The sequence below is a fragment of the Zalophus californianus genome, chromosome 2, assembly GCF_009762305.2.
Source record: "Zalophus californianus isolate mZalCal1 chromosome 2, mZalCal1.pri.v2, whole genome shotgun sequence".
In the NCBI taxonomy this organism is placed as follows: domain Eukaryota; kingdom Metazoa; phylum Chordata; class Mammalia; order Carnivora; family Otariidae; genus Zalophus; species Zalophus californianus.
In genome coordinates this window covers 45,240,986-45,313,074 of record NC_045596.1, presented here as the reverse complement: position 1 = coordinate 45,313,074, position 72,089 = coordinate 45,240,986, and the positions used below count along the sequence as shown (strand labels likewise).

At 41.1% G+C, this 72,089-nt stretch overlaps 1 pseudogene; it reads left to right on the top strand.

Moving 5' to 3' along the window:
* The first annotated feature begins 62,692 nt into the window (after positions 1-62,692).
* Positions 62,693-71,825, top strand: LOC113925590 (annotated as a pseudogene).
* Positions 71,826-72,089: the final 264 nt, after the last annotated feature.

Genomic DNA, 72,089 nt, shown 5'->3' with positions numbered 1-72,089 from the left:
AACTACTCGATGTAGTTGGTCCATAAGCTGTTTGTTAGCAAACAATGTTGAAATAAGGGGTTTGCACTAGAATTTAATTAAGATGCTGCTTCCTTCAATGAGAAAGCCTTGATAACAAAAGAGAAAAAATAGCTTAAATTAAGAGTGCTTAGTGACCTGTAAACTACTTATCTCATGGTGGACCAGCAGCATTCCCCAGACCACACTGTGAGTAGCAGTGTCCTACAACATTCTCAGAACCCTCTTTTTTCTTTCCCCAAAAGAACATAACTGCTTTTATGCTCATTTCCATTATGCTCTGCTGTTTTCTGTGACTAACCTGAAAAGCTAATTCATGTGAAGGTATTGGAGTTGCTAATAGTTAATGTTTGGTGGCTTTGGGTAAAATATTTATCATTTAAAATGGGCCTATTATAGATATTACTTAACCCAGAAAATCATTCTGATAGTGAAGATTTTGGTACCATGTAAGACTATGAGAAATATATATTAGGGAAACAGATAAAATTTAAGTGCTGCTTAAATCACAGCAAACTAACCCACAAATATGTATGTGCAAATGCGTATGCATGTGCTCAGTGGTGGCATTTGAGACATGGTGTGTTATGGTATTATGATGTGAAAGTTAGGGAGAGAAGTTGCGTTGCTTGCTCTTTAATCAAAAGATTTCCCAAAAAAAGGAAACAAACAAAAAACAAAACAAAACAAAACAAAACAAAAAGAGAGAGAAAAACAAAAGAGTTCCTGAGTTTGCCAGGGACAAATAGGGTGAACTTAAACCTTGCTTCTCTATCACAGACAGGTATCTTTTCTTTCTCCTCTTCCCTTCTCTGAGTACTAAGTACTAAAGGTGGCTATGCACCCAATGTGCCAAGAAGAGTGCCCGGCACATCATAGGTAGTCAATAAATTCATTAGTTCCTCAGCAAACATCCACTTAGCACTTAAGTTGTGCCGGGCCTCTTCATAAAACGGAATGAAACGCATAAAGACCATGTCACTCATGATGCTCACATTCCAGTGGAAGAGACATTAAATAGAAGGGGAGACGAAAGAATGTGGAGCCTTTAAAAAGTTCAAGCTGGGGACAAAATGAGGAAAAAGCAAACTAAATGTGTGCAGCCTACATTGAGCATTCTTTCTCTTAACCATATCGAGAATGTTATGGAACCATCATAGTTCTATGGCAGCTTAGCTTTGGGTATTTAAATTGCTCCAAATGGGGTGCCTGGGTGGCTCAAATGGTTAAGTGTCTGCCTTTGGCTCAGGTCATGATGTCAGGGTCCTGGGATTAAGCCCCATGTCAGGCTCCCTGCTCAGTGGGGAGCCTGCTTCTCCCTCTCCCTCTGCCTCTCCCACTTGTGCTCTCTCTGCATCTCTCTCTCTCAAATGAAATAAAATCTTTTAAAATATATAAAAATTAATCAATTGCTCCAAAAGGCAGTTAGACTGTGTTTAAGGAAAAACTTTCTCACTGAGATAGATTACCATGGGAAGGCACAAACTCCATTCTCTTGAGTTTTTAAAACAAAATAAATAATCCAAAAAATTATTAAAATGATTAAATTATATAAAATTATTAAAATCCAACTCTTACTAGGAACCATAAGAAAAAAAAAACACTGGATAGGGAATCAGAGCCCCTGCTGTACCATTTATAAGCTGGTGACCTTGGCAAAGTCACCCCACCCCTATAAGTCTCAGTGTCCTCATCTGTAGAAAGAAAATAGTGTTTGGTGACCTCTGGGTTCCCTTCCAGTCCTATGATTTCAGTGACACTAAACTCTTCTGGTCTCTTCAAGTCCTGCACTTCTATATTTTCATTATTATAGGTTTTCACCAGAAAAAACTTCTGAAAGTATAGGGTTATCCTCAAGATTTTTTCCAAAAGTATAGCCCACTACTGAGACTACCATCATACAGCATCTAAGAGAGAAAGGAGAGAGAGAGAGAGAACCCACAATAATGTCATCATGTCTGCATATGGCTTTTAACACGGTTCTTACTGTCATGGCTTCATCTCCCTCCTTGTCACTATACACTTTATATAGTATATACTGCTAAAAAGTAGCATGGAAACCAAATTTTGGTCATTTAAGGCATATTGTAAAGTGCACTACAGAAATTGCTATTAAAGAGAATCCTTTAATATCTTTTGTGATGTAAGTAAACACCCCATATTTCATTTTTGTGATAATGCGGGTTTATATGAATTTATTTTTTTTAAATTACAGCCAGTATTTACCATGGGGCCACTCTGACTCAGGCTCTATGCCAAAAGGTTTACACACAGTATTGTATCTAATACTAACAATAACCACATGAAATCAGTAGTATGGTTATCACCATCTTATAGATGGGAAAAATGCAGCTCAGAAAGGCTAAGGGATAATCCCAAGTCACCCAACCAGTAGGAAGACGAACAAGAAAGCAAACCTACATTTGTGTGATCCGAGAGCCCAAGTTCTCAACCACTACCCCCAAATACTAAGGCAAAGGTCTACTCTGGGCACATTTGAACAATGGAGCCTCACTTTGTCCTTTGGCTTCTATTTTCTTGGACCCCAGAGTCCCTCCAGCCATTTCTCAGCTACTAAACCTTGTTCTCAGGTCTGACAAATGCAAGGAATTTCCAGGCTTAGATATTGCTCTCAGAAGTCCAGGTCTGTGAGCAAAGATAGACCTTGGGAAGTTCAGTAGCCAGGCCAAGAGAAGGCTCAAAGCCATGTTATCTGGGGACACTTGGAAGAAGTGGGGAGGTTTGGACTAGAGAGGAAAAAACTCAGGGGAAACAGATGCTAGCATAGTCTTTTCATAGTTCAGTGGTCTCGTTTGAAGAAGTTGCTTCAGCCAGAAGCAGCAGACTCTTGGTACATTCAGCAACACAAATAAATCTTTAAAATATAGGAAGAAACAAAATGTGAGCTGTAGCACAATGCCATCTATTTAAATTAAAAATCTATGGCAAAAGAATAATGCCTGTTTTACAAGAACTCATACAAATAGAAAGATACACATCACACATATTAGGACTGCTGCCTGTGAGGAGGAAGGGGTATCAAAGGGAAGATTTCTCCTGTATTTATTTTAGTCCAAATATACAAAGAAATCCATGTGCTAAATAAGCCCCAGATGATAATGCTAGGATCAGCAGATAAAACTTAAAGAGCACTGTGCGAAACATATACAGAACCCAACCACTTTTCACACCTCTCCTTGTCCCAATACACCATCACCTCTGGTCTGAACTATGGCTGCAGCCTCTAACTGCTCTCCCTAAGTCCACACTTTTCTCTGTACATCTACTTGCAGAGCAAATCTTTTAAAGCACAGATCAGATCACATTAGTCCCTACTTCAACACACTCCAGTGACTCCCCACCTTCTTCAGAGTAAAATCCAGTAGCCTTACAATGGTCCATGTGACTTGGCTCCCATTCCCTTTCTAATCTCCTATCCCACTACTCTCTCCTTGGTATTCCCCTGTCCAACTATACTGGCCTCCTTGGTGCTCCATGAACACACTAAGCACACACCTGTCTCAGGGCCTATGCACTTACTATTTTCACTGCCTGGATTGCTCAAACTCCAGACATTCGTATGGCTCATTCAGGACTCCACTTGAAAGTCACTTGTCAGGGGTGCCTGGGTGGCTCAGTCGTTAAGCACCTGCCTTCGGCTCAGGTCATGATCCCAGGGTCCTGGGATCGAGCCCCGCATCGGGCTCCCTGCTCAGCGGGAAGCCTGCTTCTCCCTCTCCCACTCCCCCTGCTTGTGTTCCCTCTCTCGCTGTGTCTCTGTCTGTCAAATAAATAAATAAAATCTTAAAAAAAAAAAAAAGAAAGAAAGAAAGTCACTTGTCAGTAAGGTCTCTCCCTACAACTCTAGTCAAAAATTGCAAGTGCCCACCCCGACACTGTCTTTCTTCCTTTCTTAATTATCTCCTGTCATGCTCTTCATTTTACTTGCCTTATTCACTATCCCCTTCCTGTAAAAAACAAGCTCAGGAGCACAGGGATTTCTATTTTGTTCACTGCTGTATCCTCAGAATTTAAAAAGTATCTGGATGCATTCCATAAATATATGCACTCCATATATGGTATGCATTCCATAAATATATTTTAATTGATTTTTGTTCAACATAAAAAACTTCCTATAGAACTGTCCATTAATGAAATGAGATATCTCATAAGAAAATGAGCTCCCCATCCCTGGAGGTATTCAAGCAAAGGCTAAGTGACGTTTTTGTAAAGACACTGAAGAAAGGAATCAAGCACTGGGCATTTGATTGGACCAGATATTAATCCAAGCTCCTGCCAACCCTGAAATACCATGGTTCTGTGAACCACCACAAAAATGCTAAAATAAAATGCTTAGACTCCTAAAACTGGACCTTAGGAGGTCAGCAAATGTTTAAAAAACCAGGATCATATTTCCAGCCTCCTATACCTAGTGAACTGAGCACCAGCAGTTTGTGTCTGTTTTGTTTTGTTTCATTTTTAATCTTTTAAACCCCATGAGTCTATTTGGTAACATTTTCTCCTGAATATAAAAAAGCAGCATACATCTAATTGCAAATGAGAAATTTCAGGACAAGCTAGTGTTATCAAATAACTGTATTATCTGAAAAAATTCATCATCTCACGTAATTTAAATTCTTGCCCTTTGCTCCCTTATGTATATTTTTGCATTAAAAAGTCTGCCTAAAATTAGTTCAATTCTTCCCTTTGGGATAGATTTTAAAACAAAAACATGGAAGGATTAAAAAGAGGAACAGAATGACTGATAGTTGAGATTTCTTCTATAGAGTCTCTTGATGTATGTTTGCGAAGGTTGAAAGCCTATGTGGAAAGACCAAAAAAGAAGAAAATGAATGTTCTAGGGACCACATAAATTAGTGACATCGCTGCCCTGCAGGGAAGAAAATACTTTGTGTGTGTGTGTGTGTGTATCCTTTACAGTGATGAGAAAATTGAAGTACCCAAGAGATAGGGACCCTGCTTTAAAATCAATTAAATGCAGGCTAAAGTAAGGTCCAAATATTTCCTGCATTTCCTCTGCCCTCTGCTAGTAGATGGGATTCTTCAGTTATATAGATAGTCCAGGGATCCTACAAGTAACTAAATGATAGCAATAAGAGTTGCCCTCTGCTCCTGGAAGTAAAAATTCTGAAACCAACCTGGAAACTCTTCAGAGCAGAATAGGTGTGTTCCATCCCTGCTTACAGCTTTCCCCAGCACAGAGATTGGGGACCCATAAGGATATCCATTTACAGCAGAGAGGGGCAGGTTTATCCCACCACTTTTACAGAAATCTATCCTTCCTAAACAAAGAAGGAGTTTTGAGTTTGGGATTTTTCAGGTAATACCCACTCTCCCACCTGTTGCTATTATGTAGTCTATTTCTGGAAAGGAGCCCACAAGTGTACCACAAGTAAGAATAGGAGCCAGTGATTACCATTTGTTCATCACATTCCTTGTCAGGGCAAGGATATCTCAGGGGATTTTTTTTTCAAGTTTTTATTTAAACTCCAGTTAGTTAACAGATGGTGTAATATTAGTTTCAGGTGTGCAATACAGTGATTCAACACTTCCATACAACACCCGGTGCTCATTACAAGTGCACTCCTTAATCCCCATCATCTATTTCACCCATTCCCCCCACCTCCCTTCTATTAACCATCAGTTTGTTCTCTATAGTTAAGAGTCTGTTTCTTTGTTTTTCTTTTCTTGTTCCCCCCTAAGTCCACCAGTTTTGTTTCTTAAATTCCACATATGAATGAAATCATGATACTCATCTTTCTCTAATTTCACTTAGCATAATATTCTCTAGCTCCATCCACATCATTGCAAATGGCAAGATTTTATTCTTTTTGATGGCTGAGTAATATTCCACTGTGTGTGTGTGTGTGCGCGTGCGCGCGTGCGTGTGTGTGTGTGTGTGTGTGTGTGTACACACACCACCTCTTCTTTATCCATTCATCACTTGATGGACATTTAGGCTCTTTCCAAAATCTGGAAATTGTGGATAATGCTGCTATAAACATTGTGGTACATGTATCCCTTCAAATCAGTATTTTTGTGTCCCATGCGTAAATACCTAGTAGTAAAATTGCTGGGTAATAGGGTAGTTCTATCCTTAACTTTTTGAGGAACCTCCACACTGTTTTCCAGCGTAGCTGTACCAGTCTGCATTCCCATCAACAGTGTAGGAGGGTTCCCCTTTCTCTGCATCCTCTCCAACACCTGTTGGTTCCTGTGTTGCTAATTCTGGCCTTTCTGACAGGGGTGAGGTGATAGTCACTATAGTTGTGATTTGTATTTCCCTGATGATGGAGTGATGTTGAACACCTTTTTACACGTCTGCTAGCCATAGGTATGTTTTCTTTGGAAAAATGTCTGTTCATGTCTTCTGCCCATTTCTTAACTGGATTATTTGGTTTTTGGGGTGTGGAGTTTGATAAATTCTTTATAGTTTTTGGATACTAACCTTTTATCAGATATGTCATTTGCCAATATCTTCTCCCATTCCATCAGTTTCCTTTTAGTTTTGTTGTTTCCTTCACTATGCAGAAGCGTTTTATTTTGATGCAGTCCCAAGAGTTTATTTTTAATATACTCTGGTTTCTCTTCAGATCGTATAAATCTTTCGCCTTTTACCAAGAGTTTATTTTTGCTTTTGTTTCCCTTGCTTTGGGACACATATCTATTAAGAAGTTGCCACAGCCAGTGTCAAAGAGGTTACTGCCTGTGCTCTGCTCTAGGATTTTAATGGTTGGTTTCCTGTCTCACGTTTAGGTCTTTCACCCATTTTGAATTTATTTCTGTATATAGTGTAAGAAAGTGGTCCAGTTTTCCCAACAGTATTTGTTGAAGAGACTGTCTTTTTCCCATTGGATATTCTTTCCTGCTTTGTCAAAGATTAATTGACCATACAGTTGTGAGTTCATTTCTGGGTTTTCTATTCTGTTCTATTGATCTATGTGTCTGTTTTTGTGCCAGTATCATACTGTCTTCATCACTAAAGCTTTGTAATATAGCTTGAAGTCTGGAATTGTGATGCCTCCACCTTTGCTTTTCTTTTTCAAGATTGCTTTGGCTATTCAGGGTCTTTTGTGGTTCCATACAAACTTTAGGATTGTTTGTTCTAGCTTTGTGAAAGATGCTGGTGGTATTCTGATAGGGTTTGCATCAAATGTGCAGATTGCTTTGGGAATACAGACATTTTAACAATATTTGTTCTTCTAATGCATGAGCATGGAATGCTTTTCCATTTCTTTGTGTCTTCTTTAATTTCTTTCATAAGTGTTCTATAGTTTTCAGAGTACTGATCTTTTACCTCTTTGGTTAGGTTTATTCCTAGGTATCTTATGGTTTTAGGTGCTATTATAAATGTGATTGATTCCTTGATTTCTCTTTCTGCTGCTTCATTATTGATGTATAGAAATGCAACACACTTCTGTACTCTGATTTTTTTATTCTCAGGGGATTTTTAAAAGGAGTTCCCCAACACTGGACTAAATAGTGGTCTACAGGGTTACTGAGCCTCTTCCTGAGATTTTCTCTTTTACCCTCCCCAAATTCTCTCCCTTCCTGATAATAGCATAGTTCATTCTACAGAACATATGTTTTATTATAGAAATTGATCCCTAAAAGAAAAATGTTTTAAATAGTTATTCAAGGGTAGATTCTGAGCGACTTCTGCATGCCTAGCATTGTGATCAGTAAGAGGTGAAGATTAGGGGGCAAGGGGAATGAGGAAAGGCAAGCACAGTAAAGAGAGATCTGTTTGTAACCCCGTGGAGCTCACAATCCATTGGACCAACAAGACTATTACTATAAGTTAAAAAGTAATATAATATGGTGTTTCGTGCCATAGAAACAATAGCATATTTAGCACTGGAGGAGACCAAATTCCTTGTGGTTTAACCTGGACTTGGCCTTGAATGGTAGGAGAAATAGAGAAGATAGTGGAGGTCAGTCTCTAGATAAGCCTGGCCAAAGTCAATCAGATAACCCACCCTGTCCCTCCTATGGGCCATATGGGGCAGTGGGGGCCACAAATAACCTCAGGGGAAATCAAACAGGCCATAGGTTTTGGGTTTTTTTTTTAATTCAGTTTGCTAATATAGTGTTATTTTAGTTTCAGGTGGAAAATATAGTAATTCAATAGTTCCATACATCACCCTGTGCTCTTCATCACAAATGCACTCCTTAATTTCCAACACCTATTTAACTGATAAATAGGCCATAGGTTTTGGTCTCACTTTATGTCCCCCTTTAGGATTGTTCAACACAAAGAACCCAATTCTCATAAACACAAAATGAAAATACTATGACTAAGTCAGAAAATTCTTCCCTTTCTACATAGAACCATTCTATGCACTTATTTTTGATCAGCTTTTCTCCAATGTGAGAATTTAAAACAGGAAACAAAAATATTTTGAAAGTAGGTACAAGAGTAGGGCAAAGGGACCAGGTCCCAGAAGAGCAGGGCAAGAGTTAGGGTTCAAATCCCAGGCAGAAGGAATCAAGTCTTCAAGTATGGTATAGCGCCACCCTGGAAGTGACAGTCTCCTCCCATTAAAGCTCTTTATACTCATGTAAGTATGACCATACAGGTCCTGGCTGTACGACCGTGGACACATTACTTACACTTATATAGAGAATGGGGGCAATCCTACCCACCCCCAAGGATATAGATACTGGAGATAATATAGACAAAGGTTTAAGACAGGGCCTAGGACAGAAATTACTCAAGGGGCATTTGTTATTAGCATGGTTAATAATAATAATTTTAATATCACTCTTCCACTCTATCATAGCTTCTTGTTTCTTTCTGACTTTTTTTTTGCTATACCCAAATAACTAAAAAGTTGCATGCTCAGATCCCCACAGGGTTTTCTGCTCCTGTTAGTGCTATGGGTCCTCTTGGTTTAATCAGTCCATTTAAAGAATCACCAGCCATTCTTCTGGCTGACATTTTAATCAGGTTTTCCCAAGAATCCCAAAGGAGGGGGGAAATGGAGTTGCAGTGAAAAAAAAAAAATCCCCTTTTCTCTACATGCCAGTAAATTATAACTTTGTAGCTACCTCAGAAAAAGAACAAAAGACACATGGCAGAACATTTTTCTGGCTGAAAAAATTGACAAAGCAGTAGAACCAAATTCCTTGCAGTATTGATGGTGGGGTGGGGGGTGCCAGACAGGGGCAGGGAACAAGTATAGTTCTGTAGAAGCTCAATAAATGCTTCAAAGAGTGAATGAATAAATGAATGATGCAAGGAAGATTTAAGCTATTATTATTCACTTTTTATATTCTGCTGCTTCCAGAAAGGATTTGAGGTGGTTGAGAAATTAATTATATGAGTCAGAGTTTATATGTTTTGACCACTACTACAGAAGGTAAAACATTCAAAGATTCCAAGTAGCCCAAGATTGGAAGCATTAATTAATTAATGCTAACTCTTCCTGCCTGTGCGAAGGCCTCGGGCTAATAACATTCTGAAATTGCTTAAAAGCAGTTATAGTCACAAAACGAAGGTACACCAGGAGTCCACTGGGAGCTTTAATAACATTACACCTGAGCTCTTTATGTCAGGAGGGAGCTCAAGAGACCGTTCACAGACTGAAGCAAGATGGGGAAAAAGCCTCACTCAGCAAATAACATGCCATTAACTTGGTGTGTGTGAATGGTACTCAGGGAAGCAGTAATTGAGTCAATAAAAAATCAGAGTGGATAAACAGGCCAAAATGGGAGGAGGGTGGGGGTGAAACTGCCAGTTGCCGAGGAAATACAGAGTGAGACAAGTTGGAATATGTGGGTCACTATATCAGTATCTTAAATACAATGCACATTAAATAAATGGTAGTAGTGATATTATAATGAAGTGATGGAGGGAAGTAGTCATTTAATAAAAATTATGGCTAAAGCATATCATGTGCTTACTACATTCACGGCACTGTCCTAAGCACTTTACCTGTGTCTAATCCTCATTTAAGCCTCACAACAGGCCCACAAGGCAGCTTCCACAATAATCCCTATTTTGCATTTGAGGGAACTGAGGTTAGTGACTTAACCTCAGGGAGGTTAAGGGACTTATTTTTCATATATTATCTCATTTAGTCCTCACTACAATGCTTTGAGGAAGTAACCATTTCATAGTTAAGAAAAGTAAAGCACAGAGAGTTTAGTAATTTGGCCAAGGTCACACATTTAAAAGCTACTCAACTAGAGCTCAGAGCCATCCACCCGACCCCAGAGCTGGTACTAACATGCTGGTTGCTGCATGAAATATGTTTAAATTCACCACAAGGACTATCTAGCATGAAAAGTTTGGTTTTCATAGTAATAATAATAGGAAATCCTTACACAGAACTCACTGTGGGCCAGGGACTGTTTTTAATAATTAACTTATCCTTACAATATCCTCCTGGGGAAAAGAGTATATTATGCCCATTTTACAGATGCACTAACTCAAACAGACAGGCAACATGCCTGGCACAGAGTAACATAGTAAGTAGTTGAGTGACACCATTTAGAATCTGCTTTTAACCACCCTGCTCTCCTGTCTAATAATGATGTTTTGAGGCCGTGTTGAACAACATGACGATAGATAATGGTGAAAAATAAATCAGCAACAGCAGGGAATTTCCTTCTGAAGCCTCATCTTATCACAGAAGGGTATTCACATCATCATTATGTCTCAATGCCAACAATTCCTTTTAAAACTGGGAGAAAATCTTGTTCCCATGAAAGAGAAACATATGAACATATGCGGAAGCAGGGTGCTATACCACAAACTATGGCAAGATGCAAAGACAGGACATGCTGCAGCCCAAGCTCCTGCCATTTCCACCCCAAAGAGCAAACCCCTCTCTTCGGGGAGCAAAGCCATCACAACTGTTGATGCCGCCCACGAGTAACTAGAACGGCGGTTCCACTCCTGCATTCTCTCTGCCTTTGGAGAGCAGGCCATGACTTCATTTTATTTTTTCTATACCCTGCTGGTCTTTTCTATAAATGCTATTGTGTAAAGAGACCCATAAGGAGATAAAGTTGAGAGATGCTCGCCTGTTGAAAATACGTTTTGTAGCTACTCACAGAACGTGGATATGCCTGCCCGTGCTAACTGTGCCGATGGGAGGCCCTCCAGAGGTATGAGTGCCGCCTGCTCTCCCCACTGCTAAAACATCTCCATCTGCACAGTGTAGTGTGGAGAGGCAGTCGCCAAAGATCAAACAAAACGGCTGCAAAGGATTAGTCTCCATTTTTATTAATGTTCTCAACTCCAGAAAAGCCCATATCCTCCAGCGGCAGTGTCTATCCCACAAGGCAAAGATTTTGACCCAGTGGGTGACTCATACTTTTGAGACCTTCCCATTCTCATCAGTGATTCCTATCTGCTAAACCTGCTAAATGGGAGTCTTCTCCAGAGTATGCCTGGGGTCTGTAAATCAAAGGAGTAGCACCGGGCCCAGATTTAAGGAACCTCAATTAGATGCCTCTTTCTGGATTTCCACACAACCCTATGTTTACCTCATCTCAACACACATCAATCACACAGCTTTGAAACTGCCCAGGAACATGACGGCGTGTCTCACCCAATAGGCAGTAATTTCTCTGTGACCACAAAAATAGGTTTAGTTTACTTTTGTTTCTGCAGAACTTAAAATTATACCTGGCTGATAAAAGCACTCAATAAATACAGTGACACAGGAGGCAGCCTATACGGGTAGCGCCAGTCTGAGCTACTTTAAAACAAAACCAAAAAGGAGTTAAAATGGTGGCATAGTAGGGAGACCCTGAGCTTGCCTGGTCCCTCAAACACAGCTAGATCAACATCAAATCATTGTGAACAACTAGGAAATTGATCTGAGGATTAAGGAAACAATCCCGACAATTGGAGGGAGAGAACACGGCAGATGAGAGGTTAGGAGCCATGAACTGGGGGAGAGAAAAGCCATGATGCCATGAAGGGAAGGGAGCCCTTTTCATGGAATGAAGTCAGGGAGAGAGGAAGACAGCGAGAGAGAGAGAGAGAGCAGCACATAGGGTTCGCACAATATGTTGCAGCGAGGGGATCCCCTCAGGAGCACTGGGAGAGATGGTTCCCCTCCCCAGTGAACATCTGGAAGAGGGTATTTTTGCTTCTCCAAGGACGAAGGGCATGCCAGAGCCAGCGAGTGGCTGTTCAGCAGCAGAGGACAGAGGCACATGCAGAGGGCAGATAACCTGGTCACAGCTTTTCGCTCTGCATCACAACAGACTCCAGTCACCATGCATGCGCCATGCAACTGCTTTTCTGGGACAGGATGGTGCTGGGCGCACCACAAGGCTCTCCTCCAGGGGACGGGAGTGGGTCCACATTTTGCCAGGCCCTTTAAGATTTAGAGTTTTGAATCCCAGCCACCAGCCAGAGATTAAACACAGGAGAACTGTGGTACCAGGCATGCTGACAGCTGGGCACAGACAGGTTGAGGACAGCGATTTGACAAAAGCCTGGGACACAGGAGAGATTGTTTGCTTTTCTGTGAGGGCTCCTGAAGAGCAGTGGCTGTGAGTTCCCCTCCCCCTGGGACAAAGAGGTCATCTTCCACCCCATCACCAGTATGGTAGAATTCCGTAGAGAAACACGGCACCCCCAGTGGAGGCTGGAGTCACTTACACCAAACCCTACCCCCATCTCCACTCGGTGCCCAGCAGGGGCATCTTTGTAAGGGGAGGTCTGACTGTGAGCCAGTGCAGTGGGCCATTCCCTCTGAAGACCAACACAGGTCACCCCTTATGTACCAGGTCTGCTGATCATAGAGTGCTCCAAAGTGTCAGCTTCTGTTCTGATGGAAATAGGACCAAGCTTTTTTTTTCTTTTTTCTTTGGTATCAGGTTTATAGTTTTTTGTCCATTTGTTGGCTTCTTTCCTTGTTTTTTGGATCAAGCTTCTTTTTTTTTCCTTCCTTTTCTTTTTTCCTTCTTTCTTTTTTATTCTTTGGAATCAGGCTTATAGTTTTTTGTTTGTTTGCTGTTTTGTTCCCTTTCCTTTTCTCGGATCAGGTTTTTTTTTTTTTTAATCAGGCTTATCTTTTTAAAAAAAAGATTTATTCATTTGAGAGAGAGAGAGCACAGAGGGAGAGTGAAAGAGAGAAGCAGACTTCCCACCAAGCAGAGAGCCTAATGTGGGGCCCGATCCCAGGACTCTGGGATCACAACCTGAGCCGAAGGCAAATGCTCACCCGACTGAGCCACCCAGGTGCCCCTAATCAGACTTACCTTAACAAGCAAAGAAAAGCACACCTAGTTAAAGGTCCAAACACTCCCCACTGCAAGCAAGGAGGAACTCTGCAGAGGACTGACCTGTGGGAAAGAGCAGCCAAAACACAGCAGTGGAGTGCACACAGCGTACACCAGAAACACTTCTGAAGCACGAGGCACAGGACAGTGTATGACCACTTCTTAATACAGTATTACTCTCAGGAACAGGGAACATAACAAGCTTTCATAATACGCAAAAGACAGAAACTCAGACATAATGACAAAAGAATTCTCCCCAAAAGAAAGATCAAGTAGAAATCATAGCCAGGGATTTGCTTAAAACAGGTATAAGCAATATATCTGAACAAGAATTTAGAACAACAGTCAAAAGAATCCTAGCTGGGCTTGAAAGAAGCATAGAAGACACCAGAGAAACTCTGGCTGCAGAAATAAAAGACCTAAAAACTAGTCAGGCTAAAATAAAAAATGCTATAACTGAGATGTAAAACCAACTGATGTAATCACAATGAGGATGGAAAAAGCAGAGAATCAAACAAGTGATACAGAAGATAAAATTATGGAAAATAATAAAGCTGAAAAGAAGGAAAGAAAACTATTAGATCATGAATGCAGACTTAGGGAACTCAGTGTTTCCACAAAGCACAGTAATACCAGTATCATAGGAGTCCCAGAAAAAGAAGAGTGGGGAAACCGGGCAGAAGGTTTACTTGAACAAATTATAACTTAGAACTTCCCTAATCGGGGGAAGGAAACAGGCATTCAAGTCCAAGAGGCACAAAGAACTCCCCTTAAAATCAACAAAAACAGGTCAATACCAAGACATATCATAATGAAATATGCAAAATAAAAAGATAAAGAGAGAATTCTGAAAGCAGCTAAGGACAAAAGATCCTTAACCTACAATGGTAGCCACATAAGGTTAGCAGCAGACCTGTCCACAGAAATTTGGTAGTCCAGAAAGAAGTGACATGATATATTCAATGTGCTAAATGGGAAAAATAGGCAGCTAAGAATACTTTATCTAGCAAGGCTGTCATTCAGAATAGAAGGAGAAATAAAGAGTTTCCAAGTCAAGCAAAAACTAAAGGAGTTTGTGAACACTAAACCATCTCTGTAAGAAATACTAAAGGGGACACTTTGAGCAGGCAAGAGAGACCAAAAGCAACAAAGACTAGAAAGGAACAGAGACAATCTAGAGGAACAGTGACTTCACAGGTAATACAATGGCACCAAATTCATATCTACCAACAATTAGTCTGAATGTAAATGGACTCAGTGCTCCAATCAAAAGACATAGAATATCAGAATGGATAAAAAAAAAAAACAAGATCCATTGATATACTGTTTACAAGAGACTCATTTTAGATCCAAAGACACCTCCAGACTGAAAGTGAAGGGATGGAGAACCATCTACCATGCTAATGGACATCAAAAGAAAGCTGCAGTAGCCATACTCATATCAGACAAACTAGAGTTTAAACCAAAGACTGTTATAAGAGATGAAGAAGGACACTATATTATAATAAAGGGGTCTATCCAAAAAGATCTAACAATTGTGAATATTTACACCCCCCAACTTGGGAGCAGCCAAATATATAAATCAATTAATAACAAACATAAAGAAACTCATTGATAATAATGCAATAATAGCAGGGGACTTTAACACCCCACTCACAGCAATGGACAGATCACCTAAGCAGAAGATCAACAAGGGAACAATGGCTTTGAATGACACGATAGACCAGATGGACTTAGCAGACATAATCAGAGCATTTCATCCTGAAGCAGCAGAATCACATTCTTTTCAAGTGCACATGGAACAGTCTCCAGAATAGATCATATACTGGGTCACAAATCAGGCCTTAACCAATACAAAAAGACTGACATCATACCATGCATATTTTCAGACCACAACACTATGAAACTGGAAGTCAAGCACAAGAACAAATTTCAAAAGACCAAAAATACAGGGAGGTTAAAGAACATCCTACTGAAGAATGAATAAGTTAACCAAGAAATTTAAGCGGAAATTTTAAAAAATACATGGGAGCAAATGAAAATTAAAACAGGACAGTCCAAAACCTTTGGGACACAGCTGTCATAAGAGGGAAATATATAGCAATACAGGCCTTCCTCAAGAAGCAAGAAAAGTCTCAAATATACAACCTAAGCTTACACCTAAAAAAGCTGGAGAAAGAACAGCAAATAAAGCCTAAAACCAGTAGAAGAAGGGAAATAATTAAGGTTAGAGCAGAAATAAATGATACAGAAATTTAAAAAAACAGATCAACAAAACCAGGAGCTGGTTCACGAAAGACTTAATAAAACTGATAAAACCCTAGCCAGACTTACCAAAAAGAAAAGAGAAAGGATCCAAGTAAATAAAATCACAAATGAAAGAGATCATAATAAACACCTCAGAAATACAAACAATTATGAGAGAATATTATGAACAATTATATGACAACAAATTGGGCAATCTGGAAGAAACAGATAAATTCCTAGAAACATATAAACTACCAAAACTGAAGCAGGAAGAAACAGAAAATTTGAACAGACCCATAACCAGCAAAGAAATTGAATCAGTAATCAAAAATATCCCAATAAACAAGAGCCCAGGGCCAGATGGCTTCCCAGAGAAATTCTGCCAACATTTAAAGAAGAATTATAATACCTATTCCGCTGAAGCTGTTCCACAAAATAAAAACGGAAGACAAACTTCCAAACTCATTCTTTGATGTCAGCATTACCTTGATTCCAAAACCAAAGAACCCACTAAAAAGGAGAATTACAGACCAATATCCCTGATGAACACGGATGCAAAAACTCTCAACAAGATACTAGCTAATTGAATCCAACAGTGCATTAAAAGGATCATTTACCATGATCAAGTACGATTTATCCCTAGGCTGCAGGGGTGGTTCAATACCTGCAAATCAATCAATGTGATACACCACATTAATAAAAGAAAGGATAAGAATCATATGATCCTCTCAATAGATGCAAAAAAGCATTTGACAAAATACAGCATCATTTCTTGATAAAAACCCTCAAGAAAGTAGGGATAGAAGGAACATGCCTCAACATCATAAAGGCTATATATGAAAGGCCCACAGCTAATCTGATCCTCAGTGGGGAAAAACTGAGAGCTTTTCCCCCCAAGGTCAGGAACACAACAGGGAGGTCCACTCTCACCACTGTTGTTCAACACTGTACTGGAGGTCCTAGCCTCAGCAATCAGACAACAAAAAGAAATAAAAGGCATCCAAATTGGCAAAAAAGAAGTCAGACTTTCCTATTAGCAGACGACATGATACTCTATGTAGAAAACCCAAAAGAGTCCACCAGATTTACCAGAATTGATATATGAATTCAGCTAAGCTGCAAGATATAAAATCAATGAACAAAAATCTGTTGCATTTCTATACACCAATAATGAAACAGCAGAAAGAGATATCAAAGAATCGATCCCATTTACAATTGCACCTAAAACCATAAGATACCTAGGAATAAACCTAACCAAAGAGATAAAAGATCTGTACTCTGAAAACTATAGAACACTTATGAAAAGAAATTGGAGAAGACACAAAGAAATGGAAAGACATTCCATGCTCATGGATTGGAAGAACAAATATTGTTAAAATATCCATACTCCCCAAAGCAATCTACACATTCAAAGCAACTGCTGTCAAAATACCCCCAGCATTTTTCACAGAGCTAGGACAACAATCTTAAAATTTGTAACAGACCAGAAAAGACACCAAATAGCCAAATTAACGTGGAAAACGAAAAGCAAAGCAGGAGGCATCACAGTTCTGGACTTCAAGCTGTATTACAAAGCCGTAATCATCAAGACAGTATGGTACTGGCACAAAAACAGACACATAGATCAATGGAACAGAAAAGAGAACCCAGAAATGGACCCACAACTGTATGGTCAACTAATCTTCAACAAGGCAGGGAAGAATACCCAATGGAAAAAAGACCGTCTCCGCAACAAATGGTGTTCAGAAAACTGGACAGCAACATGCAAAAGTATGAAACTGGACCACTTTCTTATACCATACACAAAAATAAATTCAAAATGGATGAAAGACTTAAATGTAAGACAGGAAACCATCACAATCCTAGAGGAGAAAACAGGCAGCAACCTCTTTGACCTCAGCCATAGCAATTTCTTACTAGACACACTGCCTGGGGCAAGGGAAACAAAAGCAAAAATAAACTATTGGGATCTCATCAAGTTAAAAAGCTTCTGCACAGCAAAGGAAACAATCAACAAAACTAAAAGGCAACCAATGGAATAGGAGAAGATATTTGCAATAACATATCAGATAAAGGGTTAGTATTCAAAATCTATACAGAACTTATTTTTTAAAAAAAGAAATTATTAAACTGAACACCCAAAAACAAATAATCTAGTTAAGAAATGGGCAGAAGACATGAATAGACACTTTTCCAAAGATGACATCCAGATGGCAAACAGACACATGAAAAGATGCTCAACATCACTCATCATCAGGGAAATACAAATCGAAACCACAACAAGATACCACCTCACACCTGTCAGAATGGCTAAAATTAACAACTCAGGAAACAACAGGTGTTGGTGAGGATGTGGAGAAAGGGGAACCCTCCTACACTGTTGGTAGGAACGCAAACTGGTGTAGCTACTCTGAAAAACAGTATGGCGATACCTCAAAAAGCTAAAAGAACTATTGTATGACCCAGCAATTCCACTACTAGGTATTCATCCAAAGGATACAAAAATGTTGACTGAAGGAACATATGCACCCCAATGTTTACAGCAGCACCATCAACACCAGCCCAATTATGGAAAAAGCCCAAATGTCCATCAACAGATGAATGGATAAAGAAGATGTGGTGTATACACACATACACACAAACTGGAATATTACTCAGTGATCAAAAAGAATGAAATCTTGTCACTTGCAACAACCTGGATGGAACCACAGTGTATTATGCTAAGCAAAATATGTCAATCAGAGAAAGACAAATATCATATGATTTCATTCATATGTGGAATTTAAGAAATAAAACAGATGAACATAGGGGAAGGGGAGGAAAAATAAAATAAAACAGAGAGGGAGGCAAACCATAGGAGACTTTTAAATATACAGAACAAACTGAGGTTTGCTGGAGGGGAGGTGGGTGGGGGATGGGCTAAATGGATGATGGGCATTAAGGAGGGCATCTGTTTGGGTATTGTACATGGGTGATGAATCACTGGATTCTGCTCCTGAAACCAGGAGCAGATGTATGTTATGTTATGTATGTATGTTAACTAACCTGAATTGAAAGAAAAAAGGAAGGAAGGAAAGGAGGGAAGGAGGGAAGGAGGAAGGGGGGGAGGGAGGGAGGGAGGGAGAAATCTATTCCTATAAACTCAAAAATAAATAAATAAATAAAACAAGACCAAAAAAATGGGGGCTCATTTTCATCATCCACATTGAGTGCTTATGTCACTACAGCAGATACTTTAATGGGTTGTCTCATTTTGTTGTTGTTGTTAATGATTTTATTTTTTTAATTATTTTTTATTATTATATTCAATGGTTGTCTCATTTTATATTTACGAGCAACCCAATTATATAAATGACATAATTATTATTTTATAGATGAGGAAATGGAAGCTCAGAAGGGTTAAGTAACTTGTCCAAGATCATGCAATTAGTGATCTGAGCTGGGATTTGAAACCAGGAAATTTGATTCCAGCTTGCATTAAATTAAACACACCTCCACTCAAGATGCAAGTTCCATTTTTCCATTTTGTGATTCTACCTCTTCCCCAGCCTTCTTTTCCCCTTGGTGCTCTTTATCATTAACTTTACACCTAAATAAAAATGGCTGGAAGGTAGAGTACACAGGACCCTCAGTACTGAACCAAAACCCAGACTCAACTCTTATATTTCAGATCAGAGCAGATGGACCTAGGTTGGAACATCTTGGTCCTGATCAGAATCCATCTCTGTGGTGGAGGGCGAGGCCCCTCTGGTGGAAGCATATGCTCCAGCCCCAACTCTGCCTCAGGCCCACAGCCCAGCTGACCTTGGACAAGTTTCCAGCTTCTCTGAGACCTACCTGTTTAAAATATGAAGATTATCATTCCTGCCCTGCATTTTTCCTGGACTAGTGTCCGTGAAGACTGCCTAACAGCCACTATAAATGAGAGCACTTTGAATATCCTGTTGTACTCTCTGCCAATGACGAGACAGTGTTGGGATCCAATGACTCTTATTTAGGCATTGGAGGTGAACTGCTTTTATTCACTTATCTTCTGTATCTAATAAAAAGGAGCAAGGGAGCAAACCTCCTTTCTAAGAAAGAGACACAGAGACAGAAAAAGAGAATGAGAGACAGAGAGGAGAAAGGCAATAGAGAGATGGGACACAGGCAATGAGACAGGGAGGGAGAAACATAGACTGAGACAGAATCAGAGCCAAAGAGACAGAGGCAGAGGGCTAAAGATAGAGACAGAGAGAGGAGACACAGGACCCAAAGCTAAGACAAAGTTTCATGTCTATTCCTTTAGACGCAACAAGCAAATTGCCTCCAAGACTGGGCACAAACCTAATTTTAATAACTTGAATTCTTTCTTTCCCCAACTGGTTGACATTAAATTTCCTCCTCTTTAGTTGTCCCTCTACTGCACAACAGTACTCAACCCACATCAACTAATCACTTAAGTATGTATCAGGTAGGAGTAGGGTCCTGTTTAGAAAAGCCATATTGCCAAGTGCAGAAGCATTTCAGTTGCACCTGGCTTGTGACTCAGCATTTTCCCACCTGGGTCTCCTGGAGCATTCCCTGCTCAGCATCTTACCCTCACCGCTGTTACCAGCCCCTAGGCAAAAATGTGTTGGCCAGCTTGGGGCTCACTAAATGAGGCTGGACTGCACCAGATAACTTGGTGATGAGAGCCCAAACTCTCTGGCCAGTGTTTACATTAAGACCATGAAGACTATCAACATGTCACAGTCTCAAGAATGATAAGCCTACTTCTGAAGAATGACAGTAATGTTCCCTTCTGCTTTAAAGGTGAAAGGTAGGACCCACATTTGTGGTGGGAACATTAGTCCTTGAGTTCAAGTCCTAAAAGCCTGATGACTGACTATTCCAGAGATCTAGCTCCTGGCTATAGTATAGATCACCTCAAAGACTGCTCATTTAAGGCACTCTCTCCCTGTCCTTTACTGACACCCTTCTTCCTTCCTAGATGGAAGTGAATAGCTACATACATCTGATCCCCTCAGCCTCCTGAAGTGATGATAAAGAAAGGTAAGACTCAGAGTATGTAGTTTGCTAATTAATATTCATGGAGCATCTGCTATGCCAGGTACTGTCTGAAGCCATTACACAAGCTACCTCACGTAAACCTCTGATCCTAACACCAAGGAAGTTATTACTTGCCCCTGATTCAGAGATGTGGAAACTCAGATTCAAGAGGCTGAGTGGCTCAAGTACAGTCATGTAGCATTCAGAGAGCTGTGGCTGGGATGGACACCTTTGACTCCACATTTAGGCATACCAGCAGATTCCCTACATTCACCCCAAAATCTCAGTGGGTACATCAGGTCTGTCCTGGCCAATAACAACTTGGAAAACAAAGTTCTGGAACCCTCCATTTGTGTACCATCAATAATTCCTTTGACTTGCCACTTCCCCTTCTGTGCACTCAATAAAATGGAAGTGCTTGCTACTTAAAGAAGAGGTTTCTAGGAAATTCAAAACTTACTTGTAGTAGTACCCTTACTACAAGTGTCTTGAACAATGAAAATTGCTTTCCTAAGTGAAACTAGACTCGAGTGGTTTGTTCTGCCCTGTTATAGTCGTCCAGTCAGTAGAAGTGTTTGTGTGGTTTTTTTCAAAGTTCTGAAAACAACCAGAGGAGATAATAAAATACCATCCTCTTTATTGAAGTCTGAGATTCCCTAAAGCTGAAGACTGCAAATTGTGGTGTTTGATTGCCCTAAACGAAAATATTGGAAGATAAAGAATCCCCTTGGCTCTAACCTTCAAGGAGCAAACCATGCCCAGAGGCAAGGAAACACAGCCAGTCTAATACATTCTCCCTCTGCTAAATTCCACATTCTGCAAAAATTCTCTCTCCTACATAACTACATTAGTGCAGAAGGCAATCAATACGAAAATGCCAGGTTCATCCTAAGGGATCCCGACTGCAGAACAAAAACTCTAAGCAGTTCAGTACCAAAACTTAAATGGCTGACCCCTTATTCTCTGTGTGGCACTCTCTTAGAGATACTCACGCACTCTTGGTTTTCAAAGTGAAAGTTTTTCCTAATGAACCATGGATTATGTTGTTACAGTCTGATGTGAGGCAAGGCCTCTGTCACCAATTGGAGGACCATCCAATCAGAAAGCCTTTGTTTCAGTAACCTTCGAGAAGGACTGGTTTAGGTCTACAGCACCCTCTAATAAGACCATCACCACTCTACAACAACGACATATAACAGTGACTCTAGATGTACTCTTCCTCCTATTAACTAATCCACTGTTTATGTTTCAGGTTGATTATAAGAAAGTGCTCCACACTTTCTGAGAGCACACTGAAGGAAAGCCACTATATAACAATCGTAATAAATCGAAAGCCTCATTAGTCCCACTGCCCTTCCTGCCACTGCTATCAGATGTCCTGAGAAAATAGGTAAGTGAGAAAAGACTGCTAAACACTTACTGTAGACACCAAACTTGAGGAATAAGTCATGGTGGGCAGGGAGGGTTTGAGTAGGACTTTATTTAGAAAAATGGAAGTATGTATTGAGAGAATATGTATATATTTATATTTAACAGAATATAGGTTCTAAACACCTTTAAACACTAAGTCTTAATGTGGAGAAATTTTTTCATTTATGTTCCCCCAAAAAGAACTGAATGACAACCCAATTTAAGATCCATCATTTCCCGTTTGACTTTTACAGAATGATCATAAAGAAGGTTATTTTTGCAAAAATACTCAAAGGTTTCTTCAGTTTTCTCAGGGGACTCTATTTTCCTTTGATATTCTTTGATCATTCTTTTTAGTCATTTTTCTAGTTATTATGGCTATGTTAACAGATTACTCCCAAAACTTAGTGGCTTAAAATAACAACACCTACCTTGTTAATACATTCTCCCTCCACTAAATTCCACATTCTGCAAAAATTCTCTCTTCTACCTAGAAGCAGCTCAGTACCAAAACTTAAATGGTTGACTCCTTAATAAGCAATCTGAGCAGGGCACAGTGGGGACAGCTTGTCACTGCTCCACTTGTCATCAGCTGGAGCAAAGACTGGGGGCTAGGATTATCTGCCAGCCTGCCATTCATATGTCTGGCACCTGGGCTGGGAAGACTCAGCTGAAAGCCAAAACAGCAAGGACTCCTCAGGCTTCTTCCTCTCTCTCACTGGTCTCACCACATGGTTTATCCAACATAAATAATGGCTTCAGGAGGCTGTATTTTACACATGGCACCTCAGAGCCCCTGAGAGAGAAGGCTGAAGCCATATCACTCTTTATAACCTAAGCTGGGAAGTCACACAGAATTACTGTTCTATCATATTCTTCTATTCCTTAGAAGCAAACCTCTAAAGCCAACCAACCTATTTTCAAGAAGAGAGGAATTAAGGTCTACCTTTTATGAGAGGGGTGTCAAAGAATTTGTGGACATGTTTTAAAATTATCAAAAGTGTCTATCATGTCATCTTCTTTGTTGACTTTCTCTTCTGATTTTTGACTGATTCAGTTCTGCCAGATCCATTTGTCACTGGTTCTGTGTAAATTTGGCATCAGGTCCTAACAGCTGGGATTTCAATCTCTTTTATTCAAGGCCAGTCTCCAATACTTGCTACATGTAAGGTGCCCAATAAATATTTGTTGAATTAATGACTGACTCAACAGTTATCCAGTATTAATTTAGTCACCTCATGAAATACTGCATCCTTTATATGATTTGCAATTTTACTTTACAACTAGTTTTCCTTGTCATTGTATTGTATTATCTGAAGTTAACAACTTGAGGCAATCAGCAAGAAACTAGTTTCAAAAAATGTTGATGAGCAGAGATAAAAACTAATACTACCCAAAGATATTGAAATGGGGATTAATATTGTAAGTGGTCACTTCATTTTGCAGGGGACACATGAAAGCTCATAACTACAAGAGCCCAAATAATGAAGACTTAAATAACAAGGACTCTCAGAATACCTTTGGGAGCAAGTCAAAATCTCTCATCACTTCAGGCTTTCCAGTTGCAGAAGGGCAATACCTCCCAAGTTTTAGCTTTTTGATGATTTTAGAACTCAGAATTTTAGGCCAGGGTCAAAGACATAGATGGACAGATATTTATTATCTATAATACCAAAGTTATAATTAACATTAGTCAGCATCAAGTTCTCTGATTTCAAACTATATTTCTATGCTATAGTAATCATAACACAATGGTGTTAGCATAAAAACAGACATAGCTCAATGGAACAGAAAACAGAGCCCAGAAATAAACCCAAACATATATGGTCAATTAGTTTACAATAAAAAAGCCAAGAATATACAATGGGAAAGGACATTCTTTTCATTAAATGCTATTGGGAAAACTGGACAGACACATGCAATAGGATGCAACTGGACCACTATCGTACACCATACACAAAAATCAACTGAAAATGATTAAAGATTGGAATGTAAGACTTGAAACCATAAAACTCCTAGAAGAAAACATAGGTAGTAAGCTCTTTGACACTGGTCTCTGTGATGATTTTTTGGATCTGATACCAAAAGTAATGGCAACAAACACAAAAATAAACTGGTTGGACTACATCAAACTAAAAAAGGAAACCATCAACAAAATGAAAAGGCAATCTACCAAATTATAGAGAAAATATTCACAAATCATATATCCAATAAAGGGTTAGTATCCAAAATATATAAAGAACTCATACAACTCAACAGCAAAAAAAAAAAGAACAAACATTCCAATTAAAAAATGGGCAGAGGATCTGAATAGACATTTTTCCAAAGACATACAGATAGACAGCAGGCATATGAAAATATGGTAAACATCACTAATCATGAGGGAAATGCAAATCAAAACCATAATAAGGTATCACTTCCTACCACTCAGAATGGCTATTATTAAAAAGACAAGAAACATATATAACAAGTGTTGGTAAGAATGTGGAGAAAGGGGAACATTTGTGCACTGTTGGTAGGAATGTAAACTGATGCAGCCACTATGGAAAGCAGTATGGAGGTTCCTCAAAAAAATAAAAATAGAACTACCATGTTATCAAGCAATTCCACCTTTGGGTATTTATTCAAAGAAAATGAAAACACGAATTAAAAAGATCCCCCACATTCACCGCAGCATTATTCACAATAGCCAAGACATGGAAACAATCTACATGTCCATCTATGGAAGAATGAATAAAGAAGATGTAGATTGGGTGTGTGTGGTACTATTCTTTGAAAAGAATGAAATCTTGTCATGAGACAACGTGGATAGACTTGGAGGGCATTATGCTAAGTGAAATAAGTTAAACTGAGAAAGATAAGTATACCATATGACCTCACATGTGGAATCAAGTTCATGGATACAGAGAAGAGATTATGGTTGTCGGGAGTGGGGTGAGGGGGAGAAAAGGGGGGGGAAGAGGGTTGAAAGGTACAAATTTCCACTTATAAAATGAGTAGCCATGGGGATGTAATGTATAGCATGGTGACTACAGTTAATAATACTAAATTGCATACTTGCAATATGGATCTGAAATGAAATATGCATAGTGGATCCTGAAAACTCTCACTACGAGAAAAAAAAATTTGTAACTATGCATGGCAATCAATGTTGACTTACATTTTGGATGTAAAATGGATCATTTGCTATATATACAAATATCGAGTTATTACCCTGTACACATAAAACTAATATAGTGTTATGTCAGTTCTACCTCAACAAAAAAAAGGCTTAAAAATAATTTTAAAAATTCAGATGACATTCAAAATAGCTATCTAATTATCATTTACTATGCATCAGGAATTGTGCGTTCCATGTATTATCTCATGTAATCTTTACAGCAAACCTTTGAAATAGGTGTTATTATTTCCAATGCTCAAGTAAATTACAGACTTTCCTCTGGTAATATGATGGGAACAGGACCAAACTCAAAACTAACAGCAGAGCCCATGCTGTTAAGAGCCATGCCTTCTCACTTCCCATTACTGCAGTGCAGAATCACTACGTTAGGCCTGGCTATGAAATTAGTCACACTGGGATGGGAACCCTACTAAGGATCTGTCTCAAGTCTCAGCAAAGGACATTAAGTTACAAGAAGGACTAGAATGACCCGGTTATAACCCAGCTTCATCAACAGCTTTCTATAGATGTTGCCACATATCCTTCTCTCTGCTAGTTTCTGGGCACTTTCTGAATAATTCAAAACTCTCTTTTCAATTAAACACAGCATTTTTTTCCCTGATGACTAAGTCATTGCTTCCACCCTATCTTAAGATTACACAGAATAAGGGTCTGACCCATTTTTAAGTACTATGTTCAGAATACCATATTTTTTAAAAGCAATTTGAAAATTAGAGATAGCAAGGACCTTTGTCCCTAAAGCTGATCTATAAAGACTCAAAACAGTTTACAGACATTATCAAATTCACTGTCACAACAAAGCTAGCATTATCCTCTCCATTTTGCTTATGGAGAAACTGAAATAAGGAAATTATATGACTTTGGCACTGGACAGAGATGCTTCTGTTGACCCTGTTCCAGGAGCTGGCTGGGAGGAGGTTGGGGGAGAGAGAGACTAGCAGTGATCTAGACCAGTTTTCAAACGACTTCATCAAACATGGCTCAATACCCTGGAGATAAAAGGGTGGCAGATGGGCAGGACCCTCTTCAACGAGAAGAGCCGGGCTTTGCGTAGATTTTATCTGCTTTACTGATTAGGATTTTGTGAAAGATTTCCTTTTAACAAAGGTATTGACTTCTAAAAATCTGATAAAACCACTGACCTAGAGATAGTTAGGGTATACCACGTTTAACAAATAAACATTTAGTAATAGTCAATGGCTATTCTACAAGTCCAAAAGCAATCGCTAATGACAAACTCTGAGCTATGCTCAACACATTACAGGTATTAACATTTCATCATGGTAAACTATCATTTTATTGATGAAGAAACTGAAGCTTAGAAAAGTAACTTGCCCCTCTGAAACAAATAATGCAATATATGTTAAGAAAAAAAAAAAGAAGATAGCAGGAGGGGGAAACGAACCATGAGAGACATGGACTCTGAAAAACAAACTGAGGGTTCTAGAGGGGAGGGGGGTGGGGGATGGGTTAGCCTGGTGATGGGTATTAAAGAGGGCACGTTCTGCGTGGAGCACTGGGTGTTATGCACAAACAATGAATCATGGAACACTACATCCAAAACTAATGATGTAATGTATGGTGATTAACATAACAATAAAAAACTTAAAGAAAAAGAAAAGTAACTTGCCTATGATCATCAAGCTAGCAAGTGGTGGAACCAGGATGAAGCCACACAGTTTAAGCTCCTTTACTTCAGGGGCTCCGAGCGTGGGCTCCTGTGGTGTCAATCTGATGTCTGCCAAGGTACGAGGCTGCAGCAACCAAAACACTCCGTTCCATGGCCCTGGGGGTTCGCTGCCCTCCCGGCAGGGCCTGGCAGTAGCCAGAGGCCCAAAAGTTGTTCCTGGAGCCTTTCCACAAAGTACAGCCCCAGGGCATTACGCGCGCGCACTCTCTCTCATTCTCTCGCTCTCTCTGACTCAGTCCAAGTGCCAGCACTCTGCAGTGGGGCAGCTGGCCTCTTCACCCAAGCCCCTCAACCAGGAACTATTCTCTTGTGAACACCATTGAGGATGCCCCTCGGCCTGGTCTGGGAGGTAAAATGAGAGGTTTCCCAGGAAGGGAAGCAGGACATGGCTGAAGCCTTTGGGACGTTCACCTTGTAGCTTAGCCGAGGTGCAGAGTGGAGAAGTAAGGCCAAGTCCAAATACTGGAACAGGAAGAGGATGGGCTCGGATACCGTGACCGTGACGAGGGTCTAGTAGGAAGGAGGACTGCAGAAAGAAGGCCCAAGTCCCGGCCACCTCCCAGCGGCAGGTCGATCTCGCGAGATCTCGGGAGTTTTTCCCGGGGCTGCCCCGAGGAGCCCAGGATGAGAAACAGACGCCTGTCCTTTCCTTTAGACAGTCGGTATGCATTCTGGTTCCTGCCACTTTTCAGGTAAACCCCAGTCCTGACGGACACCTCCCCACTCAGTGCAGCCCCCACCCCCATCAGAGCCACAGTGCTGCCGGGGCTCACCCCAGGGGCTCCTCTGGGTGTGGAGGTTGTGCCCCAGCCCACGGAGGTGCAGGGGCAGGACCGCCAGAGGTGCGGTGGGGCAGTGAACTGCGCGTGTGTGGCCAAAGGTGTCTAGCCTGCAGGAGGCGGGGAAGCAGGGCGTATGGGCGCGGGCTCCCGGGGCACCATACCGGCCTCTGCTACGGTCCAAGGACGCAGCAACCCCAAACAGCCAGTGATGTGTACCAGTCTGTTACTCAGTCTCTAACCCTATTAATGACCTCACCCACTCCTGAAGCTCCTGACAGAGAAGGAACTAGCAACTTGTACTCCGTACGAAGACTACAGAACAAAAGCAGGGTGTTCTATAACAAAAAATTGGGGTGGGCTTTGTCCTGAATTCCTGGAAGGGAGCCTCTAAATCCTTGGAATTTCCAGTAATAGAAGTGTCTTTCATGCCTAGTTAATGAAGCCCCTGTAAAAACGACAAAGACTATATCTTGGGTGAGCTTCCCAAGCTATATCTTGGGTTGTTCAAACGGTTCAGTCTCTGACTCGATTTCTGCTCATCTCATGATCTCAGGGTCAAGATCGAGCCCCACATGGGGCTCCATGGTGGGCATGGAGCTGACTGAGGATTCTCTCTCCCTCCGCCCGCCCCTCCCCACCTCATGCACGCACACTCAAATCTCTCTCTCTCACAAAAAAAGAATCTAAGATTTTGTTCCTCATTAAAATAAAACAGAACAATACTTGGGTGCACCTAACATTCTTTTGCACTGTTCTTCAGACCTCTAACTAGCTGTAAGTCTGGATACAGACTTTAAAAACACTAAATAAGTGGGGCGCCTGGGTGGCTCAGTCACTTAGGCGGCGGCCTTTGGCTCAGATCATGATCTCAGGGTCCTGGGATGGAGCCCCACATCAGGCTCTCCTCTCGGTCAGCAGCGAGTCTGCTTCTCCCTCTCCCTCTCCCTCTGATCTCTTTCTTTCTCTCAAAGAAATAAACTCTTTAAAAAAAAGTAAGTATATTTATAAGATTAGAAGATAAAGCATAATATAGATTGATTCAGTGATTTAATGTGTATTTGAATTAAGTAAAGGAAAGGGACTAGAATCTTAGACTCATAGGATTTATGTTACTGTTATAAAGAACTAAGTAGCAAATTTGGGAGCTATAAAAAGCCTCTGAGATAATCTAATGCAAAACCTTCATTTTGGATGTTAACTAGACTTATTGTGGTGATCACTTCACAATATATACAAATATCAAATCATTATGTAGTACATCCAAAACTAATATAATGTTATATGTCAAGTATATCTCAATTTTTAAAAATTTTATTTTATGGGTGAGGAAACTAAGGCCCAGAAAGGTTACAGTGAAATGTCTTTCCCTAAGTTACAACTATGATATCTGAAGACAGTATTTCCTTGGTATGTATTTTATTTTTAGAAATCATACTTGTTAAAAATTCTTTTTTCCAAAGCAGAAAACCTGAACCATCAGTGTGGTATCTTATTCACAACATAGTTTGAAAATGTCACCATTACTGGTAGAATGACCTTACCTTTATGTCATGACTTAATGCAGGAATGTTCCAGGTTTTTGGAAAGAAAGGTCCCAGTTTTTATTTCCATGGAAGCTATTCTCTTTCTAGGAGAGTAAGGAAATGAAAATCAGGTATCCTAGATCCTCTCTAGAGCTACACAAAGTTTCTATTGTTTTTTTTTTCTGGATTATTCCCAAGTCTTCAGTTATAAAATTGGATGACATAAAACGTGGCTTGTTTTCAAAATAGATGTATTTCTGAGAGAGAGTCTCATTCACAATTTTAATCCAATAAGGGACTGTGATATTTAAAGAAATCCTAACGCGAATCCTTCTGTAAAACCAAAAAGAAAATTATTTTCTACTGTAAGTAAGCTTACCAAATTTTTCTGTTTCGTAAATTCAGATTTCTGTACATAGGTGTTTCCTTTAAATGAGGTTCCCCTGTATTACATATTCTACATTATTTATTCTGGTATGATATGTGAAAAAGGCAGATAAATGTGGCATAGTGCTTGGATAGCCTCAGAAAGAGTCACCTGATTCAGGTAGAGCAGGCAAAAATACAAAGGCTTTATTTCCTTTACCCTGAACTAGCAAGGCTGTTTTTCAAGATCCAGTCAGTATGTGCAGCGACAAATAGCTCACGAATGTTTAATACATGATCAAGTGCACCTCACAATTTCACCCAAACACCCAATGTGTTATACCAGTTGGCTGTGAGAGACAAGCATCAATCAACATTCAGCTACCTCATCCGTTCTCAAGGTGAAAGAACTAAAACAACTGTATTATCTGTATGACAATCACTCCTGTTTTATTTGGAGCTGCGTTCCACTCTGACCATCAGAGAAGCAATGACATAGTTTTACTGCTGCTCTTATTAAATATTATTACTATGGTGCAAGCTTGACGGTCGAGAGAGGAGAAAAAGGAGGCAGCTTCATTGCCCAGAGGAGATCCAGTAATCAGATGGTCTGCAGCCTGAAGAGGACATCAATCTTCTGAATCCAATTCTGACTATACATTTTAGCAGTGACTGTATAGTCTCACTATAAAATGTTGATGATATTAAGGCAATTGCTAACCTAAAAAGTGTGTGTTTAAGAAAGAGAACAAAAGGGAGGGCTCTAGAGATTCAAAACACTTAAGAATACTAATTGATATTTTTAAAAAACAGTACTGAGGAAGTACACTGGACTGGCCATTGGATTTTTTTTTCCATTGTAGTCCTTTGTCTTCTTTGTCTTTTTTATGGTTTTTGTGGGGGTTTTTTTAAGATTAATTTATTTTAGAAAGAGAGAAAGAAAGCACATGCATGAGAGTGGGCGGAGGGGCAGAGGGAGAGAGAATCTCAAGCAGACTCTCCACTGGGTGTGGAGCTTGATCCAACCACCCAGAGATCATGACCTGAGCTAAAATCAAAAGTCAGTTGCTTAACTGAGCCATGCAGGTGCCCCTTGTGGGTTGTTTTTTTTTAATGCCAGTCTAGCATCCAACCTGCCCTTTTCCTGGTTTTAAAGAATACCTACCTCCTTGAGCATAGTCTTAGAGGGTTCCCACAAGCTCCCACAGAGGAAGCTCCAGAGACTGAATCCTTCCTTTCCCCATTCCCTAGTAGGCAATGCTAGCACATAATCAAGACTCAGTCTGTCAGATGCTCTCACTCACCTGAATTTTGAGCAAGTGAAGCAAAGATAAAGGGTTGGTTAAATGTACTCATAGCAGTAGCATGATCACACAGAGGCATGACCAGATTCTCTTGTTTCTTGACTCTCTGATTCTTGCTCATTTTCCAAACATGATCTCCCAACTGCCACTGTGCCCCTTATTTGCTTTAGAGTCAGAGTTGTTCTCAGTTACTTGCAACCCAAAGCATCATAACTGATACACATCATTATGAGATTTCCATAAATGTGAGACTGAGGCCCACCCAGAATGGGGGACATCTTAAGGGGGAAAAATATATGCTTCCCAAAAAACTCATTATTACTTAAGTTTCCTATTTTATATCTTATGTCTCATATCTCTAATATAAGAAAGGCATACAGAAAATGAATACTCTTTCTCTTAACATTTTTTATTTTTGCCACTGTATGTGTGAGACATTTTTCTATTGTTACCTATTCCTCTGGTTGGGTGAATCCCCAAAAGTAACTAGGGAAATGGAATGATTGGTAACATGGCAGAGTTCTTTCAATAATCCCAGCTCTGTAAATGAGCATAAGAGATATACCTTAGGACTGAAGTAGGAACATAGTAAGAAATACAGCAGGGGACGCAAAGTTTTGAAGCCAGAAGAAAAGTAGGCTTTGCTTACACTGTCAGGAAGCTGAACTGTGGTGAAGAGCTTCTCAGGATGTATCCTTCAAGCATGGAAGCTCCAGAGCCTTAAGGGAAAGCAAGCCCAGCCACTGCTCTAGCTCAGTGAGTAAAGAAGTTAAGTGTCACTGCAAATGGAGAGTATGTAAACTAGGAAAAGTGAGATCAGAGCACCAGATAGCCTATATTCCAGGCAGGAATTGTGGAACTACAGAGAGAAAGCCTTCCACATTCAGCCAAGACTTTCCTAGGAAGCAGAGAGACTGTACAGATGAAGGAGAGCCTAGCCAGAGCCAAAGGGAATGACCTTGAAACTCATATGTACAATTAAAGGCTCAGAAGTAAGTCTGAGCAATGCCAACAAGAAACTATCAGTCTACCTTGCTTCAGATAATCTGTGCTCTGAAAATGCATCTCCATCTATGTTGTATATATTCTTTGGGTGCATGTGTGTAGGTGTTTGGAGATTAGCATTGATAGTTTTTCCCATTGTTTTCTAAAATATTTCACTCGTGTTCGCTGAATTAAGAGCAAAAGATCCCTGGAAGAACTAACCATACTCAATTTGACCTCCAAATAAAAGAATACTAGGAAGTCTTTCTAAGAAGAAGATGAAGGAAACCCTAATCATCAATAATTGCTGACTGTCCAAGCCAGAGAACACACACATGTACACACACATACATACACACACACACACACATACACACACGCACATATGTAAACCAGGAAGTCTGGCTAAATCAATACTCACTGAAGCCAAATTATGCACATGAAAACTGAGCCCACAGAAAGCCTAAGTCATTACCACCAGTCCGTAGAAGTGTACAAAAACTGTAAGTGCCAATGATCCTTTCTTCAAGGTGATGCATCTGCAAAGACCACTAAAGAGGTTCACCTCTGCAAGCCTATAGACTATTAAGTAAAGTGCCCTGCGAGGGACGTGGGCTGTCCTGACTAGAAACATAGGATCTAGAGTCAGCCAGACCTGAGGATGCCACCCAGCTGGGTGACCTCCACAGTCACTTAAACCTAGTATTGTCATCTGCGGGTAATAACATCCACTTTGTAAGGGCTGTTTAAAATTAAATGCTACATGTGTTGTGGACTGCATGTTTGTGTCTCAAAAAAAAAAATCCATATGTTGAAATCCTAATTCCCAGTTTGATGACATTAGGACATGGGGCCTTTAGGAGGTAATTAGGTTTACAGGAGGTCATGACAGCGGAGCCCCAGTGATGAGATGGTCACCTTATGAGGATGCCTTATTAGAAGAGAAAGAGACCAGGGCTCACTCTCTCTACCATGTGAGGATAGAGTGAGAAGACAGCTGTCTGCAAACCAGGGAGAAGAGCTTCACCAGACACTGAATCTGCTGACACACTGATTTTGAACCTCCCGGCTTCCAGTACTGTGAAAAATAAACTTCTGTTTTCAGCCACCCAGTCTATGGTATCTTGTTATAGCAGCCTAAATTGACTAAGACAGAATATAAAGCCTTTTGCATCCTCCTTAGTATACCATAAACATTTGGAAAAATATGCAAACAAGAATATAGATAAATTAAAAATAAATAGGTGAAGCCACTGACTAGGCAAGTCTGGATTTCAATGAAGCTCAGAAAAGATCTCACTTACACTACTAACCTCATTCCACCAGGAAAATAGCTGGGAAGATGAAGGAGGATGGACACGCTTTTTAAATAATACTTATTTGCAGTTTTTATTGTGAAGAAGTAGAAGGAACAGCTGCCACCATCCCCATGACAGGCCAGGCAGTTGACAGGTATTGGTGGAACCTGCAGAAGACTCTGTCAGGGGAACAGTGACTCTCCAGCCGGCTTCATGTGGGAAATCAGGAGGACAGATTTTCTTAGGCAATGTTCTCATTCATTCTGGTTTCTGCTTGGCTAGAAAGAGTACATAAGTTGTTTGTCTCAAATGAACGCTCCAGTAGATAAAATACCAAAAGGGGTTTTGGGAAACATAACAAAATAAGAATTGCCACACTGGCTTAGACCAACTGTCTGACAATAGTACCAGGAGACATTTTGTAGGAAAGAGTTGCAACTTCCTCCAACAATCATGGCTTCGCAAGCTTAGAAACAACTCCTAAATGTCCTTAAATTCCTACTAATGCTCTATCATCCACAACTTTACTTAAACTCTCCTTGAGTTATTAGCATTTCCAACTAATACTGTGTATGTGGCAATGAGTTTATCTATTTAACCAATTCTCATTCCTTTGTTTTGCTCCCCTTGACTGTAGCCTTGATTCATACGCAACCTGAAGCGTGTCCCCAGGCTGATTCTGTCTTAATATCTCCATCTATAAAATGTAAGAATAATAGTGGATCCTTATTGAGGTCACAAATAAAAGGAAGAGATTCCTGGAGCTACATTTTTCTCTGCTGTGAGCTCTACAAAGGAAGAAAGGACTTCAAACCAGACACTTGAGTTCCATTTTCTGTGCTAATTCCTATCAATCCTACAAGAATCAAATAGTAGAATAATGGAAGTGAGAAATATTGGAGAGAAAGGGAACAGACAAAATCTTGGAATCACATTAAATTGTAAGCCACTGAACCAACAAAAATGTTTGTGCCCATCCACAATTCAAAGGTATTAGAATTAGATTACTCACCTGGATTTAGTACAACAGAATCTATATGGCTCTACAAAATGGTCACTTATAAATAAAAATGTTTGGTGACAGTAAGAATAGAAACAGCATTTTTTTCCTTTCAAGCTAGAGAAAACCCAAAGACGAATAATGCTGAATTATCAAAGTAGGAAAAAATCAGTAACAGACTCTGTATATACCTAAATCACATTGGAATTTGACAAGAAATTTTTATTGTCGTATATCAAATTGACTCCAGACATGAGTTACTTTAATCACTGTTTCATATCATATAGGAGTAATAATTAGAGTGAAGATTTGGAGAGAAGATTTGATATTTTCTATTCAGGAGGGGTAACTATGGTAAAGTACAATTAGGAAGAAGTTAACATGGCAGGCAGGACAGAGTGAGCAATTAATGACACAGTGGTCTCTCCCTTTCTCCCTTATTAAAAGCAAAGGAAATTTTTAATAAAGTAATATAGTCAGTTCCAGAAAGCCAAAATGAGTCCAGTGTGAAACATTTCTATGTAACTAAGTCATCTTCCTTTCTTTGGAATTGAATTTTAGAATTTATTGAGAAAATAATAATTAAAAGTAAATACCCTCTAAATAATTTATTATAATCTTATGAGGTGCACATTTGTTAACTATGTAAAGAGGCAAAATTTTGCTGCTAGAAGAACATGTATTAGAGTTAAGGTAGTTCTATTTGTTATAATGCTGAAAAATGTTTTTAATTAAGTGATATTAATGTAAGTGCAAATAGAATTCTTTGGGGTTCTTTCCTCTTATAAAGAGGTTTTAAATATTAAATGAAGGAAAATGCAAACTACCTTAGTTTGTCCATCTTAAAAATGAAAGTTGTATGACCTTGTATCAAGGGAATGCAGTGTAGATTAATTAGCTAATTAGATCTTTGTTGTATCCAGTGTTATGAAAGGCAAAAATGTGCCTGTGGCCCCGGTTCAAGCCAACCTTTTTATCTAAAACACCAAGGCATTTAAGTCAACACAAGGGACTGTCACCAGATCAGGGCAAACAAACCATAATTAAAGGTGTGGTTTAGTGCCTGGAGAATCAGGGCAATTTGCCCCTCTCTAGTTTCGTGGCCTTGTCAAGTTACTTGACCCCTTGGGACTCACTTTTCTAATCAGTAAAATGAATAGGGTTGACCTTTAAGGAGTTTTTCAGCACTAAAATTCTATGGCACACAATTTTTATACATAAGAGAAGCAAACAAATCACTCTCCACATCAGAGAAAGGTGCTGATTTGTTGTAGAGTATGGAACCACATCATGCGTTATTCCACACAGGTCCAAGGACAGGTCAAGTATCCAGAAATCCTCCCGTCTCCCACTACTCAAGTGCCTTCCTCTTACCCAGCCACTAGGGGACCCAGGAAGCCCAGGAAATTCCTTAAGAGTGTGAAAACCTGGTGACAAATTCACTAGATCTCTAGCAAAGTAGGTATCTACACGTCCCTTCTCATCAGTTTCTTCTTGACCTCCGTAACTCCCTTACCAATCTGTTTACCCAATAACTGAGTTGCCCCTTTGGTTTAGAACATTCGAATTCTTCCTCCTTTCTTCACTCATGCAAACAACATGCTAGGTTATTCTCATTCTTCCAGTCTTTGCTTATTCATTTATTTGCTTGTCTAGCTTTTACTGAGCAACTACTATGGGCAGCTGTTTTCACTAGGCCTTGATCTCCTTGTATAGTGATGCCGGTGTGTTGGTTTGTGGTAGGTAGTAGCATCTTCCATGGAGTTAGACTGCCTGAGTTCAAATCTCAGCTCTCCCATTTTCTGTGTTATCATGAACAAGTGTCTTAACTTCTCTGCGCCTCAGTGTTCTCACTTGTAAAGTGTGGTTAATAATAAGAACCACTTCATAAAGTTTAGTGAAGGGTTAAATAAGTCAATCTGTGGTTAGTGCCTCTAAAAGCACATGATAAGACCTGATAGGCACTAGATAAATGTTAGTTCTTACTATTATCCCCAAACTATCTGAATTAGTCTGAAATCAGCAGCCCCATGGCTGAGCTACTGATGACATTTGACACAGTGCCTTCTATATAAAACATGATATTTCATGCCTGTGGAGTTGTTGGTCCACTTCAAAGGGCCATTGGGAATGGATATGAGGAGCATTTGTCACTGACAAGGATTAGTGAAGCAAGCAGAGTTGCTACCTCAGAGAGCTCAGGGCAATGACAGCCACTTTGCAAGCCTGAGCAGTAGCAAAAGGATGGAAATAACCCAAAGAAAAGATCCAGATGAGGAAGTATTGCCAGGCAAACCCAGGATGACCTGAAGATTTGCTGTAGCCACCCCTTTTTGAAGATAACGTAAGCCCATGTTGCATATTTATTATAAAGGAAGCATTTGCCATGCCTGGACATTAATAGTAGTGATAGTGATGGTGATTGTAATTGTTGTAGTAACGATGGTAGTCATAACAATAATGGTAGTATTTGAAATAAGAGTGATGGTAGCAGAGGTAGTCAATAGTAATAGCAGTAATAGTAACTGTGGTGCTAGTAATAATCATAGCAACAGCAGAGTAGTAATCATAATGGTGGCCATAGCAATGGTATAGTAGTAATCATGGCAGTGGTAATGGCAGTGATAGAGCAGTGGTAAGAGCAGGGATGTAATGGTCTCAGTGACAGGAGTAGAAGCAGAGCAGTAGTAGGAGTGATGGTTTAGCAGGCATGGAAGCAGTGGGGATCATACCACAGCACTTGTAGCAGCAGGAGTAGTTGCAGTGGTGGGTGCAGCAGAGTCACAGCTACTCTGTTTTTATAGCACTATTCAGAGCACTTTACACTTATTAACTCAATTCACACAACTATCCTGTGAAGTTAGGGCTCATTAGAAATGTCTGTTTTACAATACTGCCTATAACATTTTGAATTATTTCAGTTCTAACTGATACCGAACTTGGTTATGCTAGTTCAGTGACATCTCACTAAGACTGTGGTCCTCCCATCTCCAATCCCCAGATCCCACTCACTGAAGCCTTCTCCCCTCCCCCTGCTTCCACTCATAGAAGCTGAAGCCCCAGACCCTCTGTGTGTTTGTTGTTGCTTCTAGTGGGAAAGACATTCGTGATGCAATGTGAAATCACTTACTCGCTTTCAATAAAGATGTCACTCTTAGCTAAAAAAAAGTGGAAGAAAAGTGTTGCCTTCCAATGGTGGGTATGTTATAAAGTGGTTGGCTAGAGCAGTAGAAGGAAAAGAGGGAAAGGAGAAGTTGTCCTTCACCTCCCTCTTGGTTGAGGCAGAGTCATCACACCTCTTCAATGCCAGAAAGAGGCTGGTCCTCGACTTTCTGTCACAACCTACCTTCACACATGACTCATTCTTTCCCTTTGAAGAATTAAGGTGTCTCTAAAATGGCCATTTTAAGTAGTAATTAGGAGTCAGGTAAGCTAGTGTGCAAATGTCAGCTCTGTCCCTAACTGCGTGGCTTTCTTAGACTCAGTTTCCTTCTCTCTAAAATGAGGATAATTATTACCTCTTAGAGCTGTTATAAAAAACAAAAGAGAAGATACATCAAAAGCCTGATCCAGCACTTGACACATGTTAAGCCTCAATGACTATTACCCACTACTATTACTGAGATTTCTGCCATTATTCTTTCTTCAAACCATAAAATCCATTATTGTTGTGAGTAAATATCCAAGTAATTCCTGCCCCCCAGAGATCTTTAACTGTGTTACCCAAAATAACTCAGAAAATAAAATTTCAGGTCTGTAGTGTCAGAGAATCATCCAGACCTCCATTCCTCAAAGACACTGTATTAGCCTCCCATTGCTGCTGTAACAAATGATCACAAACTTAAGGGCTTTAAAAACAACACAAAGTTATTATTATCTTATGGTTCTGAAAGTCAGAAGTCTAAAGTGGGTTATCAGGTGGCTGTAGGGGAGAAAATGCTTCTTGTTCTTTCTAGCTTCCAGAGGTCGCCCACAGTCCTTGGTTCATAACTTCCCATCACTCCAGTCTCTGCTTTCATCATCACATCTCCTATGACTCTTTCACCTTCCTCTTTCCCTTATGAAGACCTTTGTGATTATGTTGGGCCCATCCAGATAATAAGGGTAATCTTGCCATCTCAAGAGCCTTAATTATTTGCAAAGTCTCTTTTGCCACATAAGGTAACTTACAGTTTCCAGAGGTTAGAACGTGGATATCTTTGGGGGACCATTATTCTGCCCAACACAGATGCCCTAAAGAACTAGCTATAGAAAACACTGCATTGTCTCTGCTGAGTTCCCCATTCCTTATTCAGTGTTTAAACATTCATTTCTGATCGTCTGTCCTCCCCTGATCTTTAATACACTACCCAACTTCTTTGAGGGTCAGTTTCCACATGTGTCAAACAGAAATGGCTGCACTGCATGGATCAAAGTGGGGAATAACCAATGTACTTGGGTTATAAAATGCTTAGCAAATAGAATAAAATGCCACATAAAAATAAAGAAGTAATAATTTAACTGTCTCACAAGCCGATTAATACACTCAAACTGCTTTGAGATCTTTGGTAAAAGGCATTTCTCCAATGCCAAGTATATGTTGGTGTTTTGCCTTTGTCCTGTCAGCCATATTATCAAAAGCTTAGTTTTGTTTATTTTTCTTCTTTCAGATAAACAAATCTTCTTTGCCTGTGGTTTTCCTGAATGTCTCCTCCCCTCAAGCCTTGCAGGGGAAGAAGTGTAGCTCGTTTTCTTCACTGGATGTTCTGTGGGTGGGTAGATATGGCCTCTTTTACTAGGCTTTTTGTCTCCCTTTGTTCTCAAGCTACAACTTTTGCTGCCTCTAGGTTTTTGCTGTGTAGTTATGAGTTTGCCACCTCTCTTTTGAGCCTCATCAAGAGCTGCTCTGGCCTGATATGTAGGTTTCTTTCTAGTTTTACTGTCTCCAAGGGAAATGGAGTCAATATGGTTGTTCACCTGCTGAGTTAAGAGTTTGCCCTCATACACATGCCATGTTATTTTTATTCAGTTCCATGGAGCATGCAGCGATTGCACTTCCATGGACTCTCACATGAAAATGAAGAAGAAGCCACTGTGTCCTTCACAATCCCTTATGCATTGCCTTTGCTTCCTGTAGGGCAGAGATATATACCAACTACACCCAGGAAGGAGGTACAGATGACTCTACTTTTTGAAGTTGACCTTCCCCGGAAACCAGGACCTGCAGAGAAGCAAACCTCTATTAGCTTTAAAAAAAAAAAGAAGAAGAAGAAGAAAAGATGCAAAACTTGCATCACATTTTTTAACATCTGAAAAGACATGACTGCATTTAGAATAATGCGATGCCTCTGTGTATCTCCTTCTCAGGAAAAAATAGTTATGTGGATGTGTCAGACCCCATTCAGATATTTAAGAGAGAAGGGATTTAATATAGGAAAAGAGTGACAGAGGTGTTGAAAACGCTGGCTAAGGGAAAGGAGGTTAGCAACTGCAGGAAGTCACCATTGCCCCAATAGCTGGAGGAGCAAAGGGGTGAATATGGTGCTACCCGGAGTCCACCAGTATACACTTGCTGCCCCTGTTGGAGATGATGTATCTGCCCTGGTATTAGTTATCTATTGCTATTATGTAATAAATAACCTCAAAATGTAATGAAACAACAAACATTTACTACCTCCCACCCAAACTGCTCTTTTAGAACCCCTCTTGGTCCTCCTCATTGAATCAGCTGATGCCCTAATGTTGTCTGCTCTACATATAAGACCCCACTCACCACTCTTTGCTGGAACCTCTCCTCTAGACTTCCTTTCTCAGACTACACTCCAAGTTCCCATCTGTCCTGCCTCTTCCCTTCCTTCAAAGCTTAGCTATCCTATGTTCCCTGACCTTGGCTCCTCAGGGCTCTTTTATTGCCAATCAGCACTGGATGATAACGGGAAGCTTTGAGATTTATTCAGTTCAACAAAATCTATTATGCAGATGCTATGCTTCAGGCATTATGCTAGGAGCTAGGGATGCAAAGACAAAAAAGAAATAGTTCCTGCCCTTGAAGAATATGCAGTTATGCCAGAGACACAGATGTCTATAAAACAAAGTGATAAGTGCTACAACACAGGTATTTTCTGGCAGATTGATTGACAAACCATACAGATCTGTCCTCAGTTGGCTTCAGGTTATCTGCATCCTTGGTTCTTGCGGGGAAAAAAATGCAACCTTGAATTCTCAGTCATATAATCCTTATCAAATAAACTTACAATAAATAATTTATGGAGGTTTGCCTAAAAGATAAACAGCCCATCTATTACTTTAGATATCCCAAATTTTACTGTTTGTGTACACAGAAGCATAATTCAGGTTTTTTTTAAAGAAATCTATAAAAAATGAAAAAACATGATCCATGGCCTTGTTTTCCTACTTCAGGAAACTGCTTTTACTCAGCTGTATGTTGGTTTCTCCTCATCTGTCTAGATCAAGCAACATTTTAAACACTGCTGAACGAAATTAAATACGTACCCAATGTAGGAATGTTAAAAGGATCTTCCTCTACATCCCTGTGTCAATTTTTTTTAAGTTTTTTTTTTTTTAATTTGAGAGAGAGAGAAAGCGAGAGACAGAGCACAAGCGGGGGCGGGGAGGGGAGCAGAGAGAGAAGCAGACTCCCCGCTGAGCAGGGAGCCTGATGCGGGGCTTGATCCTAGGACTCTGGAATCATGACCTGAACTGAAGGCAGACACTTAACCAACTGAGCCACACAGGCACCCCCTTATTTCCATTTTTTAAGGACCCCATAGGGAAGTTTTTCTCAGATCTCAGATTCAGGAACAGTCCTCAGAACACCTCGTTTGTTTTTGTCTTATGGATACAGTAAAATCTTATAAGTCATTGGGTCTCCATTTTTGGTGTAGTGGCTGGAAGCTAAGATCAAATTGTACAAGAGTGGGTGGTCGGCATTTGTTTTGTGGCACTTATTTCCCTTTGACCCCAAATCCTCCTTTATCCTTTTGTAGGTATGTTGGTAAGATAGCTCAAACTCTATGGAATGAGAAGGTTTATGTTGATTACAAATGAATCATGCAGGTATGTATATATGGTGTTCTACCTGGGAGGAAGAATTGAGAAAATCATAGAAGGAAATGATATTTGATCTGAACCTTGGAAGATTATGACACTTATCCAGTCTGAGATCTTCCCAAACCAGGAAAATAACATAAACAGAGACTTAGAGCATAAAAATCCACGTGGGTTTATAAGACCAGATCCAGAGGAAGGGAGGATCTAACACTGATAGGTTTCCCTCCCAGTTAAAAGAATAGTTAACCTATTAAAATGCAACTTTACACTGATGAGCCCATAAGGAGTGACTCTAATAATAGCAGTTTCTATCAGGGGAAATAAGTAGGGTTTTATCAAGTAAGCATTTTTCTGTTTGTTCCATTTACAAGGCCTTCCCACTCTGTCTGCGGGTTGGCTAAGCTAGATGCTAGGCCGCCAAGAACAATAGTGTCACAGGCCTCTGCCAGAGTAGGTATGGCCAGGGTAAAACCAGAGTACTCATCCCCCAAAGCCCAGTCCATGGTCCTCTACTCCTGCAAAGCCATCTCCTGGCCTGGCTAAGCCTGCAGTAAGGGGAAAAAAGAGCAATGTGTGGGTATGAGCAGATCTTACATATAAGGGGAGATGCTGCTTTATTGTTTGGTACCCACAAGAACTGAGCAAGATACTTACCCCTTGCCAGTCCTGTTTCTTCTTATGATTTGGATGTCTGAAATCTTATCTTTTTACCTGATCTCATTCTATAATCACACTGCCTATCTTGACAATCCGTGGTATTCATTGATTTTTCCAATCTACAAACCATCTATAAATATCACCATAGACTTCCAGTAGCTAGAGATAACTTTAAAAATGAGTCATTCACCATGCTCCAGGCAGGAAATTAAGACTTGTAATGTTGAGATAGGAATAATTTTAGGTACCTTTCATTACTTTGATTTCTTTTTTCTGGTAAATATTACAATTATTTAAGCAGGTGAAAACGTCATGCTAAAATGTCAGTAAATACAGTAACAAATCTAGCTCCTAAGTGAGTCCCCACCAAGGCATCATGCAAACAGCAATTTGCTGGAATCACACATGAAAAACATCAGGCTATTTGAGGATTTGGAGTGATTTCCAGTCTGAAAATTGGCCTATTTGAGAAGAAAGAACCATCTCCAGGAAGGAATTAACAGAGCAATGGCTTTTGTTGTGGATTAAGTAAATTTCCAAGGTTTTTAAGTGTTGCTTTTTATAAATACCAAAGGAGAAAAATTGGGTAACCCTGATTGTGGTTTTACTATTTAGCTTTAACAAAGACCTTAGGCCGGCCTGGGGCCCAAAATGAGAGAAAGTCTCATGAGGGGGACCACACAGGATAGTCAAAAGAAAACCTGCCTCTTATTAAGTCTTTCAGACTTTTTTATAATGAAAGAAAAATTAGAAGAGTTGAAACACTTTTTTCCATATCAGATTGGAAAAGATTAGAAATTTTAAAATATGTAGTAAAAATATCAGGGAAACCAGGTTTGTAAACTATTGATGGAAGTATAAATTATTATAATCTCATTATAGGGCAATTAAGTAATAACTTGACATTTTAAATACATATATACTTTGAGCATTTTCCTATGCAAGAATTTTTCCTTCAAATATACTGTATTGCACATAAACTAAAATGAGTTGTGAGGAGATTCATGGCAATATTAGCATAACAAAAACAATATACCAAAGATGAAAACTGGTATTTGGAGACCTCCAAATGTCCAAGAGTCTATGCAGTTATTAAAATGAATGAGGGGGATCTCTACCAAAAGGATCCAAAACTGCCTACATGACAAAGAGGTTTGACTGCCACACAACACATCACAAAGTAAGCAAGGTCACCCCCATGGCCCTGAACTCTTTATACAATCAAAGAAGCCCACCTTCAGGCAGCATGCCAAGGCAGTACAGGTAATATGATAAGGATTAAAGGTAAAATAAAACTCTTCGGGCAAGTGTCTGTCTCTGGGTGTCTTAAAATTTCCATCTCACTGTGCTAAAAATATACCAAGGAATGATCTTGCCCAGAAAGAAGAGAATGCCTAAGTTTGGCAAGCCCTGAAATAAGGTCTTCTTTTCATAATTTAAAAAAAAAAAAACCAGAGTTAAGCTTCAATTCAATGAAATAGAATATAAAAGCCTTTCTTATTAATTTGTTAAAATATACAACAAAACACTAGTTGCCAATAGTTTGCCAGTACATTTCAGTAAATAAAAATTTAAGACGACCAACCCTCTTTCATAAAACTTCAATTCTCTTCTCTTACTGCTTAATATAATCTCTTTCTTCCCCCTGCTTTAAGAAAAAGCTTTAACTTTACTTCAGTGAAGTTCAGGTATCAAATAGCTTGTCCACAGTTCCCGGAATGCTAGCTTAGGGCAGCAGCTATCAGATTCCATTGATTCGCTGCTCGCAAATTGGAAGATTTAATGGTGTGACTTCCATATGTTGCTGGTTGGTGATCAGGTCTCACTGGGGTCTCTCCAAATGGGAAAAGAATTGCTTCCTGCTAATTTCAGGCAGCCACATTGCATCCACATCCATTTGCTCACTGATCTTAAACAGAAAGAATACAGAGAAAGATTATGTTTCATTCTCCCACTGCGTCTACATAAAACCCAATTGCCGTCCCTTTCCGATCAGCAAGATGTTACCTTGGCAACTACTTGGTAGAGCTCATATTCCTCCCTCCCCTGAAGCTCATCATTTATGTAAAATTTACTTTGCCTCCTAATGACTAAGATAAGACGTCAGCCAGCCTGACTGGTTCCCTGGTTCTTTCAGACAAAGTTAGAAAACTGGTAGCCTAGGATCCAAATGGTGTGTTTGACCACACAAAGTTTTTTGGGTTTTGTGTTTTTTCTTATTTTTTTAATGCAAGATAACGTACTATCCAATATTCCAGTTGGCTTTAAAAATATTTAGACCTGAAAACACTGCATCCACATTCTCAACAATCAGTTGTGGCTTAGTACTTGTTGCTTCCCTGCACTCAGGCCTCTTCCTTTGATTAGATTACCTGGTGGGCATTTAGGTTGTGACCCCTGTTTGAAAATATATGCCCTTTTAAACTGAAAATATTCAGAACAGAACAAAAATTGTTTCTAAGCAAAGATATTCCTCTTCCTCAGACAATTATCATATGATGTCACTGATATGAGGAATTTGAGAAATAAGACAGAGGATCACAGGGGAAGGGAGGGAAAAATGAAACAAGGTGAAACCAGAGAGGGAGACAAACCATAAGAGACTCTTAATCTCAGGAAACAAACTGAGGGTTGCTGGAGTGGAGGGGGGTGCAGGGATGGGGTGGCTGAGTGAGGGACATTGGAGAGGGTATGTGCTATGGTGACTGCTGTGAATTGTGTAAGACTGATGAATCACAGACCTGTATCCCTGATACAAATAATATATTATATGTTAATTAAAAAAAAAAGATGTTCTGTTTCTCAGAAACAGTTTGAAGGAACTTCAAACTCACCAAATGTCTTCCCCAGTGCACCAGGTTTTCTAACATTATCCTTAACTTTTTACCACTATTCCTAATAATATGCCAGCAATATAACATACTTTGAGGGTTTAAACAAGAAAAGGCAAAGTTGAAATAACTCGTGTCCACTGATCATTTAGAGTGGCAGTGAAGTTGGTAAAGTAGGCAGTGGTCTTCAAACTGAAACATGCATTAGAATCACCTGGAGAGCTTGTTAAACTACAGATTTCTCGGGGCGCCTGGGTGCTCAGTCGGTTAAGTGTCCGATTCTTGATTTCGGCTCAGGTCATGATCTCAAGGTCTTGAGATAGAGCTCTCATCAGGCTCTGTGCTCAGCACAGAATCTGCTTGAGATTCTCCCCTCTCCCTCTGCCCCTCCCCCTACTCATGCCCTCTAAATAAATAAATAAAACCTTTAAAAAAAAAACCCACAGATTTCTGGATCTGAGTTTCTGATTCAGTAGGTCTAGGGAATTTGCATTTCTAACAAGCTCTAGTGATGCTAATGTTCCTGGTCTGACAACCATACTTTGAGCATCACCAATTTCTTGCTGTATCAAATATATCTGTAAATGAACAGTGGCCAAACACAACAGAAGTTTATTTCTCTTTCACAAAACAATCCATAGCAAGTTTTCTTTCATTCATTGAGTGAGGGACCCAAGCTCCTTTGAGCTTATAACTCTACTAACAATTAGAAGCATATAGAGTTGGAAGAGAAGAAGGGTTACCAGAAATCAGACCACTTTTTTTCTTAATTCAAGCATAATTAACATACAGTGTTATATTAGTTTCAGGTATATAATATAATGATTCAATAATTCTACAAATTGCTCAGTGCTCATCATAATAGATGTACTCTTAATCCCCTTTACCTATTTCACTCATCCCCCCACCCACTTCCCCTCTGGCAACAACCAGTTTGTTCTCTATATTTAAGAGTCTGTTTTTTTAGTTTGTCTCTTTCTTTCCTTGTTCATTTTTTTTTCTTAAATTCTACATATGAGTGAAATCATATGGTGTTTATCTCTCTCTTACTGACTGAGCACTATACTGTCTAGACCCATCCATGTTGCTGGAAATGGCAAAAGTTCATTCTTTTTTATGACTCAGTAATATTCCATTATATATATATTCTTCTTTGTCCATTCCTCTGTGGATGGACATCTAGGTTGCTTCTGTATCTTGGCTATTGTAAATAATGCTGCAGTAAACATAGGAGTGCTTATATCTTTTCAAATTCACGTTTTCATTTTCTTTGGGTAAATACCCAGTAGTGTTATTACTAAGTCATATAGTAATTCTATTTTAATATTTTGAGGAATCTCTATACTGTTTTCCACCAATTGGTATTCCCACTAACGGTGCACAAGGGTCCCTTTTTCTCCACAGCCTCTCCAACACTTGTTTCTTCTGTTCTGATTTTAGCCATTCTGAAATGATTTTGTGGTTTTGATTTGCATTTCCCTAATGATTAGTGATGTTGAGCATCTTTTCATGTGTCTGTTGGCCATCTGTATGTCTTCTTTGGAAAAATGTCTGTTCATGTCTTCTACCCATTTTAATCGGATTATTTGTTTTTTGATGTTAAGCTGTACAATTTCTTTATATATTTTGGGTATTAACTCCTTATTGGACATATCATTTGCATACATCTTCTCCCATTCAGTGTGTTGTCTTTTTGTTTTGTTGATGGTTTCCTTTACTGTGCAAAAGCTTTTTATTTTGGTGTAGTCCCAATAGTTCATTTTTGCTTGCCAAAGGAGATGTATCTAGAAAAATGTTTGTACAGCTGATCAATCTACTTTTTAAAAGCCTTGGGGCACGTGGGTGGCTCAGTCATTAAGCATCTGCCTTCGGCTCAGGTCATGATCCCAGGGTCCTAGGATCAAGCTCCGCATAGGGCTCCCTGCTCTGCAGGAAGCCTGCTTCTCCCTCTCCCCCTTCCCCTGCTTGTGTTCCTTCTCTTGCTATCTCTCTCTGTCAAATAAATAAACAAAATCTTAAAAAAATAAAATAAAAGCCTTGTTATAGAAGTGTCACATATCACTTCCATTCAACGTTTTATTGGTGAAAACTAGCCACGTGATAATATCTAGATGAAGAGAATGCTGGGAAACATAGTCCCTGGCAGGACATCCACTTCCCAATAAAAATTCTACAAAATGGAAAGGAGAACACCTATTTTTGTGTATATCTGCATCTCAGCAGCTATGAATGTGGTTCGCTCTTCCTCTGCTAACTTCCTTCCCCATTATCAGAGGGCTCTTCTCCCTTCTCCTTGCTCATCCAAAATCTCAACACCCTTTTGATTATATTTAACCTTCACCAGAATTCCCAGTTAAAAAAAAAATTCTAGTCTTTTATCTTGATAGGTAGCTAAAGTAACTTCCCCCAAAGAGTTTGTTGTTTCTTTGAGGATATTTATTTTGATAATTATAACTTGAAAACAAGATTCATTCTTTTGCAGTTAATCAGAAGGAAAATATAAGCTGTTTTCATTTTGAAAGTTTTAGATTAAAGACTTCCCAGAGTCAAATACCACATCAAATTATGTTTCAAAAAAATAGACAAAGGAAATAAGTAATGAAAAGTGCCTAAAATAATTAATATTGTGACATTATAAACTAACTATTCTCCCTGTAGTAATTAGTACTTTCTAAAGTCATCTCTAGCTCCTGGGATCTAAAGTGAGTTATAGAGGTGATCTGTGGGCTTCTAAACTCAATCAAAACTAACAATGTGATAATAAAACGAAGTGTGGCTCATTTACCATTGCAGGTAGCATAAAACTTCCCAAACTAGCTTAAGCAAAAAGAGAATTTATTGTTTCACTTAGAATAAAAAGTCTAAAGGCATACTCAGCTTCAGTCACGGCTGAATTCTGAATTCAACCAATGTCATCAGGACTGTTTTTCTCCATCTCTCAGCTTCATGGTGGACAGAATGACAATGACGGTTCTAACCCCTGTACCCTCTTTAGGTCCCAGCAGATAAGATCAAGAGTACCCCTAAGAGGAAAACATCACTGTGGCTCATTGGAATTGATTAGGAGGTCGTATGCTCATCCTTAAACTAATCATTGTAGCCAGGGGGAACTAATTTTGGTGTCATGTGTGGAATCAGTTTCACTTAATCCAAACTAAGTGGGAGAAGGTGGTTCTTTAGAGGGGAAATGTATGGTTACTTTTGGGGTTTGAGGAGGCTCAATGCCCCACCCTTGGAACCATTTGAAGGACCCAGGAGCCAGATAAGCACCAAAAGATTACCTTTATTACATGAGTTTAGGTCTGTCCACTAAGTGGGTTTGCTCATTCCTGAACTAGATGAATCTGCCCCATCACAGACATGCAGTCTCCCACAGAGGCCTGTCCCTATCAGATTTATGACAAGGAGAAGCACGGAATCTTCTCTGCATACTGATAGGTGACATCAGAAGAGGAAAAAGAGCTCAGCCACTGCACCAAAACTCACCTCTCAGGTAAGTCACTCTTCCCCCACCTGGGGTAAAGGGAGAGGAACTAGGGGGTAGGAGAGCTAGGATTGTTACACTGAAAAATTTCACACACATAATATAGGAATAGAGAATAAATGTCTCCTAACATTTAACAAGAGACTACGTGAATGCTGATAGCAACAACAGACGACCAGTAGAAAGTAAGACTTAGTTTTAAATATATAGATACATAGAGCAAAATACATGCATCCAAATGGTTAGATTCCTTAACCTTTTTAGTTATAAAAGGATATTGATCCCTCCTGTTATGAAAACACCATGAATCCTTTTAGATACTGTACTCCACAATTTCTTATCTAATTTAGTGTTTTTCTATAGATGAAAGGTAACCAAGTATAAAAGTGGACTTTATGTTGATGCCCTGGTATGAAATGAGAATGAGTAGCCAGAAGAATATGGTTGAAAGCTTGGGGAAAAGAGTCAAACAAGACAAAGAGGAGATTCATATTGATCTGGACCTAATTCTAGAATATGTTTTATGAGAGCAGCTTCCTTGTCTTCCCTGCTCACCCTTGTATCTTTCCCCAGTTCTAGAATGTGGCCTCTGTCATATAGTAGGTGCTCAATAAATGTTTGTAGATTGGCTAAATTGGATGGAGAGGCAGGGGAGGAATCAGAGGAAATTAAAATCTTGTTTAGAGTTATAATGGCCATAAAAAAGTAGTGTCTATTTGGATCTAATATTGTATCTTGACCCTAACTAAAAGGATCCAATTTCATGCCAGCTAGGAAGTATTCAGCTGACCTGGAAGAGTGTAAGAATTAGAGAACCAGAAATATCTGAAATGATAGTCTTACAGGTAATTTAATATAATTCCCAACAATGGCTGCATGTCTAAAACACTTGGGGAGGGGCGCCTGGGTAGCTCGGTTGGTTAAGCAACTGCCTTCGGCTCAGGTCATGATCCTGGAGTCCCGGGATTGAGTCCCGCATCGTGCTCCCTGCTCGGCGAGGGGCCCGCTTCTCCCTCTAACCCTCCCCACTCTCATGTACTCTCTCTCTCTCTCATTCTCACTCTCTCAAAATAAATAAATCTTTAATAAATAAATAAATAAATAAAACACTTGAGGACCTCTTTAGAAAATGAGATACCCAGACCCCACTTCCAAAGATTCAGACCCAGGAATCCATAATTTGCAATAGTTACCAAATAATTCTGACATGCAGCCTGGGCTGAGAACCACTGTTCTACTCCAACCACTCATCCTTTAGAAGCGGCTGTGCTTAAAAAGATAAAGGATTCAGAATGTAACTTGATTATCAATGTAAATGTTTAGATATATTTTAAAATTTAAAAAATCATGAAAAAACAAACAGCCAGTTCTTAATGTCAATCTTAGTCAATTCCTGAAATGAATAGGTGTGAATCTCTCAAAATATTACCAGAACCAACTGTTTTTATAGGCAGAAAATGATGTGTATTCAGCCCAGTACTCTGCCTTGAAAGGCATGGGGAGCCATTGAAAAGTTTTGCACAAGTATCGTGATGAAAAGGTAGTTTGCAGAGATGGACCTGGCTATGGTGGAAGGATTGGTTTGAATGAACAAGTAGAAAGACAGGGAGGTCACGCAATGGCTATTATCCTGAAATGAGCCCTTGATCATCCAACATAAGATGGAGATGGTGAACATGAGCAGTATTGCATAAAGCTATCAACAAGGCTTCGGGACTGTTGGCCTTGGAGAATCAACTGTGAGCCAGCGCCCAAAGCAACAAGTTCCAGCTATTTACTTAGTCTAGCTTTGCATTCTAAGCAGCTGCCTGGCCTGGAGCTGCCAGAAGCCCTTCTAAAGGAGGGAAAGGAGGGGTATAAAGGAAGAGAGTATAAAGCATTGGCCTGGGGGCGGGGGCAAGTCTAATCATTTCATCAACCTAGGGTGCTTAACGCACTACTACGTTTTGTGACTAGAACCATATAGAGAGCAGTGATGGTTGTGTCGGGAAAAGCGACTTCCTGGTCACTTGGGTGACCTCCAAAGTCCTCCAGGACCCCGGGGCCATCAGGGAGAGGGGGTAGAGGAGTGACATCTTCTATTTGGTAGACACAAAGCTGTTTTATCACTGTGATTTTTTTTTAAAGATCTTATTTATTTGACAGAGAGAGAGAGAGAAAGAGATCACAAGTAGGCAGACAGGCAGGCAGAGGGAGAGGGAGAAGCAGGCTTCCCGCTGAGCAGGGAGCCCGATGCAGCTCGATCCCAGGACCCCGGGATCATGACCTGAGCCGAAGGCAGACACTGAACCGACTGAGCCACCCAGGCGCCCCCATCACTGTGATTTAAAAATTAAATGTGCTAGATGAGTAAATCTATCTGCCTCAAACAAGACCCCCTCAAAAATATTTTGCAAACCATCACCCAACCAGTGAAAATTTTGTTTTCAAAATTTCTCTGATTGGACCCAGCAGTCCCCCACACACACCTGAGGGGCTGTGGGGTGTGCTGTGTGTATTTGCAGACATGCATGCACAGCACCTTCCTTTTGCAGAGGCAAAAACCACTTCAAGGTGAAATGATCCTGCTGAAAGAGTTTGTGTTAAGTGGCTCTTCCAACAGGACTGAAGGGGTGGGGGTTCAAGCAATTCGCCTCAGGCCAGCTCTGGTAGGGCCCCAGCCCTGAGAAGGAGAAATGCCATTCCCAGCATACCCCCTCCCCTCTGCCCGGGTGTTACCAGGCCCCCTTGAATGCCTCCAGTAATGGGTCTTTCGCAACTTCCCTTAGGAGAGGATGCCATGGGCTAATAGACATCACTGTTAGGAAGGTTTTTATGCTGCGCAGCTTACATTTTCTTTGCAGCAGTTTCAGCTCGTTGCTCCTAATTACCTCCCCTTGGAGCCCCCAGCACACAGGATCAACAGCTTGGCCTGCCTCAGCACCTCTCTGCCAGAGGGTCTTCATTCAGAATGGCCCACTTAAAATGCAGCCCCACAAAACCCGGCTCCGACTCAGTGACAGGTCCCTGGAGTTGCCCACCTTCCTGTTACCCCGGCCTTGCCTGGGGCCTCCTACTGGCTAAGCCAGGGAGCCCCAGCTGGTGAGAGCACACTACCATCTCCTTCCCCTTTCTCTGCCCACCTGGGCTTTCTCACAGGGTACGTGTTCCTCCAGTATTGCAGGCACAGCTGACAGAAGCAGAGCTCTGGGTACCAAGCCAAGGAGACACAGCATTAATGATTCTCTCTTCTACAAGCAAAGGTGTGAGAGTTGTGCCCTGCAGTGAACACAGACTTGGAGTACAGTCAGCACTACATCTACAGGCTGAAAACCAGAGAGGTTCCTTCCATTCCCTCACTCCTCCTGTGCCTTTTAACTAACTTTGAAATCCCTCTTGCTGCTGCAGGTGCCTTCCTTGCTTTTTCCAAGGGCTAGAGCCCTTCGCAGATTTATTTGGTAACCATCGCAGGAATTTCAAAAAATGAGAACTAGAGGAAGAAGCCAGGCCTGAAGTAATTAAGATGATTTGTTTCACATGGTTCAGGTGGGCACAAAGGGGAACCTGAACACAGAGAATAGAAGATCAAAGGGACAACGATGAGAAAAGGGAAGCTCAACGCTGCCAAATGAAAACCCTCTCCATATTTTTAGTTTCTCCCAGAGATAAAACAGAGGGAAGATAAAAAAAAAAAAAATTAACTTTTGCTTTCAGCAGTTAGCTTCCAGAATAAAATATTCAAATGTATGATGCCATATTTACAAGGTCGTAAGATCTCCCCCTCTGAAATCATTTGTCGGTAGGAAACACTGCTCTACTTAAGCACCAGGAATTGAGCAGCAAGAATGAATAGTCCTCAGAAAGTACATGTACTTGGCAAGTGTTATTGGTGGCTCTTGAAAATCCTCTCTGTGATGGGACCTTTTCTGCCCCTGGCACCCTGCCAGCCATGGGAGGTAAAGGCAGGGTCAAGCAACAGAGGGGCAGCGCATGGGGGCACATGAGACCATCTGAGTGAGCCATCTTTCCAAGCCACAACATGATATGTATAATACGCGCCATGATATTTGGCTGTGTGGCTCTCCTTCCCAACAATAGTGATCATCAAGAATCAACCATCATATTATTTTCCCACACTATTGATATGATACCTCAGATCTTCTGATACTTTGCCACAATAAGTATATACATCTCTCCCCTCCATTCGCTCGGACCTGCACCGTCACACACCTGCTCCTCGCTCACATTTTGTCTAGAGTTCCTCACAGGCCCTGGGAAGTTACACTTGTTCGGGACCACCGTGACAGACCTGGAGCTGGAATCTGGGGCTCTGGCAAAATGAAAGGAGGCTTTTCTCTTTGTGGTTCTTCCTTTCTCATCTCCTTTCCATACGGTGACTTTGAGATTCCTTCCACTCCTGAAATATAATTCTTTTTTTAAAGATTTTATTGATTTCTCAGAGATTGGGAGAGAGAGAGCACAAGCAGGGGGAGCAGCAGGGAGAGGGAGAAGCAGGTTCCCCGCTGAGCAAGGAGCCCAATGCAGGACTCGATCCCAGGACCCTGGGATGGTGACCTGAGCCGAAGGCAGAAGCTTAACTGAGACACCCAGGCCCTGAAATATAATTCTTACCTTCTGTGAACAGAGTGAATATAAGCTTAGTATTTACAACACACCCATAAGATCAGTACCATTCTGATAATCAATTTTAAAATCCAGAAACTAAGAAATGGAGAAGTGAAATCCCTTGCCTCCAGTCAGAGCTAGCAAATGGAGGATATGAGGGTCTCTACTGCCTCTATGGATAAAAACCTGAATTCCTTTAGCACCCAAGACTGCATTCACCAGTGGCCTCCAAGCAGCTGTGGAGACTAAACTGACTAAGCAATCGAACATCCACGAGGTATTGTTTTCAGTGAATGGACTTTTGACAGAATTAACCTGAGTAAGTGTTGCTTTGTCTGGGAGACTTCCCTGTACTTTTCCCTGTACTACTTCACTAGGGCTTTTTCCTAAAAGAGGCTGCTGCCTCAGTGATGGTCTTGCTCCAGGCCCCATGGAGACCTACACACTATTGGTAGGATGATGTCAGAGGTACTGACCCTGATTATGGAAAGAAGCAAATTAATTTGTGCGGTAGTCTCCAACTCATGACTTGGTCTCATTATCCCCTTGCTCTATCTGAGCAGAAGGTCCCCCTCATTCTGCCCACAATCCAGAAAAACCCCACAGAGGTCATGTTGCCTCCTCAGCTCCAGGGGACAGAGATGTTACAAGACTTTCTTCCCTGAGCCAGGCTTCACCAGAGTGGTCTCCTACGGTGGAGAGGGCTGTGTGGACAGGAGGCTGATGTGGACAAAAAGAGCCTTTTTGTGTGTATCAGTGCTTCTCGGGCTTTGGCATACACACGAATCACTGGGGAGCTTGTTAAGATGCAGATTCTGTTTCAGCTGTTCTGGGGTCCTGAGATACTACGATTCTAGTATGCTCCAAGGCGATGCCCACACTGCTGGTCCCAACACTGAGAGTGGCCAGGTTTCCTTTGCACATATCACGTTTTCACAGTGAAGTCTTTGATGTCGCATTTTGACAAAGAAGTTCTGTAAAGACTAGAGGCCGTGGCCTTATGTCATTGCTATGAGTAGAAGGAGGGCTTTCCTCTGAAGCAGAGAACACTCCTCAAGTCAGGTCACCTTCAGACCATCCGGAAAGGAAATTCCTCACCCTCTGCTGGACCTGTACATCCAAAGCCAAGGCTTGAGCGGTCAGTCCCTCAGGGATCAGGAATAGGCCCACACATGAGGCCGCAACTGGAAGGAGTAAGTAAACTCTGCTATGTAGCCCTACCTTCACATAGTTCCTTTCGTGGGCAGCCTGACTCAACAGGGAGTCATATGGTGGGTTTGCCACAACTCTCAGTGGACAGATGACACGTGTTTGCCGGGACCCACCAGTTTGCATATGTGCCAGCAGGCGCTTGCCACCCACTGGGGGGGACACAGACACGGGCCCCAGGTTGGGGTGGCCCCACACGGGGCTTGAGCCCCAGGCATCCCCTGTGTGCATAGTCAGTCACTCCTGGTCACATGTTTGTAACCTAGCATCTGTGCAGCCCATCTGGGGCCCCGGGGCCATGCTCGATTATGTTTGTGTTGACTCAGTGTCTGCCAAAATCGGGTGAAACCCATGGCTGTGAACTGGGCTGGACCATGTTCTTCCCATCACACACATGCTTGTGTGAATGTTCCTTAGAAGCTGAAACAGAGTCTAATTTTAGAAAAAAAATTTCCAATTCAAGGTGGTAGTATGAAGTTTAAAAACAAAAGCAAACAAGATTTAGGTCTCAGAGACTTGGTTCCCCAATACTGCTGGTGGATGTGGGGTTGCCAGTGCTCTGGCTAAAGACAAGAACCCAGCTCAAGAGAGGGAGACTGGGTGAAGTCAAGCAGAGGAGGAGATAGCATTCATGGTCTTTGCTTCTGATGAGCTAAGGGACTTGAGCATTGGGATTCCTTGAAAGGTCATTTCTCTAAGCAGAAATCAACCCAAGTTCTGATCTTCCCTAATAGCATAACTACTTGGTGCACATTTAGGCAACTATAAAATAATGCTGGTTCCAAAGGCAGAGAAGCTGGGGCTAGACCAGCCTTTAATGAGCAACCCAGGGCCTGGCCAGGATTTGAAGGAACGAGCATATTGAGATATTAGTTGAACCTCAAAAACATAGGTGCCTGCGCCCTCTAAGTAGCTCATGTGTTACAGATCTGACAAGTCTCACTGATTTAAATGGCTGGAGCACTGCTTGGATTTTAATCTCCTTCACCCTTATACCAAGGAGGTCGCTGTTTAAACGCTTTTACTTAATAATGTAAACACCTGTCACACGCCAGGGGCAAAGCTATTAAGGAGGATTATTTAAAGCAATGCTCCTGAATACAACATTGCTATTATTATCTTATCCTCAGTTGTGAGGGCTTCTTTCTTAGGACCAGAGCCAATGGCCAAGTCCCCAGTGCTCTGTCCCCCAGAGAGATCTGCAGAGGGTTCTTTTAACCCACACAGAGAATGAGCATCTGCTAGCATGCTGTCATCTGAAGGCCCCCAGACATCTGACCTGCAAAGACTCTTGCAGTCAAAGCATGCATCTACCAAAGTCCATCATTAAAATGGAAAGCTATTTTCCTAAAGGAGTATTAGGTCATTATCCTGGTAGCTACAGGGCACAGGTACTAAACTCTTTACAAGTATCATCTCTTTTATACCTGCAACAACCCTCTGATTTAGTGCTATTTTCATCCCCATCATCTGAAGTACAGAATGGTTAAGTGACTTTCTCAAGGACACACAGTATTTAGCAGGAATAAGATTAGAATCTAGGGCTGACTTCAAAGCACATACTTTCAAGGACTAAGCACTATGCCATATTGTCTCTCTCACTCTCAAGGGTGCTTGAGTTTACCACTAACCTGGTAAGATGAAAGCCTAGAGGAATGATAAAGAAGAGAGTAGAGGGCACCTGGTTGGCTCAGTTGGTTAAGCGACTGCCTTCGGCTCAGGTCATGATCTTGGAGTCCCGGGATCAAGTCCCGCGTCGGGCTCCCTGCTCAGCGGGGAGTCTGCTTCTCCCTCTGACCCTCCCCCCTCTCATGTGCTCTCTCTCTCTCTCTCATTCTCGCTCTCTCAAATAAATAAAATCTTAAAAAAAAGAGAGAGAGTAGAACCTGGAGGGCTGCTCTAAGGCCTGGACTGGGGGCTTTGGAACAAAATATTGGCATCAGGAGGCCCAGGAGTTAGGACCAGAAGGGCAAAGGACCTTAAGACATTTAAGAAGATGCCAAGACAAAAGATGTAAGAGCACCTCCTTGTAGCCCAGCTTAGAGGAGGGACGGCCCTGCTCCCTACTCCCTGTTATTTTTCCCAAGCTGCCTCAATGGGGAGACACACCTGAGGCCAATGCACAAGGCCCTCCCCACACTTACCTGCCCACATCTTCTGATTGCTCACCACAGCACTGGTCTTAGCAAAACCCACATCAGTCTAGACCCTGCCAACAATACCCAAAGCCCTGATGTCATCCAATCAACTGTGGGTTAGTGACATTGACCCTAGACAGGTGGGAAAGCGCATGTGACAACATAAGTCCCAACAGACACTGGTCTTTCTACAAGTTACTGATCAGATATTGGTGTGGTTTATCAAGACCACTCCTCCACAAACTTATCTTAATGATGAAAGCCAATCCCTCTGGTTTAGTGTCAGCACCTGAATTCGGCAGTTCTTTGGTGAACAAACCCTTTGTAATGATACAGAACAAGAGAGAAAATGGTTCATTCATTCAACAAGTATTCATCGAACATCTTTTATAAACAAGGCACTGCCCTTGGTACTGGAGATAAAGCAGAGAATAGTGTCATCAATGTGCCCTCCCCATGTGGAGCTTTTGAATGTGTAGGAGACAGAAAGAAAATCAGTAAAAGGGAGGAAATAATGTTATGTTTTGAAAGAAAATAATCAGAGCATTGTTTCTCCAGGAGTGGTGCACAAACCAGCAACAGCAGCATCACCCAAGAACTTATTAAAACACAGGTCCTGGGTGCCTGGGCTCAGTTGGTTAAGCGACTGCCTTTGGCTCAGGTCATGATCCTGGAGTCCCAGAATCAAGTCCCGCATCGGGCTCCCTGCTCAGCGGGGAGTCTGCTTCTCCCTCTGACCCTCTCCCTTCTCATGTGCTCTCTCTCTCTCTCTCATTCTGTCTCAAATAAATAAAATCTTTAAAAATAAAAAAGTAAATAAAACACAGGTCCTCATGCCTCTCCCCAGACCTACTGAATCACAACCCTGGGCATAGACCCCAGCAATCTGTGTTTTAACAAGCCTGTGAAGGGATTCTGATTTGTGCTAAGGTTCCATTGGGATAGAAAGTAAGGGTGGGGAGGGGAGCATCATTAGATAAGATGATCAGGATAGGCCTCTGTGGTATTCAGACTGAGGCCTGAGTGATGAAAAAGAAACATGCCATGCAAAAGCCAAGAGAAAAAAAATTCCAGGCACAGAGAACAGCAGGTGCAAAGTCCCTGTGGCAGGGAAGAACTTGTTATGGTCAAGTAACAGAAAGAAGAAAAGTACGAGCAGAGCATAATTATTAAAGAGGAAGCTGATGAGAACAGAGGCTAGCTCCCGCCAGGAATTATAGACCTCAGTAAAAAGCACAAATTCAAAACTGACATAAATGCTCTAATGAAAGATGCATGCTCCTATGTTGTAAAGCATGAATCTAACCCAGATTAAGGGTCAGAGAGGAATTCCCAGAGGTAATGATCTTTGAGATAATCAACGACAAATACAAGATTACTAAAGAACCATCATGTGCAAAGGCCCTGAGATAGGAAAGATCATGATACTGTCAGGAGAAATTGTAAAAGACTTTAAAATAGGCAAAAGTGAGTACTGGATATTCTAACACACCCTTCCTGGTTTTCTGTGCCTTCATTATCTTTGACCTATTTTATAGCCTATCGCAAATTGTAGAAAACTGAGAGTAATGCCCACATCTCTTGTCCAGAGAAATGCAAATTAATTTTGCCCAATGTGCAATTGATTATTGCCCTATGAATATGGCTACCTTTGCCTCTATTAACTAATTCATTTCAGCATTTTCTGATTGTCTGTATATATGTGTGTGTCTATGTGGGTGCTAAATTCTCTTTTGAACCAATTGTCCCATCTTACTGGTTCTCTCACTAATCAATGAGTTTTTGAAAAAAAAAAAAAACCTTTGACAGGGGCATCTGGGTGGCTCAGTCGGTTAAGCATCCAACTCTTTTTTATTTAAGATTTATTTATTTATTTTAGAGAGAGAGAGATTGCAGGGAGGAGGGACAGAGAGAGAGAGTCTTAAGCAGACTCTATGCTGAGCAGCACTGAGCACAGCACTATGCACAGAGCCTGACAAGGGGCTCCACCTTAGGACACTGAGATCACAACCTGGGCCAAAACCAAGAGCTGGACACTTAAACAACTGCACCACTCAGGTGCCCCAAGCATCCAACTCTTGATTTCAGCTCAGGTCATGATCTCAGGGTTGTGAGATCAAGCCCCGTGTCAGGCTCTGCGCTTCATGTGGAGCCTACTTAAGATTCTCTCTCCCTCTCCCTCTGCCCCTCATAGCCCCCTCCAAAAAAATAAAATAAAATAAAAGCCTTTGACACATGTTTATTTTATGTTTGTATAAGAGTTATGATTTTATCTCTTTTAGAAATTATTTTTTAACAACAGGCTAGTGTGGTAGTGGGCTGCCACATAACATACAGGACACCCAGTTAAATCTGAATTCAGATAAACAAGAATTTTTTGCATAAATATGTCCCAAGTATCACATGGGACATATTCATGCTAAAAAAAAAAGGTATTCATTGTTTATTGGACATGCACACGTAGCTGGGCGTCTTGTACTTTTATTTGCTAAATCTGAACTCACAATAGTACGGTCACTGCTCACAGTGCTCCCAACAGCAGCCCCTGTTTGCTCCCAGGGTTAGGAACAGAAAGAAACACCTTTCATTCAGTCTTTGACTTCTGCTCAGAGGCCACATCAATGCATCTTAGAACATACACAGTAAGATTTGATCCTGTTTCAGATCTCACACACCCTCACCCCATCCAAAATTGCCTTTATCTTCCCCCGTGAGGATTCACTGCTTTAGTCTGAAGCTCTTCCATATTCAAGCTACCTATTAAAATGCAAATATCCCCCCTTGAGACTCTCCTAACATGGGCTAACATTTTAACAGGAATCAGTGGACGGGACATGAGACACAAACCAAGCACTTGACGGGAGGCAGAACAGCAGCCTGGGAAGAGGTGGAGGGGACCGGCAGGAAAGACACCCCAAGAGAGGAGGAAGGTATGCGGGAGACCTGGGGTCATGCTTTAGTCCTCAGATCAACCTTGCAGGCAAAGTCTTTAATAAAAGATCTGGGAAAAGATCATTTCAAATTTGAGGCCAAATGCTCTTGTTATTTCCCCTGCTTTTCCCAAAATGTGACATAAGACACCTCCAAAAGGCCTACCTTCGTGGTCATATATTTTTGACTCAGTGGGCATCCCCACAGTCTGGCAATAGAAAACACCTGTGAAATGGATAACCCCGCACAGATGCATAAAAGGCAGTTCCAGTCACCAGCGGGACTTCAATCACATTCTCCTGAGCCCCGTTAAGTCTCAGAGGAATTATTATCACATTCTGCATGCAGAGGACAATGAATGGGGCTAGCTCTTCCTTGACTGGAGGAGTGGGAGCCTGGCAGAAAGACTCTCTACAGACTGAATAAATGCTGGGGGGCGTCGGGGGAGGATCACTATCCCCAAGAAGCATCCATCCCTTTTTAAGCAATGGCTGCGCACACCAACTTCGGTTCCCAACTTCTGTAATATTTCTCTGTTATAAATTGGGCAGCACAGCATGTGGTCAAGGAGCCATTACAAGCCCTCTCAAACGAGATTTTTTTCCCCCAGGGTCTTAATTTCTTACAATGTTGGAGCAATTGTTCTCTTGGAAAGTAGGATAGGCTCTCTTTCAGCCTGGCAGACAAAAACAAAACTAAACCAAACATAAAAGCAAAGTCTCTGAAAGGATAATGCACGAGCAGGCTTCCTTTTGAGCACCTGGAGGCCCCTCCCTCCCCAGCTGAAGCTGCTAGATCACTCTAATGAGAACAGATGGCACCTGTAGGGAGATGGGCTCCACATTACAGGCTTCCCATGTCCTCCTCCTGAAACCCGATTTTAGCAGATTTGGAGCCGGTTGTTTAAGTAGTAGCCTAGTTGTGTGCCAGGAAAGTAGGATGTTAATATGCACTAATACATTTGCTGCTGACTTTTGGAGAACTCAAGACACTTCATAACAGAGGGGGTGAAGACTTCAGGAGGCCCAGCTTCAAGGATGGAGAAAAAGGTTGCCATGAGCAGCCCATAGGAGGTGACTCATCTTGTCATTGGCAGAGGAGAAATTACACCCCCAACCCCCACTCCATGATTCCAGCGACCTAATACCACCACGTGACTGGCGCAAGGAACAATCCGGGTGCAGGGTGTGGAGTGTGGGAGGGCAAAGATTCCACAGGGGGGCTAGGAAGCTCATTTTCGGTAGGAGAGGCTAGGCTGAACCTGAACCTCGTACCTCTGGCTGACCCCACCCTCACCCCTGCAAGTGGAGAAGTCACCCTTTCTTTGCCTGTTCGGGTTTCAGCAAGTGGGTCAGGAGTGACCCTAGAAGCACCCCCGCAGGTGTATCCACAAAATGAAGGCAGAAAGAGAGTGAGGTTTCCAGAGCAGCAAACTCCTGCATTTTAAACTCTACTTTTCACAAAAGGTGTTTCATTGTTGTCATAATTGCCAAATTTAAATTACTTCTATTTTCAGGTCTCAGGAAGCCATAAAGAGAGAGAGATTTTCGCGGTGAGAAATGAGAAATGATGAGGGGAAGAGGGCGGCCTGTGGAGCAGAGACTTAAAGAGGAAAAATGTTTCTGAAGTTAGCTGTGGCTGAGACCTCAGGAAAGCAAGGAGAAGCGGCAGCGGGTGAGTGGACAGGGAAAGGGGCAAAGGAGAGAGTCTGGACATTGCGCACTGAATCGGGTCGGAGGTAAGGCCCAAATGAAGTTCTAAGAAGGAATTTTTCGATCAGGGTCATTGAAAACGAATATGAAAATTAATGTAGAAACTGAAATCATGTTGCTTTGTGTGCCCATGAGCAGTGTTCGCCAAGGATCGGACTAACCCTCAGAGTTCTAGATTTCTTCAGTGTCTTTAAAAAAATACTAAAGCAAAACACAGGAGTCATTGAAGAAATGACAATGATAATCAACCACTGGACCCTCACTATGCCCCAGGGTACATGTGATATTGTGATTTATAATAAGAGATACATATTTGGTCTTGCTCTTGTTTCTGGGAGAGAGCTTCTAAAACCCTAGGAATTTTTTTTAAGATTTTTATTTATTTATCTAACAGAGAGAGAGCACAAGTAAGCAGAGCGGCAGGCAGAGGGAGAGATTTGATCCTGTTTCAGATCTCACACACCCTCACCCCATCCAAAATTGCCTTTATCTTCCCCCGTGAGGATTCACTGCTTTAGTCTGAAGCTCTTCCATATTCAAGCTACCTATTAAAATGCAAATATCCCCCCTTGAGACTCTCCTAACATGGGCTCCCTGCTGAGCAGGGAGCCCGATGCGGGGCTCAATCCCAGGACCCTGGGATCATGACCTGAGCCGAACGTAGCTGCCCAACTGACTGAGCCACCCAGGCGCCCCAACCCTAGGAATTTCATAAGTGATAAGAGTGATCAAGGCTTTTTTTGTTACATTAATGTGGTGACTTCCGGAATGCCCCTTGGCCACCTAAGGATGGGGCCTGGTTGGCAGAGGAACCAACCTGGTGAGGAGAGGTTTGGAATCTTTAGTTCAATCCCCCTGACCTCCGGGGAGAGGAGAAGTAGTGGAGCTTGGCTCAATCCCCAACGGCCAATGAGTTCATCAGTCATGCCTATGGAATGAAGCCTCCATCAAACCCCAAAAGGATAAGGTTTGGAGAGCCTGCAGGCTGGTGAACACATTGAGATTCAAGAAGAGTAGAAGCTACACACCTCTTCCCCACACCTTGCCCTGAGCATCGCTTCCATCTGGCAGTTCCTTTTATAATAAAACGGTCATCTAGGAAGTAAAATGTTCCTCTGAGTTCTGTGAGCCCCTCTACCAATTAATCAAATGCAAAGAGGAGGTCATGGGAGCCTCTGAATTATAGTCAGTCAGAAGTCCAGGTGACAACCAGCACGTGCGTCTGTCATCTGACCACCCACCCCTGGGGTGGGGGGGTGTGTAGGTTGGGGGAGCCAGTCTTATAGGACTGACCCCTTAGCCTGTAGAATCTGATGCTATCTCCAGGTAGATAGTGTCAGAATTAAGCTGAATTCTTGGACACCCTCCTGGTATCCAACAATTTCTTGGTGTTCTGTGGGAGGCCTCCCACCCCCTCCCCCCACCACACACACACACACACACACACACACACACACACACACACACAGGAATTGGGTCCAGGAATCTAAAACAGTACACCTTCAACAAAGGCTGAAATCCCTTTCCCCTTTATTGTTCTTATATCAGCTGTGTGTGTGTGTGTGTGTGTGTGTGTGTGTGTGTGTGTGTATGTACATTTCTCAATAATTTTTAAAGGCTTTGTGCAGGGGTGGACTCCACTTTTGTTTCTAAACAGATTATCCCTCTAAGTAATATCCAGAAACATAAAAAGTGATTACCTATTGGTAATTAGAGCTGATAACTCTCTTTGATTGAGTACCTGTTACATGTACACACATTATATAATGTAATTTTTACAAAAACCCTCTGAGTGGGCATTATTCTCCCAGTTTACAAATGAAGGAACTGAGCCTCTGGGTGTTAAATAAATTGCCCAAATTTACCAGTATGGATTAAATGTTTGTGCCTCCCCAAAATTCATATGTTGAAGCCCTTAACCCCCAATGTGATGATAGTAGGAGGTGAGACTTTTAGAAGGGAATTCGGCATGATGGTGGAGCCCTCACGAATGGGATTGGTACCCTCACAAGAAGACATAGGAGACAGCCACATGAGGGCTCCACAAGAAGGCAGCCCCCCCACAAATCAAGAAGAGAGCTCTCATCAGGAATTGGATCAGCCCAACACCTTGGATCTCCCAGCCTCTAGAACTGTAAGAAATAAATGTCTATTGTTTAAGCTACCTAATCTTCAATAGCATTTTAAGCTGACTTACATACTGGAGCAAAGACTTGGTGTGAGTATGTACAAAGTCAGTACTCTTTCTACTACACCAGACTGCATCTCAGCAGCAACTTTGCTCGACCCAACTCAGCTGGACACGACAACCACAGTCATATTCTTGTATTTGTGTGTCTCGTCAAGTTAACGAAGCACTTTCACATCTAGCAGTTAATTTAGAGTGTGTTGTAAAAAAGTAGGGTCTGGAATCTTTAGACCTCAAATCCTAGCTCCTAATACCCAGTGCACAGACCCATCATTGCATGTTATTTCTAACAGAAACAAACCAGTGAAACAAACTTTAATAACATGCAGTGTTGTTGAGGATTCTCTTACACCTGGCTGAACATGCCATGTGGCATGAAATTTCTGGACAATAATTTAGCAATAAAAGTTTTAAAAAACCACATTCTTTGATCCAGTAACTCTGCTTCTAGTACTGTCTTAAGAAAAGGCTGAGGAGGAGCACCTGGGTGGCTCAGTCGTTAAGCGTCTGCTTTCGGCTCAGGTCATGACCCCAGGGTCCTGGGATCGAGCCCCACATCGGGCTCCCTGCTCAGCGGGAAGCCTGCTTCTCCCTCTCCCACTCCCCCTGCTTGTGTTCCCTCTCTCGCTGTGTCTCTCTCTGTCAAATAAATAAAATCTTTAAAAAAACAAAGAAAAGGCTGAGGAATGCGCAGAAAGATTCATAAAAAGGATATTCATCACAAGAAAATAAATAAGAGTCAAAATTTGGAAATAGCCTGAAAGTCCAAAAAATCATTAATTGGCTGGATTATAGTATATAACAGAATACCATACATCCACTACATATCAGGTCATCAAAGAATCCATAAAGGTATGTGGAATATTCCTAATATAGTTTAGGTGAAAAATCAAGTCAGAAAACAGTACATAAAGTATATGGCTCCCAATTTTGTTTTTAAAACATACCTACACTTAGATGTGACCAAACATAAATGCACTTACTGTTATCGATGGTTGCCTCTGGATGAAAGTTATAGGTAACCTTTAATTTCCTTTATATTTTCCTAAATCATCTGTACTGAACATGTATCTTTTCTAATCAGAGAGAAAGAAAATAGAATGTAATTTTTTATTTATAATATTTGTACAGTAGAACCTCCCTGCTAATCATTTCTTTGCCAAGAGGCCCCAAACTCACATTCACACCCACCCTTGGCCTCAGGTCCAGGTTGGAATTCAGGCCCATCTGCATTATCACCATCCCTCCCATTGTTCTTGTAGTCACATATGAGACTTGCTCCTAGCATCCCTCCAGCATAGTTCCTTCTGTTTCTATACAGAGGTATAGAAATAGTAATTTTCTTTCTTAAAAACTAAATTTTTGGTTGAGAATTTGGAAGCTTGGCAAATACCAGGTCACAGCCCCTGTGATAACTAGCCTCACAGGTGATGTTTTCCCCAGCCTGACTTGGAGCAAGTGAAGAGATCATCACTTCATTTCTGAAGAGCCTCCAACCAAGCAAACTAAACATTTCAATTGAAAAGGTTACTTGAGGTTTTGTGTTTTTTTATTGTGCGTGTGCGTGCACGCACACACACACACACACACACACACACACACACACACACATACACACAACACACACTCTCACATGTACCTGCCATGTCTTTTGGGGGGAAGGAGTGCAGGGAAAAATAACTAGGAGGCAATGTAATCAAGGATTTCATTTCTCCTATCTCATTTCTTATCCTACCATCTTGTACTCTCTGACCAGCCAATCTAAGATAAGTTTCCAGGGGCACCTGGATGGCTCAGTTGCTTGTGTCTGACTTTTGGGCTCACCTCAGGTCATGATCTCAGGGATCAAGCCCTGTGTGAGCCTCTTCACTCAGCAAGGAGTCTTCTTGGGATTCTCATTCTCTTTCTCCCTCCCTCTCTCTCTCATATATATAAATAAATCTTTAAAATAATAAAGATAAAATAAGTTTCCAACCTGACATGCTGTCCACACCTTGGGACATGGCACACTTTACCATTCCCTCAAATTGACCTATTAACTCCTATACATCCTCAAGGTCTCAGTTTGAACACCCATGCTCCAACAAGCCTTTTCTGACCATCCAAGACTGGGTCAAGCAGCCTGTATCACTCCGACCACCCTTTATCAGAATTGCCTCTTTTCACTTGTCCAAGATCTCCACCTGGACTATAAGCATCTATAAGGCAGGGACTGCCTCTGATCGACCTGTTTCTCTGGCATATAGTGTGGTGTCCGGCACAAAGTAGACCCTCAATAAATATTGGCTAAATAAATAAAGGTCTGATGACCCCCACCCCACCCAAAGTCCCTAGCAGTTCTTGCTCCACACAGAGCAGCCACTGATAGGACCACCCAGTGTCTACCACTTTGTCCACAAATGATGTATTTTAGTTACTCCCGGAGGTCTGGCTCCAGGCATGGAGGCTTTGGAAATTGCTGGTTATGATGCTCGGGATCAGAAAAACTTGCACAACTGGAGTGAATGATCCTATATCCACATCTGTCAGAATATTTAAAAAGGAATTCATCCCTTTAAAGCAAAGTTCATCCCACCTGCTACTCCAGTAGTAGAGGCCTAACAAGGTAGTGGCCCTGTTAGAGATCGACTCTGATATGTGTAAGTGTCCTGCTGTAGTCCTTGCTGACTGCATTGCCACTGAATGCAGTGGCATTTTTAACAAGAACTGATTCAGTGGGTGTGAGTTTGCAAATGTGCTATTTTAATGGCTATTCATATTAATTCTGTGTAAAAAGGTCCCAGGTTATGTCTCCATCTAGTCTGGCATTTATTTACTGTTCAGTGTTAGAATGAGCAAAAAGCCCCTTAGCTTTGTGACAAATTGTTCTTTAAACACCAGACCCATCAGCATGCTGCCCTTGAGTTCCTGCTAAAGCAGAGAAGATTCCTAGGGAATAACTCCTCAGCCCCATGGGAGTTTGTGAAATGTGAAATTGGAGGTTGGTGACAGCATAAACAAATCTGAAAATAGCTCTTGTGAAAAATCTGCTCTGCAGTGTAGAACCCACTTCTGCTACAGCTGGTTGAGACCTTCCATGGGCCCCAGATCCCCCCACTGAGACTAGCAGGAGGAAGGAAGAAATGTGGATTTAGCACTTGCAGCTGACTTAGAAACACCAAGTTTGGATACAAGTAATTCTTTGGAGGGTTTTTTTTTTTTTAATCCCAGGGTGCTTTTCTACACCTCTGCAGAGACAGAAATAGGTAAGTTACTCTTACCTTTATTTTATTGATGGAGAAAGCAAAGCATAGAGAAATTGATGGTTTGGCCCATGTGGAAGGTGTTACTTAGTAAGTCAGTAACAGCACTTAGGATTCCAGAGCCTAGAACATGTCTTAACCACTTGTTCATGTACCTGACACAGTGCCTGGCACATAACACATAGGCATACAATAAATGTTTATTGAATGAATGAATGAATGAATGAATGAATGAAATCAATTAAACCAACGTCCTTCAAACTTGAGTAATATAAGGACTTCTTTTGGAGAAATAACAGTCTCTTGACCCCAGAGGTTATCTACAAAACCTCAATTTAAGCTTCATTCTTTTTTTTAATTTTATTTCATTATGTTATATTAATCACCATACATGGGTATTAAGCTTCATTCTTATTCTTTGAAATATCTATCAGTAGCAAATTATCATTGCAAAATATAATTTCAGTCCTCACAGTTGATAAAAAGACTTAATTATTATTGAAAGAAAAACACAATTCTTATAGAATTCATAGATTTCAGTTAATACCAGCCAACCTCATTTGGAGAGAAACTGTACTAGATTACAAGCCCTTGACAGAGGGCAGGTCTGAATGTTGTCCTTTCTGAAATCCTCAGCACCTTCACCTGGTAGTTTTTCTCCCACTATTTGAGAGTGATGAGGGTGACATGATCATGGCCAATCTCCACCCTAAATAGGAATGGACAGCTCCCAATGCCAGGCAGGGAGTACCAAGCACAACAGGAGAGCTTTGGAGAATGATGCTTGAGTGCACTGCAGCTAAGCAGAGCTCAGGTCCAGCTGGGTGTTCAGAGATGGTGTCACAGGGAAGGTGGAATGTGACCTGGGCGTGGAAACATTAAAAGGAGTTGGTGACACAGAGAAGGAGAAGGGCTTTAGCCATGAAGAAAGGGGAGTCTCTTCCTTTCCTGCAGATGTGCTGTCTTCTCTTAAATTGGATTTGCCAACAAAGACAGGCCCTGAGGACATCAGAAGTCCTGCCCAAACCTCAAAGGACTGCATGGGTTTTGAGCAATGCCCAATTAGATAGGACATAATAGATAATTAAAAAATCTAGGGGAGCCTGGGTGGCGCAGTTGGTTAAGACTCCGACTCTTGGTTTTAGTTCAGGTCATGATCTCAAGGTTGTAAGACTGAGCCCCGTGACAACTCCATGCTCAGCGGGGAGTCTGCTTGTGATTCTCTCTCCCTCTCCCCCTCGCTCTTGTGTGCTTGCTGTGCTCGCTCTTGCTCTTTGTCTCTCTCAAATAAGTAAATCTTCAAAAAAAAAAAAAATCTAAAGAGGGGGTGCCTGGGTGGCTTAGTTGGTTAAAAGTCTGCCTTCTGCTCAGGTCATGATCCCAGGATCCTAGAATTGAGCCCCACTTCGGGCTCCCTGCTCAGCGGGGAGCCTGCTTCTTCCTCTCCTTCTGCTGCTCCCCCTGCTTGTACACTCTCCCCCCACCCTCTCTCTCTCTGTCTCTCTGTCAAATAAATAAATAAATAAAATCTTTTTAAAAAGTCTAAAACTGTTACTCCTCAGTGAAAAAAATCATCCAAGAGAGCTGGAGGAAAATTATTCTTTTCTACCACTTTGTCTTCATTCTCTCCACTTCTGAGTATAAAAGCAACTTTGGGCCACCCAGATCCTGTTCTTCTCAAAATCTGAAGTCTGTCTTCTAGGCTCTGAAACTTGCATGTCTATGTTTTCCCATGTGTCTTAATGCACAGCCCCATCCACCTGCACAGGGGGTTCTTGAAGTTAAGTATTGTGTCTTTTAGGTGTGTATTTCCATATTCTACTGCCAAATCATACCCAGACATTCCATAAATGTTTGCTAAGAGAATACTGTTTGGCCAAATAAGTGCCCAGAGTTATCCTATTGCCCTATCTCTTCTCCCACGTTAAAATGTACTCCTGGCAAAGGAACTGATCACTTCAGCCACCTTAAGATCTAACTAACACCACTTAGTATGTTGCCTTGCCCAGTGGCATTTTAAATCCCATGTAAATCAAAATTTTTCACAAACAGATTTGGAGACAGGTTCAAATAGGAGTGTTCTCTGTTTCTAAGCAAATAGGTATATCTTCTTAAGGCTGACTTTGAAGCCAGCTCTTATCAAAAAGATGAAGTGAAATTTTGACATATTTGCAGAAGGGTGGTAAAGTTAGTCCTGTGATAACAGATTTGAGCTGCAAAGAGCCACCTTAAAAAACAAAACAAAACAACAACAACAAAAAACTACAGTCTACCCTAGCAACACTTTTTAAGATGAAATTTAACCAAAGACTATAAAATCTTAAATGGTAGATAATAAGGTCATGCCAAGTTACTATTTTCAGCTCAGAAGAGATGACAAGACCAGAGGACATAAATGGAAATTAAAAGAAAAGGGATTCAGAACAGATCAGAAGGTCACCAAAAATAATCAATGGCTCAAATGACTTTCTGGACTCATTCACTTGTACAGAAAATATTGGGTCATTGAAAAAGTAATGAGATGATATTCTTGGGAAATGGAATAGTTAAAATGAATGAGTCCAGATAGGCCCAGAGACTTTAATCATTCTGAAAAGAAACACTTGCTGGGACACTCTCTCCTAAACCAAGTTGAAATTTCATTCTAGGGAGACAACTAGGTATAAGGGAAGAAGACTTCACTTTTCACATTCCGTGAGCATTTGCAGTTCCTTCAAAGTTATAGTGGTATTTAATATCAAGAGGCCTTTTATGAGTGGTGCCTCCTGCAGGATCATAACAAGAAAAATGAGCAAGACAACCACTAAAGACATGGAGCCTTGGAGTTCATTCTCAGCCAGGTTCTCATCCAAAGTGGAAATCTCTGTGTACACAGAAATCACACATCTGCCAACACATAATTCCAGGGCCAGGACAATGCCGAGACAACCCACTCTGCTCTTGGGCAGCTCTAATTGTTAGACAGCCAGAATTGTATCTTGCAGGGTCTGGCCTTCCTAGAGTTTACCTATTGGGCAGCTCCTTTGGATCTCTACACCACACGTGTCTACTTCTGCTTCTAAATGGTAACTAGCAAATATTTAAAGGCAGCGCAAGCTAAGCTGTCTTTTTTCCAAGTTAAATATCCCCATTTCCTTCATATGACATGTTTTCCAGACTCTTTGCCCTCCTGACCACCATCTTTGGAAAGACTGCTAATGTTCAATCATATACACTCACATGAATACACACAAACACACCCACACATCTTAGAATCTTAGAGTGGAATGCTCCAAAGTGAACATGTGTCCCAAATGAAACTACCTTCTTTGATCTAGAAATGCCTACTCTGTTATCATAGCAAAATAATAGGAGTAGTAGCTACTATTCATTGCAGCCTACCATATGCCAGATACTGGGCTAGCCACTTTGCATATGTTATTTCTAATCATAAGCACAGCCAATTTTAATAATCCCATTTTATAGATGAAAAAATTCAGAAAGCAAACAACTTGCTCAAGTTCATAGAACTTGGAAATAGCTAAGCAAGGATTCAAATTCAGCCCTGTTTGAATTCAAAGCTGTCATTCTTCCCAAAATGCTATACTGCCTAATATTTTCTTAATGACTACCTCCCGGTTCTTTCATTAAAACATGATCAGTGAGCCCCTGGGTGGTTCAGTCAATTGTCTGACTCTTGGTTTTGCCTCAGGTCATGATCTCAGGGTTGTGAGTCAGGCTCCACACTGGGCATAGAGCCTGCTTAAGATTCTCTCTCTCCCTCTCCCCCTGCCCCTCCCCTCCCTGCTCACACACGCTAGTGCTCACTCTGTCTCTCTCTCCCTCTCAAAAAAACAACTTGTGATCAGGCCCCAGGAGCTGGTCAAGGCCATGGCCAGGGGCCAGGTGCTGTTGGTGGATGTGGGTGGCATCAGCTGTGAGCTCCTCAAAAGCCACATGCTCACCAGCTTCTCCCACTTCGACCTGGATACTATCAATGTTAGCAACCTCAACAGACAGGTTTTGTTTCAAAAGAAACATGTTGGAAGTTCAAGGACCCAGGTTGCCAAAGAAAGTGTACTACAGTTTTACCCAACAGCATCATGAACCCTGAGTATAATGTGGAATTTTTTCAACAATTTATATTGTTGAATATTGGCTATGAATGCTTTAGACAACAGAGCTGCCCACAACCATGTTAATAGGATATGTCTGGCAGCTGATGTTCCTCTTGAAAGTGGGTTACCTTGGGCAAGTAATGACCATCAAAAACGGTGTAACTGAGTGTTATGAATGTCATCCCAAACCTACCCAGAGAAATTTTCCTGGCTGTAAAATTGACAATATACCTTCAGAACCTATATGTTGCATCATTTGGGTAAAGTATTTGTTCAACCAGCTGTTTGGAGAAGAAGACGCTGATCAAGAAGTAGCCCTGACAGAGCTGACCTGAAGCTTCCTGGGAACTAGTGGAAGCTGAAGCCAGAGCCAGAGTATCTAATGAAGATGGTGACATTAAACATATTTCCACTAAGGAATGGGCTATGATCTGGTTAAACTTTTTACCACACTTTTTAAAGATGATACCCAGTATCTGTCGACAATGGACAAACTATGGTGGAAAAGGAAGCCTCCATTGGACAGGGCTGAAGTACAAAGTCAAGGAGAAGAAACAAATACATCAGATCAACAAAATGAACCCCAGTTAGGTCTGAAAGACCAGCAGTTTCTAGATGTAAAGAGCTATGCACATCTTTTTTCAAAGAGCACTGAGACTTCGAGAGTTAATTTAGCAGAAAAAGGGGATGGAGCTGAGCTCATATGGGACAGGGATGACCCATCTGCAATGCTTTTTGTTACCTCTGCTGCAAACCTCAGGATGCATATTTTCATTATGAATATGAAGAGCAGATTTGATATAAAATCAATGGCAGGGGACATTATTCCTGCCATCTCTACAACTAATGCAGTGATTGCTGGGTTAATAGTATTAGAGGGATTAAAGATTTTATCAGGAAAAACAGACCAGTGTAGAACAATTTGTTTGAATAATCAACCAAACCCTAGAAAGAGGTTTCTTGTGCCTTGTGCACAAGATCCTCCCAACCCTAACTGTTACATTACATGCCAGCAAGCCAGAGGTGACTGTTCTCACATTACAGGATAAGATAGTAAAAGAAAAATTTGCTATGGTAGCACCAGATGTCCAAATTGAAGACAGGAGAGGAACAATCCTAATATCTTCAGAAGAGGGAGAGACAGAAGCTAATAATCACAAAAAGCTGTCAGAATTTGGAATTGGACATGGGAGCCTGCTTCAAGCAGATGACTTCCTCCAGGACTATGCTTCACTGAGGAACGTCCTTCATAGTGAGGACCTAGGGAAGGGTGTTGAATTTGAAGTTGTTGGTGGTGCCCCAGAAGACATGGGGCCCAAACAAGCTGAAGATGCTGCCAAAAGCATAACCAATGGCAGTGACGTTGGAGCTCAGCCTTCCACATCCACATCCACTGCACGAGAGCAAGATGATGTGCTCATGGTTGATTCAGATGAAGAAGGTCCTTTAGATGATGTTGACATCAGTGAAGAAGAGAGAAGTCGAGAGAGGAAATTAGATGAGAAAAAGAATATCAGTGCAGAGAGGTCACGTACAGAACAGACAGAAGAGCCTGATGATGTTATAGGTTTAGATTGAACAGAAATGCCTCTAAACAGAACCTCTTGCTGTAGTAGATCATCTGGGCAGAACCAGATTATTTGTCATGTGCTTTGTTCCAAAGGGAAAAAATTGACACCAGTGACTTGAAGATGATTCTGCTCCCTTTAAAAAAGCATTCATTTTGCTAGAACAATTATAAACATTGTATTGAAAGTAGGAATATAGTTTTAAAACCCTTGAACAAAGTGTGTGCATGACCAGTCATGAGATGAAACAACCCAATGCATGTTGCCTTTTTAA